This window comes from Triticum urartu, chromosome 5 (genome assembly GCF_003073215.2).
Source record: "Triticum urartu cultivar G1812 chromosome 5, Tu2.1, whole genome shotgun sequence".
NCBI classification, from domain to species: Eukaryota; Viridiplantae; Streptophyta; class Magnoliopsida; order Poales; family Poaceae; genus Triticum; species Triticum urartu.
Genome location: NC_053026.1, coordinates 584,120,971 through 584,193,059, shown reverse-complemented (window position 1 = coordinate 584,193,059; position 72,089 = coordinate 584,120,971). Strand labels below are relative to the sequence as shown.

Sequence of the window (72,089 nt, the reverse complement as noted above, 5' to 3'; positions counted from 1 at the left end):
TAGCAATGCGGCCCCAACCCCAACCCTAGCAAAAAGGCGATGCTAGTACTTCGGGTACATAATTACGCTCTAGAAATACCATGGGCATAGGGGGAGGGGCACCATCACGGCACGCCCAAAACACGGCTTAAACCGCACTAGGGGCTGCCGATTTTTTACTTTTTTCTTACTTCCAGGACTCTTCGGAAGGCCTGTTCAGCGGTTCAATTGCCGCACAAACAATGCAAGAACCAGGGAAGCAGACAAGCCATGCCGCATTACGGAAATCCCAGGTGGTCTCTATCACGAGCAGTATACCTGTTTCGCATACTATTCCACAGCTTGCCCCTGGAGCAGACATGTATAATAGTCCAACTTTTCGTTTATCGCATTACTTGTATCGTTCTGCTTTGATCGCAGCTATTTTTAGTAAACAATGCATAGCTTTTGTCTATTTTTTGCATTACCTTTTTTATATGTTCCTTAACGACATGTTGCACCCGTACAACTTGGTACGGCCAAAATACGCCAGGGGCTCTTAGCACCCCTCAATATGGTGTGAGAAGTCCGAACACTTTCACAAGTGCGGCACCCCGAACTTATAGCACTATATGCATCGGCTCCGAATCATGTCTCGGGTCAATAGTTGGGTTTGCCCGGCTCATATGTTTTGGTGCCTTACGTTCCGCTATATTGGCTAAGGTAGCACTAGGAGAACCACTGTGATTGTGCCCCAGTTGAGCTGGGCCGAGCACCTCAGTGGAGAAATCTAAAACTGACTGTCATGATGAAGCGAGAGCTGGTCGCTGTTCGAGAGGTTTTTTCGAGTCCCTAAAGACTTATGCCGCTTAGAGAGAGGAGCCGGCTCTGTCCGGCCAAGGCATGGATAGCGCCCCGAACTCGGTCTTCCGAATACTAGGGGCTTCGCCGAAATTTAAAATTATAGAATTCTATGGCTAAGTGAGAGTGTTCACACATTATAGTCCGATTGCCTCGTTCGTTGGGCTGAGCGCCTCCCTCGAAGGACCCAAATATGGGAAAAAGAGCGCCCAGGTTTATCCCCGAACACCCCAGCACTAGCGGCAAGGGGGCAGAAGCCGACGACTCGCCATCTCTCAGTATTGATAAACAGCCGCACAGAAGGTAATATTTTAAATTCAAGCAGCATTGCTCAGCGCATATGAACAAGTTTTCAGCACACAGGACAAACACGAGCGAGTTTTACTCAAAAATTACATCCCTAGTACATTCATCCGCCACAAGGCGGGCACCCTTCAGAACATCCTTATAGTAATTTTCGGGCTTGCGATGCTCTTTCCCCGCTGGTGGCCCGTCCTTCACAAGCTTCTCCGCGTCCAGCCTGCCCCAGTGCACCTTAGCACGGGCAAAGGCTCTACGGGCACCTTCAATACAGATGGAGCGCTTGATGACTTCGAGCCTTGGACAGGCCTCCACCGGCCGCCGCACCAGCCCGAAATAGCTCCCAGGCAGAGCCTCTCCAGGCCACAGCCGAACTAGGAGGCCCTTCATGGCCTGTTCGGCCGCCTTGTGGAGCTCGACCAGTTGCTTCAGCTGGTCGCTCAGGGGCACGGGGTGTCCAGCCTCAGTATACTGAGACCAGAACACCTTCTCCGTTGAGCTGCCCTCCTCGGCTCGATAGAATGCGGCGGCATCGGATACACTCCGGGGAAGATTTGCAAATGCCCCTGGAGAGCTCCGGATTCGGGTAAGTATCAAATAACTCACGTTTATGTGTTTACTTTGCATAAAGAATGCCTTACCCGCCGCTATCTTCTTCACCTCATCCAACTCCTAGAGGGTCTTCTGGGATTCGGCCTTGGCAGATTTGGCATTTTCAATAGCCACCGCAAGCTCGGACGCTTGCGTCTTCGAGTCACGCTCCAAACTCTCATATTTTTCCATGAGAGCCTGGAGCTCTTGCCGCACCTTGCCAACCTCGGCCTCATACTTCTCCCGCTCGGTGCGCTCCGAGGCCGAATTCTTCTTGGCCTCGTCCAGCGCTTGCTTAAGGGTCACCACCTCAGACGTGGCCCCCACAATAGCCACGATAATCCTGTCATTTTTTGCAATTGCACCTTTTTATATATATATATATTTTAACAAGGTATTTCTTACCTTCATTGTCCTCGAGCTGCTTCTTGGCACGCTCGAGCTCTTGCTCGGACCTTTCGAGGTCCTGCTTTAGCGTGTCCACTTCCGCAGTCAGTGCGGCGGACGTAAGCAGGGTAGCCTGCACATGCATATTGACTCATTTTTGTTAGACTCCTGTGAATTCTATTTGATCCTCTATTCGGCTTTTCTTCCCGAACGCCAAACAGAGCATCAGGGGCTACTGTCTATGCGGTACTATTATTTACACTTTCTTTACTTACCTCGAAGCCTGTCAAAAGGCTAGTACAAGCTTCAGTCAGTCCGTTTTTTGTGGCCTGAACCTTCTGGACCACCGCACTCATAATAGCGCGGTGCTCCTCGTCGATGGAGGTGCCTTGGAGCGCCTCCAGCATATTGTCCGGCGCCTCCGGTTGGACGGAGGCTGCCGGCACGGTGGACTTGCTCCTCTTGGAAGGAGGTCCCCCGCCGGACTCCGGAACCTTTAAAGGTTCCGGAGCAGTGTCCGGCCTAGAGCCGGACTTGGAGCCCTAGGGGGTTTCATCCCCTTTACTCATGGAGTCCGGGAGGTCGCCTTGCGGCGCCTCCGGGACCACCTCCTCCCTGCTTGGAACCTGTTGGGACAACACCTCGGTGTCGTCCGTAGGGCGGGGGGAGGAAGCCGTCGGAAGCGAGTTCACATCCGACGAGTCCAGTGAGCCGCTCGACGATGCGTCGAGCCGATCTTTGGGTGGGCTGCATAAGCATATTCGACATAAGGGAAAGCTGTGCAATAAACGAATACTATGATTTACTCCGGTATCCGGATATTTACGATTTTGCCAGGGGCTTGGCCCTGGGCTGCCAGTCATCTCCGTCGTCGTCGGCATCGGTGGAATAGTCCGGAGGAAGGGTTTTCCCCTTCTTGGACCCTTCGGCCTCCTCAGAGAGGGCGGCCTTCCTTTTCTTCTCCCCTCCCGCTGGAGGGGGAGATGTTTCTTCTTCTTCCTCCTCGTCTTCGTGAGAGGAAGGCGCTTCGGGACCGTCGGATGATGAATCTGACACCTCCTGGCGCCGGGCGCTCTTTCGAGTCCCCGTGGCCCTTTTCGTGGCCTTCTTCTCGAGCACCACATAGGGCGCCGGAACCAGCAGTCGCGCCAAGCGAGCGTCCGCTGGGCCTTCGGGTAAAGGGTCCAGACAGTTGATCTATCCGGACATCACCTGCCAATCCTGTCAGAGGAAAGGGAGCTTAGATCCCGCATAGAATCAAACTATGGAAAACTGATACCCTGTAAAAGGAAAAAAAACAGCTTACCTCGAGCGCGTGACGCTGCGCGCTGAATCCGCGATCCTCGGTAGCGGATGCGGGAGCCTCGGCGCCCTTGAAAAGCATCCTCCAGGCATCTTCGTACGTCGTGTCGAAGAGCCTGTTTAGAGTTTGATGCTGCGCCGGGTCGAACTCCCACAGATCGAAGGCCCGTCGTTGACACGGGAGGATCAGGCGGATGAGCATAACCTGGACTACGTTGACAAGCTTGAGCTTCTTGTCCACCAGGGTTTGGATGCATGTTTGGAGTCCGGTCAGCTCTCCTTTTTTACCCCACGACAGGCCCGTCTCTTTCCAGGACATGAGCCGCGTTGGGGGTCCGGACCAGAACTCGGGGGGTGCGACCCACTCGGCGTCGCGCGGCTCGGTGATGTAAAACCACCCCGATTGCCACCCCTTCAGGGTCTCCACAAAGGAGCCCTCGAGCCATAGGACGTTGGCCATCTTGCCAACCATGGCACCGCCGCACTCCGCCTGGCTGCCGCGCACCACCTTTGGCTTGACGTTGAAAGTCTTAAGCCATAGGCCGAAATGGGGGCGGATGCGGAGGAACGCCTCGCACACGACGATAAACGCCGAGATGTTGAGGATGAAGTTCGGGGCCAGATCGTGGAAATCCAGGACATAGTAGAACATGAGCCCCCGGACAAATGGATGCAGGGGGAAGCCCAGTCCACAGAGGAAATGGGGGAGGAATACCACCCTCTCATGGGGCCTAGGAGTGGAGATGAGCTGCCACTTTTCGGGAAGCCGTTGCGCGGTGTCGCTAGCTAGATATCCGGTCTTCCTCAGCTTTTTGATGTGTCCCTCCGTGACGGAGGAGACCATCCACTTGCCTCCCGCTCTGGACATGACTAGAGAAGGTTGAGATGGTAGTGCGGACTTGGGCGCTAGAGCTCGAGTGCGCAAGAATGGCTAGGCAAAGGAGGAAGAAGGCATGGGTGAAAGGGTGGATCCTTATCCCCTTATATGGGTGGACGCGACTACATGTCCCCACCAGCCTGGTAAAACTCGCTTATCTCCAAGCGCCGTAATCAAAGGCGCGGTTGGGTTACCCACGCCCGTATTGATGAGAATCCCGGAATTAGGGGGGCACGATCTCTGCTTTGACAAGACGTGCCAAGGAAGCCGCCTCGCATGACGCGCCGAGGTGGGATAATGAAACGATTTGGATAAAGGCTTGGCCGTGGTGTGTCGCACTACGGAATACGTCAGCAGATTAGATTTGTGTAAATATTATTCTCTCTATGGCAATATGTGGAAAACTTATTTTGCAGAGCCGGACACCATCTTTGTGTTCAAAATCTTCTATGAAGTACTTGGAGGAGGAACCTGCCTTGCAATGCCGAAGACAATCTGCGCGCCAGACTCATCGTCATTGAAGCCTGGTTCAGGGGCTACTGAGGGAGTCCTAGATTAGGGGGTGTTCGGATAGCCGGACTATGCCTTCAGCCGGACTCCTGGACTATGAAGATACAAGATTGAAGACTTCGTCCCGTGTCCGGAAGGGACTTTCGTTGGCGTGGAAGGCAAGCTTGGCGATACGGATATACAGATCTCCTACCATTGTAACCGACTCTATGTAACCCTAACCCTATCCGGTGTCTATATAAACCGGAGGGTTTTAGTCCGTAGGACAACATACACATCAACAATCATACCATAGGCTAGCTTCTAGGGTTTAGCCTCTCTGATATCGTGGTAGATCTACTCTTGTACTACCCATATCATCAATATTAATCAAGCAAGACGTAGGGTTTTACCTCCATCGAGAGGGCCCGAACCTAGGTAAAACTTCGTGTCCCTTGCCTCCTGTTACCATCCGGCCTAGACGCATAGTTCGGGACCCCCTACCCGAGATCCGCCGGTTTTGACACCGACAATATCCATCTGTCATGTTTGAATAATAATTGCCATGTTGTAAATATTTGCAGAAACTATGGATCCGCACCCCCGAGACGAAGCAACAGAAGCAGTGTTGGGGGAGATAATCGCACACGGAAGTGATGTCGTCTTGTCGTTTCTCAACGACACATGCACTGACGGTCTGGAAAGACAGGATGAAGAAGCAGGCTACGACGATGATCAAACAATGGAGGAGGAAGGACACCGTGATGACGGCTCCGGTGACCGACTGGAGGGGGAAGGACACCGTGATGATGGCTCTAGTGACCGAATGGAGGGGGAAGGACACCGTGATGACGGCTCCGGTGACCGAACGGAGTCCGGCCAGGTATATATATTAATTAATTAAGCATGTGCTGACTATAGCTAATTGATGCATTAATTGTTTTTGGTATGTACACATATTAACTCTCTTCTTTTTCTTCTTTTCTAGCCCTCCGGATCGAGCAACATGTCGGTAACGAGACGAGGCCCGAAGAGAAAGTTGCGCACGGATGAAAGGTACACGATCATCGAAATTGATCGCGCTGGCCAACCGATTGAACCCCTCCGGACCAAGCAAAAATTTAATGCTCAGTGCGGGGTTCTAGTTAGGGACATGATCCCGATCAGCATCGAGCAATGGTTGAAGGCTAAGGACAAAGACTCTCAGGTGTCTTATGTCAGCGATAGGCAGAAAGATGATCTTTGGACCGCGTTGCAGGAAAATTTCACCTTCCCGCCAGAGGAGGATCCGGAGAATCTAGTTAAAAAGCCAATGATCAAGGCTTATGCTCTTAAGAAGATGGCTGAGCTATTCAGGAGGTGGAAGAATGAGGTGAAATCATCGTTTGTCGACCAAGACAAGACTCCAGAATTCATCGCCCGATTTGAGAAGATCAAAGATCAGTGGCCCGCATTTGTCACCAAAATGAAATCTGAGAGAGCAGTGAAGATGTCAGCAACAAACAAGAAAAATGCTATAAAGAAGAAGCATCACCATCGCACGGGGTCAGGTGGCTACCTGAAAGCTCAGCCGTTGTGGGACAAGGCTGAGAATGACCTCATTGATAAAGGGATCGAACCAGAGACGCGATGCTGGCCAGACCGTTGCAGGACTTGGTTCTTCGGGGTTGGGGAAAATTGGACCCTATAACAGGGAAGTGCGTTTGGACCAACGAGCAGCTGAACACACCCATCGAGAAGCTTCAGGAGTATATCAAAAAGGCGCAGCAAGGGACGTTCGTTCCGAACAGAGAGAATGACGAGCTCACAGAGGCCCTCGGGAATCCTGAGCATCCCGGACGGACACGAGGCACGCCAGGCTCCCTTTCGTGGAAGGCTGGGTTTCTCGATGCAGGCGATTACAAACGTCGGGAGAGGAAGAAGAAAAAAGGAGTTGACCCAACTACAGGCGCTGCACGCAAGGGTACAAGCGCTAGAGGAACGAGACGAGGCCCGCAGCACGCGACCTGCCAAAGCTGCTACACCCGAAGCTACCCCGCCATCTCAGCGGAGAAGCAGCGTGGCTTCCACGGAGCTACTTCAGGAGCCTGTCTTCACGGCTCCTGCTAGCTACCCCGTGGATGCTATCACGGAGTCTTAGAATTGCCACCTTATGACGCAGTGGATGGAATTGAAAGTCAAGGTGGCCGTTGGCTCTGTTGCACCTCCTGAACCTAGCGCAACTTTTCACTGCCGGCTGATTCCAGAAGGATATGCTAGGGTGATGGTGGATGAAATCACAGAAGGATTTGAGGACCTCCAGCTTGACCACCCTATGGGTGACGGGGAGACTTGGCTGGGTTCTTGTCTGAAGACTCCATGCCTATGGCGGAAGGAGCTCATCAACCTTCCGAACTGGATGCCTCCTCCTCCTCCGGCGAGTCAGGGCACTCCGCCTCCTCCACCGCCTCCTCCTCCGGCGAGTGATCAGGGCACTCAGCCTCCTTATCCGGCGTGTGGCGGCACTCTGCCTCCTTCTTCGCCTGTGCCGGCGCGCCCGAGCAGCCACCAGCCTCCTCCTTCTCCGGCGCGTGGCGGCACTCCGCCTCCTTCTCCGCCTGCGTCGGCGCGACCAAGCAGCCACCAGCCTCCTCCTTCTCTGCCTCGCCAGCAAGGGCGGAAGAGACCCGCCACGGCCCCGGCTACTCTGGCGCGTCGTAGTCCTTCTCCTCCACCTCGTAAGCAAGCATGAAAGAAGACAGCCACAGCCGCTCCGTCTGCTCCGGCGTCCAACAGTACAGCCAGAGGCGGGAGGCAATACAGATTCGGTCCACCTCTCAAGCATCTAGAGAAGTTACCATACGAGAGGACCGTGGAATAAAATGCGGAGATCGTGGAAAAAGAAGTGAAGGACTTCTTTGAAGGGGTGAAAGCAAAGAGACATCCACCTCCGGAGGAGAAGGTAGACCGGGTGAAAGCAAAGCGCACTATCGATGCCCTGAGGAAACCACCAAAGTTTCCGCTGAAAAACAACTATGAGCGCATTACTGCAAAGGTATATACCGAAGCGGAGCAGTCGGGAAATACTATCAGTGATCGAAGGTTAGCAGAACGACGAGTTGGGAAAAAATTCCCCAGCTCGGCGAACAAGCGGACCAATCGTGCCCCCCGCTCAAGGTGTCTAGCGATATCGTCGCTAATGATCCGGGGATGGTGCCCGGTTATAGCAACCTTGAAGATTACCTGCCCGACGATGTACATTATGATTTCTTGGAGGTGTAAGAACACCAATACCATTACGGGAAGCCTCTTGTCAAAGATGAAAAATCTCTAACAATTACGATGCAAAGATTCCATGATTGGTACATGAAAACCTGCAGAGAGTCTGGAGGGACGGATACTTTGTATCTGAGAGTTAAAGAGGAGCACGACCTCGTTGGAATTGATTTGTTGACTGTTCCATTTGAGGAGTTCTTCCGGTGGTTCAATCAAAAGGCCCTCGATAAATTAACGGTCACTTGCTACTGTCTATAAGTACTACTTCTGTCATTAAGTCTCTATATATAGCTCAGCTCTTTCATTGCATGTATATATGATTATCCTCACTATATTGTGCAGATTGAAGATTGTCGAGTACAGAAAAGCAGAAATGTATGATATTGGGTTCATTAACACAATTCTCATAGATCAATTTGAGGTTGAAAAGAACGCAGATGATGCTGAGGCCAACTTGCTCAAATCATTGATAATAAATCAAAACAAAGATAAAATACTCTTTCCTTACAACTTCGAGTGAGTATTACTATCTTGTGCATATTCGGTTTCCCTTATTACTCGAGCGAGGTTATAGTAATGTAATTGATGAGTTATGCATGCGTGCGCAGCTTCCACTATATTCTCCTGGAGATTAAGCTTGAGCAGGGACTAGTAACCTGATACGTCTCCAACGTATCTATAATTTTTGATTGCGCCATGCTATATTATCTACTGTTTTGAATGTTTATGGGCTTTATTATACACTTTTATATCATTTTTGGGACTAACCTATTAACCCAGAGCCCAGTGCCAGTTTCTGTTTTTACCCTGTTTTAGGGTTTCGAAGAAAAGGAAAACCAAACAGAGTCCAATTGACCTGAAACTTCATGGAACTCATTTTTGGAAGGAAAGAAGCCCAGAAGACTTGGAGTGCACGTCGGGGCATCTGCGAGGAGGTCACGAGGCAGGGGGCGCGCCCACCCCCCTGGGCACGCCCTCCACCCTCGTGAGCCCCTCGTGGCCCCCCTGACGTACTTCTTCCTCCTATATATCTCCATATACCCAAAAACATCCATGAGCACAATAGATCAGGAGTTCCGCCGCCAGAAGCCTCCATAGCCACCAAAAACCAATCTAGACCCGTTCCGGCACCCTGCCGGAGGGGGAAATCCTTCTCCGGTGGCCATCTTCATCATCCCGGTGCTCTCCATGACGAGGAGGGAGTAGTTCTCCCTCGGGGCTGAGGGTATGTACCAGTAGCTATGTGTTTGATCTCTCTCTCTCTCTCTCGTGTTCTTGAGGTGATACGATATTGATGTATCGCGAGCTTTGCTATTATAGTTGGATCTTATGTTTCTCCTCCCCTCTACTCTCTTGTAATGAATTGAGTTTCCCCTTTGAAGTTATCTTATCGGATTGAGTCTTTAAAGATTTGAGAACACTTGATGTATGTCTTGTCGTGCGTACCTGTGGTGACAATGGGATACCACGTGATTCACTTGATGTATGTTTTGGTGATCAACTTGCGGGTTCCGCCCATGAACCTATGCATAGGGTTGGCACACGTTTTCGTCGTGATTCTCCAGTAGAACTTTGGGGCACTCTTTGAGGTCCTATGTGTTGGTTGAATAGATGAATCTGTGATTGTGTGACGCATATCGTATAATCATACCCACGGATACTTGAGGTGACATTGGAGTATCTAGGTGACATTAGGGTTTTGGTTGATTTGTGTCTTAAGGTGTTATTCTAGTACAAACTCTAGGGCTATTTGTGACACTTATAGGAATAGTCCAACGGATTGGTTGGAAAGAATAACTTTGAGGTGGTTTCGTACCCTACCATAATCTCTTCGTTCGTTCTTCGCTATTAGTGACTTTGGGGTGACTCTTTGTTGCTTGTTGAGGGATAGCTATGTGATCCAAATATGTTAGTATTGTTGAGGGAACTTGCACTAGTGAAAGTATGAACCTTAGGCCTTATTTCCATGCATTGCAATACCGTTTAAGCTCACTTTTATCATTAGTTACCTTGCTGTTTTTATAATTTTAGATTAAAAATACTATTATCTACTATCCATATTGCACTTGTATCACCATCTATTCGCCGAACTAGTGCACCTATACAATTTACCATTGTATTGGGTGTGTTGGGGACACAAGAGACTCTTTGTTATTTGGTTACAGGGTTGCTTGAGAGAGACCATCTTCATCCTATGCCTCCTACGGATTAATAAACCTTAGGTCATCCACTTGAGGGAAATTTGCTACTGTCCTACAAACCTCTGCACTTGGAGGCCCAACAACGTCTACAAGAAGAAGGTTGTGTAGTAGACATCAAGCTCTTTTCTGGCGCTGTTGCCGGGGAGTCTGCGCAAAAGTCAACATACCAAGTACCCATCACAATCCCTATCTCCCGCATTACATTATTTTCCATTTGCCTCTCGTTTTCCTTTCCCGCACTTCACCCTTGCCGTTTTATTCGCCCTCTCTCTCTATCCTCCCTCTCTATTTGCCTCTTTTGCCTGTTTGCTCTTGTTTGCTTGTGTGTTAGTTTGCTTGCTTGTCGTTATGGCTAGTTCTTTACCTTCTGCCCCTATGTCTGAAATTGGGGATACCACTGTCGATAATAATTTTGATGCTCCTACTAAAGAACCCACTATCTCACATATAAAAAGACTTCGTGTTGGTAGCGGTAATATTATTGGAAAAGGAGTTATTCAAGATTTCTTTACTTGTGCCGGTGCTTTACCTTCTATGGGTAGTTCTATTCTTCATAGAACTAGTAGTCTGGCGGACGCTATTTCCATGCTTGTAGTTGAACTTGAGAGGCAATTCATGCACTTGCATCCTTCTATACAAAGGATTTTCCTAGAATTTTCTAATATTGAGCATTCTTCTGTTAAGCGTGCCATTACTATCTTTTTGGCTCATGAGTTTTGATTCATAATTAAAGAGGCCAAAGAAATCTTTGCACATTATAGGGTGGATGCTTGCCGTCCTCCCATAGAGACTATCCTCTTTGATCAAGAAGAAGTAATGCGTTTTCAATCTCTAGACTATGTTGCTTTCAATGAAAAAACTTAGAAAAAGGGTTCCTACCAATGTTTTAGTTGATAGAATTTCTGAACTTAATGATGATTTAGCTATTCGAGATAATGAATTGGGATATTCTCTTGAATATAGGCTCACAAAGTTCTGTCAAAAGAATGCTTATAATGATGAATTGGTTGTGCAATATGAAGGACCAAAGGAGGAACCTATACCTCCCAAAGTTGATCTTGAAGACTTTTGTCCCGACAAATTTAGCCCTTTTGATTACTTTTGCTTGCCTTAAAGAAAACTTTCTGCTGAACGTACAGAATATGAAATGAGTTTTAACAATCTATCTTACTATTATGGCAATACCTAGATCTATTCTTGCTTGTTATGCCTAGCTAGGGGCATTAAACGATAGCGCTTGTTGGGAGGCAACCCAATTTTATTTTTATTCCTTGCTTTTTGCTCCTTTTTAGTAATAAATAAATTATCTAGCCTCTGTTTTGGTTGTGTTTTTTGTGTTTAATTAGTGTTTCTGCCAAGTAGAACCGTTGGGAAGACTTGGGGAAAGTCTTGTTGAACTTGCTGTAAAAACAGAAACTTTAGCACTCACGAGAACTGCTTTCATTTTTATTTGGAAAGTGATATTTAGTTAATTATTTTTGCATATGATTAATAGATAAATTCCTCACGTCCAGCAATTTATTTTAGAATTTTTGGGGTTCCAGATCTTGCGCTAGCTACAGATTACTACAGACTGTTCTGTTTTCTTACAGATTCTGTTTTTCATGTGTTGTTTGCTTATTTTGATGAATCTATGGCTAGTAAAATAGTTTATAATCCATAGAGAAGTTGGAATACAGTAGGTTTAACACCCATATAAATAAAGAATGAGTTCACTACAGTACCTTGAAGTGGTCTTTTGTTTTCTTTCGCTAACGGAGCTCACGAGTTTTCTACCTTAAGTTTTGTGTTGTGAAGTTTTCAAGTTTTGGGTAAAGATTTGATGGATTATGGAACAAGGAGTGGCAAGAGCCTAAGCTTGGGGATGCCCATGGAACCCCCAATATAATCTAAGGACACCTAAAAGCCAAAGCTTGGGGATGCCCCGGAAGGCATCCCCTCTTTCGTCTACTTCTATCGGTAACTTTACTTGGAGCTATATTTTTATTCACCACATGATATGTGTTTTGCTTGGAGCGTCTTTTATGATTTGAGTCTTTTCTTATTATTTTACCACAATAATCCTTGTTTTACACACCTTTTGAGATAGCCATACATGATTTGGAATTTGGTAGAATACTCTATGTACTTCACTTATATCTTTTGAGCTTTATAGTTTTGCTCTAGTGCTTCACTTATATCTTTTAGAGCACGGTGGTGGATTTGTTTTATAGAAACTTTTGATCTCTCATGCTTCACTTAGATTATTTTGAGAGTCTTAATATCATGGTAATTTGCTTAAAATCCTAATATGCTTGGTATGCAAGATTAATAATAAAACTTTTGTATGAGTGTGTTGAATACTAAGAAGAAATTGATGCTTGATAATTGTTTTGAGATATGAGGATGGTGATATTAGAGTCATGCTAGTTGAGTACTTGTGAATTTAAGAAATGCTTGTGTTAAATTTTGTGATTCCCGTAGCATGCACGTATGGTGAACCGTTATGTGATGAAGTCGGAGCATAATTTATTTATTGATTGTCTTCCTTATGCGTGGCGGTCGGGGACGAGCGATGGTCTTTTCCTACCAATCTATCCCCCTAGGAGCATGCGCGTAATACTTTGCTTTGGTAACTTCTAGATTTTTGCAATAAGTATATGAGTTCTTTATGACTAATGTTGAGTCCATGGATTATGTGCACTTTCCTTCCTTCCACCATTGCTAGCCTCTCTAATACCGCACACTTTTCGCAGGTATCATACACCCACCAAATACCTTCCTCAAAACAGCCACCATACCTACCTATCATGGCATTTACATAGCCATTCCGAGATATATTGCCATGCAACTTTCCACCGTTCCGTTCATTATGACACGCTCCATCATTGTCATATTGCTAGCATGATCATGTAGTTGACATCGTATTTGTGGCAAAGCCGCCGTTCATAATTCTTTCATACACGTCACTCATGCATCATTGCACATCCCGGTACACCGCCGGAGGCATTCATATAGAGCATATCTTGTTCTAAGTATCAAGTTGTAATTCTTGAGTTGTAAGTAAATAAAAGTGTGATGATCATCATTATTAGAGCATTGTCCTAGTGAGGAAAGGATGATGGAGACTATGATTCCCCCACAAGTCGGGATGAGACTCCGGACGAAAAATAAATAAAAGAGGCCAAAGAAGACCAAATAAAAAAAGAGAAAGAAAAGAGGCCATAAAAAAAGAGAAAAGGCCCAAATAAAAAAATGAGAGAAGAAGAGAGAAGGGGCAATGCTACTATCCTTTTACCACACTTGTGCTTCAAAGTAGCACCATGATCTTCATGATAGAGAGTCTCCTATGTTGTCACTTTCATATACTAGTGGGAATCTTTCATTATAGAACTTGGCTTGTATATTCCAATGATGGGCTTCCTCAAAATGCCCTAGGTCTTCATGAGCAAGCAAGTTGGATGCACACCCACTTAGTTTCTTTTTGAGATTTCATACATTTATAGCTCTAGTGCATCCGTTGCATGGAAATCCCTACTCACTCACATTGATATCTATTGATGGGCATCTCCATAGCCCATTGATACGCCTAGTTGATGTGAGACTATCTTCTCCCTTTTTGTGTTCTCCACAACCACCATTCTATTCCACCTATAGTGCTATATCCATGGCTCACGCTCATGTATTGCGTGAAGATTGAAAAAGTTTGAGAACATCAAAAGTATGAAACAATTGCTTGGCTTTTCATCGGGGTTGTGCATGATTTAAATATTTTGTGTGGTGAAGATAGAGCATAGCCAGACTATATGATTTTGTAGGGATATCTTTCTTTGGCCATGTTATTTTGAGAAGACATGATTGCTTTGTTAGTATGCTTGAAATTATTATTTTTATGTCAATATGAACTGTTGTCTTGAATCTTATGGATCTGAATATTCATGCCACAATTAAGAAGAATTACATTGAAATTATGCCAAGTAGCACTCCGCATCAAAAATTCTGTTTTTATCATTTACCTACTCGAGGACGAGCAGGAATTAAGCTTGGGGATGCTGATACGTCTCCAACGTATCTATAATTTTTGATTGCTCCATGCTATATTATCTACTGTTTTGAATGTTTATGGGCTTTATTATACACTTTTATATCATTTTGGGACTAACCTATTAACCCACAGCCCAGTGCCAGTTTCTGTTTTTACCCTGTTTTAGGGTTTCGAAGAAAAGGAAAACCAAACGGAGTCCAATTGACCTGAAACTTCACGGAACTCATTTTTGGAAGGAAAGAAGCCCAGAAGACTTGGAGTGCACGTCGGGGGATCTGCGAGGAGGTCACGAGGCAGGGGGGCGTGCCCACCCCCCCTGGGTGCGCCCTCCACCCTCGTGAGCCCCTCTTGGCCCCCCTGACGTACTTCTTCCGCCTATATATCTCCATATACCCAAAAACATCCATGAGCACAATAGATCAGGAGTTCCGCCGCCAGAAGCCTCCATAGCCACCAAAAACCAATCTAGACCCGTTCTGGCACCCTGTCGGAGGGGGCAATCCTTCTCCGGTGGCCATCTTCATCATCCCGGTGCTCTCCATGACGAGGAGGGAGTAGTTCTCCCTCGGGGCTGAGGGTATGTACCAGTAGCTATGTGTTTGATCTCTCTCTCTCTCTCGTGTTCTTGAGGTGATACGATATTGATGTATCGCGAGCTTTTCTATTATAGTTGGATCTTATGTTTCTCCTCCCCTCTACTCTCTTGTAATGAATTGAGTTTCCCCTTTGAAGTTATCTTATCGGATTGAGTCTTTAAAGATTTGAGAACACTTGATGTATGTCTTGCCGTGTGTACCTGTGCTGACAATGGCATACCACGTGATTCACTTGATGTATGTTTTGGTGATCAACTTGCGGGTTCCGCCCATGAACCTATGCATAGGGGTTGGCACACGTTTTCGTCGTGATTCTCCGGTAGAACTTTGGGGCACTCTTTGAGGTCCTATGTGTTGGTTGAATAGATGAATCTGAGATTGTGTGATGCATATCGTATAATCATACCCACGGATACTTGAGGTGACATTGGAGTATCTAGGTGACATTAGGGTTTTGGTTGATTCGTGTCTTAAGGTGTTATTCTAGTACGAACTCTAGGGCTGTTTGTGATACTTATAGGAATAGCCCAACGGATTGATTGGAAAGAATAACTTTGAGGTGGTTTCGTACCCTACCATAATCTCTTCGTTCTTTCTCCGCTATTAGTGACTTTGGAGTGACTCTTTGTTGCATGTTGAGGGATAGTTATGTGATCCAAATATGTTAGTATTGTTGAGGGAACTTGCACTAGTGAAAGTATGAACCCTAGGCCTTATTTCCACGCATTGCAATACCGTTTACGCTCACTTTTATCATTAGTTACCTTGCTGTTTTTATAATTTCAGATTACAAATACTATTGTCTACTATCCATATTGCACTTGTATCACCATCTCTTCGCCGAACTAGTGCACCTATACAATTTACCATTGTATTGGGTGTGTTGGGGACACAAGAGACTTTTTGTTATTTGGTTGCAGGGTTGCTTGAGAGAGACCATCTTCATCCTATGCCTCCTATGGATTGATAAACCTTAGGTCATCCACTTGAGGGAAATTTGCTACTGTCCTACAAACCTCTGCACTTGGAGGCCCAACAACGTCTACAAGAATAAGGTTGTGTAGTAGACATCATAACCGTCTTAGACTCGAGACGAAAAGATCCCGAGGCCTATGCGGACATGACTAAAATTCTCAACGAGTAAGTTCAATCGATCATTATCGCACCATATCGGCAACTTTTTGTTCATTTCCCGATATCTCAAGTAATAATTATTTTCTTTGTCTTGCAGGGTTTGGAAAAAGTTCACCGAAGAAGTTCCGGGACTGCCGAAGGAGCTTCGATATACATACCCGAAAGTAAGTACTACTAGCTAGCTAGTTCCGTGCATCTCCCGTTGATTCTAGCTACTTTCATCAATGCAATTTATAATGCTTCATTATCAGTTTGATTGACCTCTATTTCTCGTAAAGTGCTTGTGGCAGGAACAAGGGAATGATTACTGTGGATACTACGTGTGCGAGTTCATCTACAACGCGACTTGCAAAGATAAGCGGGGCTACTCTAAAAGACAATTTGATGTGCGTAAGCAATAATATTCACAATTTCATTTTATTACACCATCATTTCTGTTGAGTTTCATTCATATATATGTATTAACCCCTGATACGTCTCCGTCGTATCTACTTTTCCAAACACTTTTGCCCTTGTTTTGGACTCTAGCTTGCATGATTTGAATGGAACTAACCCGGACTGCCGCTGTTTTCAGCAGAATTGCCATGGTGTTATTTATGTGCAGAAACAAACGTTCTCGGAATGACCTGAAACTTCACGGAGCAACTTTTTGGAAAATATAAAAAATACCTGCAAAATATGAAGGCCAGGGGGCCCACCACCTGTCCACGGGGGTGGGGGGCGCGCCCCCTACCTCGTGGGCCCCCTGGTGCCTCTCCAACTCCAACTCCATATATTGTGTTTCGGGGAGAAAAAATCAAAGAAAGAATTCATCGCGTTTTACGATACGGAGCCGCCGCCAAGCCCTAAAACCTCTCGGGAGGGCTGATCTGGATTCTGTTCGGGGCTCCGAAGAGGGGAATCCGCCGCCATCGTCATCATCAACCATCCTTCATCACCAATTTCATGATGCTCGCCGCCGTGCGTGAGTAATTCCATCATAGGCTTGCTGGATGGTGATGGGTTGGTGGGATCTATCATGTAATCGAGTTAGTTTTGTTAGGGTTTGATCCCTAGTATCCACTATGTTCTGAGATTGATGTTGCTATGACTTTGCTATGCTTAATGCTTGTCACTAGGGCCCGAGTGCCATGATTTCAGATATGAACCTATTATGTTTTCATCAATATATGAGTGTTCTTGATCCTATCTTGCAAGTCTATAGTCACCTATTATGTGTTATGATCCGTTAACCCCGAAGTGACAATAATCGGGATACTTACCGATGATGACCGTAGTTTGAGGAGTTCATGTATTCACTATGTGTTAATGCTTTGTTCCAGTACTCTATTAAAAGGAGGCCTTAATATCCCTTAGTTTCCGTAAGGACCCCACTGCCACGGGAGGGTAGGACAAAAGATGTCATGCACGTTCTTTTCCATAAGCACGTATGACTATGTTCGGAATACATGCCTACATTATATCAATGAACTGGAGCTAGTTCCGTGTCACCCTAGGTTATGACTGTTACATGATGAACCACATCCGGCATAATTCTCCATCACCGATCCATTGCCTACGAGCTTTCCATATATTGTTCTTCGCTTATTTACTTTCCCGTTGCTATTGCTATCATCACTACAAAATACCAAAAACATTACTTTTACTACTATTACCTTTTGTTACCGTTACCACTACTATCATATTACTTTGCTACTAAATACTTTGCTGCAGATATTAAGTTTCCAGGTGTGGTTGAATTGACAACTCAGCTGCTAATACTTGAGAGTATTCTTTGGCTCCCCTTGTGTCGAATCAATAAATTTGGGTTGAATACTTTACCCTCAAAAACTGTTGCGATCCCTATACTTGTGGGTTATCAAGACTATTTTCTGGCGCCGTTGCCGGGGAGCATAGCTCTATTCTTTGAGTCACTTGGGATTTATATCTGCTTATCATTATGAAGAACTTGAAAGATCCAAGAACCAAGATTTATCCCTCAACTATGAGGGGAGGTAAGGCTGCCATCTAGCTCTGCACTTGATTCACCTTTTGTTTTGAGTAAGCTTGTGATGCCTAAAACTGCTTCTGCTATTCGTTTTGATATGTCACATGTTATTAATGATGCTACTTTTGCTATGCATGATACTTATGATGAAACTACTTCTATGATTGATACTATTGTGCCACTTGGTGAATTTCTTGATGAACAACTTGCTAGGGCTAGAGAGATTGAAAATATTGAATCTGATAATACTGATGAAAGTGATGATGAAGAATCACTTGTTATTCTCGAGGGTTATGTTTTTGATCAAGAAGCTTCTTTAGCTATTTTAGCTTGCAAAGATAGAAACGAACTTAAGAGGTTAGTAGCTAAATGGAACAAGCAATCTCTAAATGCTAGAATGAAACCTGACCCTGCTTTTGCTACTTCACCTATTTGTGTTACCGATAAGGATTATGAATTCTCTGTTGATCCTGATATAATTACTTTGGTTGAATCTGATCTTTTTCATGGCTATGAATCTGAAACTATTGTGGCACATCTTACTAAATTAAATGATATAGCCACCCTGTTCACTACTGATGAGAGAACTCGTTACTTTCATATCCTTAAAATATTTTCGTTCTCATTGAAGGGTGATGCTAAGATATGGTTTAATTCCCTTGATCCTGGTTGTGTGTGTAGTCCCCAGGATATGATTTATTACTTCTTTGCTAAATATTTCCCTGCTCATAAGAAACAAGCTGCTTTAAGGGATATATATACTTTTGTGCAAATTGAAGAAGAGAGTCTCCCACAAGCTTGGGGGAGCCTTCTCCAATTACTTAATGCTTTGCCTGATCATCTCTTAAGAAAAATGAAATACTTGATATCTTTTATAATGGACTAACCGATGCTTTCAGAGATTACCTGGATAGTTGTGCTGGTTCTGTTTTCAGGGAAAGAACACCGGATGAAGCTGAAATTCTATTGAATAATATGTTGACAAATGAAAATAATTGGACACCTCCGGAGCCAATTCCTGAGCCTATTCCTAAACCAACTCCGAAGAAAAGGGGTATTCTATTTCTCAGTCCTGAAGATATGCAAGAGGCAAAGAAATCTATGAAAGAAAAAGGTATTAAAGCTGAAGATGTTAAGAATTTACCTCCTATTGAAGAAATACACGGTCTTAATTTACCGCATGTTGAAGAAACATATGATCCTGATCCATCACCTATTGAAGAAACTCATGGTCTTGATAACCCGCCACAGGTAGTAAAGGTAAATTCTCTCTATAGATATGATAAAGCTGAAATCCCATTTACTAAGTTTGCTAGCCCATGCTTAGATGAGTTTGATAAATTTATGGCTAAGCAAGAAGACTTTAATGCTTATTTTGGTAGACAATTGAAATACAATTCAAATATGCTTGAACACTTGGGTGATTATATGGCTAATGTCAAAGGTGAACTTAAACTTATTAGTAAACATGCTTCTATGGTTACCACTCAAGTGAATTAAATGATTTGCTCAATGAATTGAATAGTAAGAATAATGATAATGTTGTTAGAGTTATGACTAGAGCTGGTAGAATGACTCAGGAACCTTTGTATCCTGAAGGCCATCCTAAGAGAATTGAGCAAGATTCTCAAAGAAATAATATAGATGCACCTAGTCCTTCTAAAAGGAAGAAAAAAAAAAATGATAGGACTTTGCATGCTTCTAGTGAACCTATTACTGAAACACCTGAGAATCCAAATGATATTTCCATTTATGATGCTGAAACTCAATCTGGTAATGAACCTGAAACTAGTAATAATGTTAATGATAATGTTCATGATGATGCTCAACCTAGTAATGATAATGATGTAGAAATTGAACCTGTTGTTAATCTTGATAACCCACAACCAAAGAATCAACGTTATGATAAGAAAGACTTTGTTGCTAGGAAACATGGTAAAGAAAGAGAACCATGGGTTCAGAAACCCATGCCTTTTCCTCCCAAACCATCCAAAAAAGGATGATGAGGATTTTGAGCGCTTTGTTGAAATGATTAGACATATCTTTTTGCGTATGCGATTAACTGATATGCTCAAAATGAATCCTTATGCTAAGTATATGAATTATATTGTTACAAATAAAAGAAAGATACCGGAAGCTGAAATTTCCACCATGCTTGCTAATTATACTTTTAAGGGTGGAATACCAAAGAAACTTGGAGATCCAGGAGTACCCACTATACCATGCTCTATTAAAAGAAACTATGTTAAAACTGCCTTATGTGATCTTGGAGCCAGTGTTAGTGTTATGCCTCTCTCTTTATATCGTAGACTTGATTTGAATAAGTTGACACCTAATGAAATATCTTTGCAAATGGATGATAAATCAACTGCTATACCTGTCGGTATTTGTGAGGATGTGCCTGTTGTAGTTGCAAACGTTACTATTTTAACGGACTTTGTTATTCTTGATATTCCCGAGGACGATAGTATGTCTATTATTCTTGGAAGACCCTTTTTGAATACTGCATGGGCTGTTATTAACTGCACTAAAGGCAATGTCACTTTACATGTTAATGGTAATGAGCATACGGTACACTTTTCGAGGAAATAACCTCAAGTTCATAGTATCAACTCTATTGGAAAAATGCCATCGATTATATTTGGAGGTTTTGAATTTCCTCTTCCAACTATCAAGAAGAAATACGATATTATTATTATTGGGGATGTGCATATCCCCGTTGAGGTAACATAGTGTTATTCGAAATTTCTCCGGTTCCATGTTATTCGAAATGAGTTCGTTAACAAGACTTGATCAACCTTGTTAGTGGATTCCTTTTGATGAGCATGAGATGGATGAAACTAGAAGGCACAACCTTCTGTACCCTCATTTTACTTTCTGTTATTTATATTAAATAAAATAAAAATAAATATTTTTCTCTCTGTTATCTGATTATCCGTACAATATAAAAATACCCCGAAAATAAAAGTTCTCCAAATGCCCTGAAATTTAAATATGATTTTTTCTAGAATATTTGAGAATATTTGGCACTGAGAACACAGCAGGGGGGTCAACCACCTCCCCACGAGGGTGGAGGGCGCGCCCTACCCCCTCGGCGCGCCCCCTGCCTCGTGGTCCCACGGTGCCCTCCTCCACTTATCCTTTCACCCACACACTCCTTCTTCCTCCCCCAAACACGAATATCCAGCTCAAACCCGAGCCCAAGCTCGTTTTGCTGCCATTTTCGATCTCCTTGCTCAAAGCACCTCTCACAAAATTGCTTGGGGAGATTGTTCCTTGGTATGTGACTCCTCCATTGGTCCAATTAGTTTTTGTTCTAGTGCTTTATTCATTACAAATTTTTGCTACTTAGATGACCCTGTTCTTGAACTTGCATGTCAAATTTATTTGGTCAAAAGTAGTTTTGATGCATGATATAGGCCCTAGGCACTTGTAGGAGTAGTTGCTATCAATATTATTGAGTTTGGTTTACTTTTATTTTCAAGTTACTAAAAAATTTCAGAATTTTTCAGAGGAAGAAAAATGCTTAGGAAAATGTTCCAAGGTGGTTCCTCAAGGAAGCAAGGACCCAGGCTTGCAATGCGTGATGCTGATGAAGAGCCACCAAGAGACGCTCCAGTGCGTCCTTGTGAGTGGCCTTTTGAAAATTTTATGGATCGAGCAGGAATTAAAGAAGAGTTCAACGCATATTTGCGTAACGCCGATCTTGTGAGCTTTGAGGAAGAGAAGTGCAGTCAGTATCACAACCTCACCAGTACCTTTGTGAGGAGGTTTAAATTTTCAACTTCACGTAATTCTCCAACTGTCCTGTTTGATCTTTATGAAAATTCTTATACTATGGACTTAGAGGACTTTACCACTGCTTGCAAACTTCCACGATGGGGTAGTATAAGGGATCCTCGCAAATCTGAATTTAGAGATTTTCTTGCTAGTATAAATGTGGGAGAATCCAGAGATATAACACAAGCCACCATAGGGAGCATTCACTTTCCCGCTATACATTATTTTGCTCTCTTCATAGGTAGATGCATTAACGGTAAAGATGAGGCATGTCACATGTGTGTCCCTGACCTCAGTATTCTTAGGAGTACTGTGTTAGGAGATAAATCTTATAATTTGGGAGCCATTGTTGCACGTAGATTGCATCTTAATAGATTTAATGGAGATTTCTTTGGAGGAATTTATGTAACCCGCATAGCTAATTTTCTTGGTATAGCCATACGCGAAGATGATATTGAATTACCTCCTGCTTACCTAGACTTTAATGCTATGGTTCACCACCAGTTTGTCGAGAGGAGTGAATCACCTCTCCGGTATCGACTAATCTTTGACAGACGCCGTGCTGTCCATATTACTCTCCCTGCTCCTACCTTCTTTGATCATCAGGCAAAAGGAAGATATACTATTACCAGATAGGAGGCAGATGAGTACGAGAGGAGAGCGGAGGCCGCTCGTCGCCACGCTGTAGCTTAGCAGGCGATGGCCACTGCATCTCAGTACGGCCCCAACTATTATTATGGATATCCGCTAGGCCAGCCGTGGCCATAGACCAACTTAGGCCAAAAGCCTAACCTTGGGGGAGTACATATTTCCCAACGACATTACATTTATGTTCACACACTCATTGCTAGATGTCGGTGCTCATACTTTTTCATTGTATCATCCCTGCTAGTTTATTTTCCTTTTTATGCTCTCTTCTTGTGTGTTTAATAAACCTTAAGAAAAACCAAAAAAATTTAGTTGTAGCTTTTAGTTAGTTTAATTTCCATGCTTGTAGTAGTAATTAAAAAGAAAACCCAAAAAGATTTCATGTTCTTCTTTTGCTTGTTGGGAGCTCTTCCGTGTAAATAGTTTAATTTTTTTTTCTTTGGGGGTCGATAGGAGAAGACCATGATTAAATTGTTGAAGTAGCTCTTATATACATTATTGTTGATCTGACAAAAGAGCCCATATTGCCTTGTCTTCTCCTGTTTATTGAATGCTTGCAGATTCCAGCTTAGTCCAATGCACGCGCATTATTATTATTATTCACATCGTTCGGTCGTGCAAGTGAAGGGCAATTATGACGATATATGATGGAATGACTGAGATGAGAAAAGCTGGTATGAACTCGACCTATTTTGTTTTTGTAAATATGATTAGTTCATCGTTCATGATTCAGCCTATTATAAATAAACATGTTTGCAATGACAACTAGAGATCATAGTTTCTTGTGCCATGCTTGATTAGCTAGGAGCTTATAATGGTTTACCTTGCGTGCCAACATGCTATTAAAATGGTTGTGATGTGTGTATGATAGGGTGGTGTCCTCCTCTGAATGATTTAAGTGACTTGTCTTGGCATGTTCAGGCATGTAGTTGAAACAAAATCAACATAGCCTTCATGATATTTATGTTCATGGTGGATTATATCCTACTCATGCTTGCATTCGATGTGGATTAATTTTAATGCATGTTCATGACTGTTGTCGCTCTCTAGCTGGTCGCTTCCCAGTCTTTTGCTAGCCTTCACCTGTACTAAGCGGGAATACTGCTTGTGCATCCAATCTCTTAAACCCCAAAGTTATTCCACATGAGTCCACTATACCTACCTATATACGGTATCTACCCGCCGTTCCAAGTAAATTTGTATGTGCCAAACTCTAAACCTTCAAATAAATATCCTGTTTTGTATGCTCGAATAGCTCATGCATCAACTAGGGCTGTCCGTATCTTCCATGTTAGGCGGGTTATTCTCAAGAGGAGTGGACTCCGCTCCTCACTCACGAGATAAATGGCTGGTCACCGGGATGCCCAGTCCCATTCTTTATGCAAACTAAATCAAAATAATTGTAAACAAAACTCCCCCTGAGACTCTTGTTAGTTGGAGGCACTCGTTGTTTCGAGCAAGCCATGGATTGATGCTTGTTGGTGGAAGGGGGAGTATAAACTTTACCATTCTGTTTGGAAACCGCCTATAATGTGTGTAGTATGAAAGATATCGCCATCTCTTGGTTGTTATGTTGACAATGAAAGTATACCGCTCAAACTATTATTCACCTATGTTTTAAAACCGAGCTCTGGCACCTCTACAAATCCCTGCTTCCCTCTGCGAAGGGCCTATCTATTTACTTTTATGCTGAGTCACCATCCTCTTATTAAAAAGCACCAGTTGGAGAGCACCGCTGTCATTTGAATTCATTACTATTAGTTTACATTGAGTATGACTTGACTGAATCTCTTTTATCATGAATTACAATATCTAGTCAGTCCTTGATCTTTAAAGGTGCTCTGCATTTATGTTTTGCGGTCTCAGAAAGGGCTAGCGAGATAGCACCTTGTTATATCATATTATGATTGTTTTGAGAAAGTGTTGTCATCCGAGATTTATTATTATTGCTCGCTAGTTGATTATGCCATTGATATGAGTAAAACTTGAGACCTAAGCGTTATTGCGAATGTGGTTAGTTATAATCTTTGCTGAAAACTTGAATGCTGGCTTTACATATTTACAACAACAAGAGCAAACAGAGTTTGTAAAAGTTTTTCTTTATCACTTTCAGTTTGTCAACTGAATTGCTTGAGGACAAGCAAAGGTTTAAGCTTGGGGGAGTTGATACGTCTCCGTCGTATCTACTTTTCCAAACACTTTTGCCCTTGTTTTGGACTCTAACTTGCATGATTTGAATGGAACTAACCCGGACTGACGCTGTTTTCAGCAGAATTACCATGGTGTTATTTATGTGCAGGAACAAACGTTCTCGGAATGACCTGAAACTTCACGGAGCAATTTTTCAAAAAATATGAAAAATACCTGCAAAAGATGAAGGCCAGGAGGCCCACCACCTGTCCACGAGGGTGGGGGGCGCGCCTGCCCCCCTAGGGCGCGCCCCCCTACCTCGTGGCCCCCCTGGTGCCTCTCCGACTCCAACTCCATATATTGTGTTTCGGGGAGAAAAAAATCAAAGAGAAGAATTCATCACGTTTTACGATACGGAGCCGCCGCCAAGCCCTAAAACCTCTCGGGAGGGCTGATCTGGAGTCCGTTCGGGGCTCCGGAGAGGGGAATCCGTCGCCATCGTCATCATCAACCATCCTCCATCACCAATTTCATGATGCTCACCGCCGTGCGTGAGTAATTCCATCATAGGCTTGCTTGACGGTGATGGGTTGGATGGGATCTATCATGTAATCGAGTTAGTTTTGTTAGGGTTTGATCCCTAGTATCCACTATGTTCTGAGAATGTTGCTATGACTTTACTATGCTTAATGCTTGTCAGTAGGGCCCGAGTGCCATGATTTCAGATCTGAACCTATTATGTTTTCATCAATATATGAGTGTTCTTGATCCTATCTTGCAAGTCTATAGTCACTTATTATGTGTTATGATCCGTTAACCCCGAAGTGACAATAATCGGGATACTTACCGGTGATGACCGTAGTTTGAGGAGTTCATGTATTCACTATGTGTTAATGCTTTGTTCCGGTACTCTATTAAAAGGAGGCCTTAATATCCCTTAGTTTCCGTAAGGACCCCGCTGCCACGGGAGGGTAGGACAAAAGATGTCATGCAAGTTCTTTTCCATAAGCACGTATGACTATTTTCGGAATACATGCCTACATTATATCAATGAACTGGAGCTAGTTCTGTGTCACCCTAGGTTATGGCTGTTACATGATGAACCGCATCCGGCGTAATTCTCCATCACCGATCCATTGCCTACGAGCTTTCCATATATTGTTCTTCGCTTATTTACTTTCCCGTTGCTATTGCTATCATCACTACAAAATACCAAAAACATTACTTTTACTACTGTTACCTTTTGTTACCGTTACCACTAATATCATATTACTTTGCTACTAAATACTTTGCTGCAGATATTAAGTTCCAGATGTGGTTGAATTGACAACTCAGCTGCTAATACTTGAGAGTATTCTTTGACTCCCTTTGTGTCGAATCAATAAATTTGGGTTGAATACTTTACCCTCGAAAACTGTTGTGATCCCCTATACTTGTGGGTTATCAACCCCCTTCTTAAAATTAGACGTGGGAGATGCGGAATGAACTCCTACCAGAAGATCGCATGAAAGCAATTCAAGAGGAATTAGCGGAATTCTTTCTTGACCACGTCATCAATAAAGCCGGAGAATACCATATGGAACTTGATTTCAGATGCTAGGGGATTGTAACAGATCTTACATATTGTATATGTATATAGCCAGTAGCGTCGGATAGATAATATGAAAACTTGTTATTCGACCAATCTCTCGAAGAAGGAGAGGTCGATCACTTCTCCCGGTATGCATGACGAACTTCTGTACTTAATAGTTTCCTTTATTTTCTTACTAGCTAGCGTGTCGAGGGCCTCTCTATACGTATAGTACGTAGCATCGACCAAGCACGGAGATAAGAGAGGACACTTCTCTCTATTAATTAGTTAATTAGCTACCTAACATGATATATGAAACACCTTAATTAACCATACAAAACCCCCAAGTCCACCCTCCTTTCAAAAAAAACAAAAACCCTAATCTCTGAACAACTGACGCGTGAATGTCTATTGGTCCCGGTTGATGCCAACAACCGGGATTAAAGGCACTCCTGCCTGGACTCGCCACAGCGGCCACGTGGAGGCCCATCTGTCCCGGTTCGTGTAAGAACCGGGATAAAGGCCAAGGGCATTAGTAACGACCCTTTAGTTCCGGTTCCCCAACCGGGACAGATGGGCCTTATGAACCGGGACAAATGGCCATTTTTCTACTAGTGTTTGCTAGTTAAGCCTTATACGAAACTAAGTGGAAGATGTGTCACCGATGAGATAGATTGCCACCATGCGTTGTGTATTTATACAGCCTGCACAAGATTGATAGCTTCTCTAAGTTTGGAAAATGTAATACAAAAGTTTATCTCGCCAAATTATAGTTGGCAGGTCGTCGATATCCAATACATGTGCCCCTTAGAATAAGTATAGCCGACGAACAAAAAAAGCAATTTATCTGCAGCTGCGCAGCTCGCCGAGTTAGTCAGTCATCGTGGCACGTGTAACGTGCTATTTCTTCTCAGATCACCTCTGCCGATGTGGAAGTTGCTTCGTCATTCGGTCTCGTGGTACCTACATGTGTCATCTTCATTGTAGGCATTGAGAAACAGTATAATGAGGTGAGCTACGGCTTTGCACAGCGATCTGACGCTCCAAACCGTTCGATCGGTCTTTCAACGCCTCGGATCATCCTGTCATCCCACCTCACCTTGACAGCCGTTTCTACCACTCCAACTCGTGCGTCCCGGCCGGCCCAACGTTAATGGGCTGCTGCTCCGGACAGCGACTTGGGCGCTCTCTCATTCACGGATGTATGTGCAACTCAAAAAATAAATAAATTCACGGATGTATGTATCCATCTCGGAAAAAAGAGCACGCGTGGGCTGGAGTGCAGCTCGCCGCCGATTTGGGTGAACCCTAGCTCAACTTGTGACGGTGGTGGCGGCAGCCTTCTCTCACCGCCGCACGCCCTACCAAAATGAGTCCTATATCCGATTACCACGTCCGCTCCATCGTCTGTCCTCCCATGTACCATCCTCCGCCCACATAACATCGACCCACCCAGCAGCTGGCTTGCCGGTAGCCTCCTTGGCTATTTGGTTGCTCGCTGCAGGCCGGGAAGCGGCGGTGAAGGAGATAGTGTGCCGTCGTCGCCGCAGCCGTTTAGCTTTCCGCCCGGATCCCAATCTTATCAGCGTGCTGACTATGGGAGACAAACACATGTGGTGGAATTGGAAACCCCTTTTCCTTCTGCTTCCTCCCGGTTATTCAAGGGTACGTGCGTGTTTTTCTCAAGTGGTGGTTGCTACACCATGATCCCTGAGGATGGTACGGTGCAGGTTACAGTATCTCTTTTGTTTTGTCAAGGTAACTTGTTTACTGATTTTCACCGATCAGACAGGTAAGTTGTTCGGCCTTGCCTCGCTTTCTATGACGCAGTCGCTATTTTGATTCTTTGCAGCGAGTCATGTGTGCATAGTTTGTTCTACATCATCTTTATTGACGCAAATGTCTGCATAGTCTGTTCTACATCATCTTCCTGTGGTGACTTCCTATGGTACCTGCTCCCTGTGCAGATCACTATTCTTCTGCAGGTATGCAAGCAATAGAATGTAAGTAGGATGAACTTAAATTCTTTTATCTCAAGGATGGATTTGGCATATGAGAGTATAACGTTTCGTGTGGCCTCTCAGTTAAACAAAGCGTACTCTAGCAAAATCAAACAGTCTTTCTCAATGGTTCTGAACTTGAAGCACTATAAATTGAACTTTTCAAATTACTCAGATATTTCTATTATTATTATTTTAGAATGGACGGGCGCGGCAACGCGTGCCTTTATGGTCTAGTAGTTGTTAAAGTTAATAATTTGTAGCTGGTTCTAACTTTGCTAGCTTGTAACTTGTAAGGGCATCTCCAGCCGTTGGTCCCCCAGGGGGCGCCTAAAATCGCCGCCTGGGGGTGAGCCGGCGCAAAAATTGGGCCTGGGGCGAGTTGGTCCCCAGCCGCCGGCCCCAGGGCCGTCTCCATGCACGTTTTAAAATAAAAGAAGTTCGGCGAAGTTCGGCTTAAACACGATAAAATTCGACCAAACACGATAAATTTCGGCCAAACACGATAAATTTCGGCACATTTCGGCGAAGTTCGCGGATTTTCATTACATAGCACATATACATAAACTAATCTAAAGGAAAAACTGGCTGAAGTCGCCGCCGTCACCGCCATCGTCGTCGTCGGCCTTCTCCTCCTTGACGCAGGCGCCCCTGCTGGACCCCTGCCCGGCGTCGCCATGGCGGACTGGTGGCGGCGCATCGTCGTCGTCGTCGTCGCTGTCGCAGATGACGACGATTCCGCCTTCGTCGCGGCCGCGTCGACGCTCCGTGAAGCGAAGCAGGGCGGCGCGCTGGCGCTCCTTCGCCTTCTCCAGGCGCTCCTTCTCCATCGCTATGGAGTCCCTGCGCGCCTATTCCAGGGCCGCGTCGTCGTCGTCGAGCTCCGTCGTCACCGGCGCGGCTGGCTCCTTCTTCACCGACGCGAGCCCCGGCTCCGTCTTCACCGGTGTGAGCCCTGGCTCCGTCTTTGGCTTGACGAAGCGCGGAGGAGGAGCCGACGAGTAGGCGCGCCGGCCGCCCTCGTTGATGACGATGCCGGCGCTGCGAGTGCGCCGGCCGAGCGGCGTCTCCGCCGCGGGCTCGGCCTTGACGCCGAGCAGGGCCGGAGTGCCGGAGGAGTGCGATGAAGATCGGGAGGAGGAAGAAGAGGAGGAGGACCCGAACCTCCTTGGCACCCATGGCCCGGCGCGTCGGTGCTGCGCCGGGGCGGCCGCCCTCGCCGGGTACGCCAACGGTGGGTCGTTGCTGCCCTCGAGGTACGTCAGCACGCCCTCGAGTGTGCGGCCGAGGACGCCCCACCACAGGTGGCGCCCCTCGCTGTTCTGCCGGCCGCCAACCACCGGCGCGCCGTTGATGGACGCCAAGCGCTGCTGCTGGCGGCGCTCGAAATACGCCGCCCAAGCCGCGTGGTTGTCGGCGGCGTACTGGGGGAGGGAGAGTTGGGCGTCGGTGAGGGAGGCGCGCACGACCTCGACTTCCTCGGCGAAGTACTTCGGCCTCGCCACGGCGTCGGGCAACGGGGGAATGGGCACTCCCCCGGCGCTGAGCCTCCACCCCGTCGGCCCGGCGCGCATGTCCGATGGCGCTGGGATGTTCGCCTGGAACAGGAGCCAGGACTCCTGTTCGCGGAGCGAACGGCGGCCGAAGCCATTGGCCGCCGCCTCGTCTCCGGGGTAGCGTTCCACCATGGCGACGGGCTCGGGAGAGGTAGAGAGATAGAGGGAGGGGCTGGGCGGCGGCGCTCGGGAGAGGTAGGGAGAGGGAGGAGCTGGGCGGCGGCGAGGGGCGGGGCTGGTGTGGGCACAGGCGAGTGCAAGCCACCGGCTATATAGCCGCGCCACACCCGTGTGTACGTGTGCGAGGGAGGGGAGGTGTCGGTGCGCCGTCCCGTGACGCGCCGCCCGTGAGGAATCAATGGCAAGGCTGACCGGCGGCAGTCTTGGCATTGATTCCCCGCGGGAACCGAGGCCGTTGGGGGAAGACGAGGTGCCGTGTCGCTGACGCGGCGGGCCCGCGGCTGTTTCGCGCCAAAACAGTTCGCCCCGGCACTCCCGGGCGCCCCCCAGCGCGCCGGGTTCGGCTTGGGTCCGCCGGTGCTGTTTTCGGCCCAGGCCGGCGAAAATCGGCTTCCTGGGGGCGCGACTGGGCCGTTTTTTTGGCGCCGGCGCGAAAAAATCGCCTGGGAAGGCCTTCCTGGAGGCGCGGCTGGAGATGCCCTAAGTCGCTGTAATACGTGTTGCCGCGTGCTCGGTTAGTACATACTCCCTCTGTCCAATAATAGAAGAACATTTTTTGACACCAGTGAGGGCCGTACCTTTCAAATCTAGGCCCGGTGCAAAATTAAATTTAGGTTATATATGTAAAAATATTAATTGAACTTTTTTGTATTAACTATTCGGATGATAGAGTATTTTTAAGAGAATTCACATTTTACATCATCAAAAAGGACTTGTTGCCAAAATGAAAATAATAATGAAAAAAATCAGAAAGAACAAAAAAAATGTCTACAAGAAACTAATTAGAGGGGAGAAAGGTTGGAGACCATGATGTGTGGCAATGCATGGGGTCAGATCGCTCAACGTACAGTGAAAATGAGAAACGCAAATACCGAGAGAGAGACGTGAGGTTGGCCTGGAGGCGTTTCCAATATTTAGGGTGAGTCCTTTTACATATACATTTATATAAAACTGCATTAATTAGTGCCAAATCAGTTGACTAGTACTAGTAATCGCTGATTCTGGGCCCCTCAAAATTGGAGGCCCTGTGCAACCGCTCCGGCTGCATATGCCTACATACGGGCCTGAGTATCATCTATCCATTGTGAGTAGCTGAAACATCTCTTTTATTTTGCTTTGGCATCATTTTGACACTATTATGACCTTATTAAAAGATGGTGAATTGCAACTTTGTACTCCCAAATTGAAGGGTCCATCTTGATGAACTACGACTTCCTCCTGTCACATTGGAGCTTCCAATCGGTTAACTGCAATTTTCTACCACCAGATCAGAGCTTCCCAAGCCATGAATTGCTGCATTAGGGTATTTCTAACCGATCCCTAATAACCGATTAGATGAGTAAAATCCTGGTTTTACTCCTCCAACCAGGACCTAGCCAATCCCCAATCGGTGTTAGTGGAGTAAAAATTATACTCAGCTGCCTCTCATCTCCCTATATTGACTTTTCAAAATTTTGTGAATTTTTTAAAAGATTGATGAACTTTTTATTCAAATTTATGAACTTTTTCCAAAATTTAATGAACTTTTTTAAAACCGTGAGCATTTTATTTTGAATTCTTTTTTCTGAATTATTGACTTTTCCCTCAAAGTCAATGGTCAATGGTTGACCGATCAACCACGAAATGATGACCAGGGAAGCTGGGGAAGCGCGCGTCATGAGCGATCTCTCTCCGGCTTGTTCTTGGGCCGGCCCACATACCGACGTGCGTTGGCGCTGATTTCATCTACTGGCACCCATTAAACAAGTATTTGAAGTTTATTAATTAAGTGTTTGGAAAATGCTAAATGTGTATAGAGAAAATGTTGACCATGTATTCAAAAAACTATTAATCTTTTTATTTGAAACTACTAATCAATCATTTAAAAATGTTAGAAATGTGTAGCAAAAATGTTGACTATGTATTAAAAAATATTAATCTTGTTTTTGAAAAATGTTAATCAAGCATTTGAAAAGTATTAAAAATGTGTATAGAAAAATGTTGAACATGAATTATAAATTTTTTTAATTTGTAAAAATTTATATGTGTATGAAAAATGTTGTTAACATATAGAAAAAATATAGAATAATAACCAAAAGAATAGAGAAAACTGAAAAAAAATTAGGAAACAAATAAAAAATGCAAAAGAAAATGATAAAATGATGGAGAAGAAAAATAAAAAAAAAACCAGCTTTAACTGACTCAAGTAGGTCGCGCTCCTACAACTAACCGCGAATAGGAGCTGGGCGGGGTGGCTAGCAGCGCCCATGATCTCCCTATTTTTTTACTTGCTATGCTCGCGCAAGTGGGCCGGCCCAATCTGACGCGGTGGAGGAAAAACCTCCAGTGAGAGCCCAATACGACGCGGGGGAGGAGAAATCTTTAGCGAGAGCTGCTACCGAAGTGCTTGCGTATAAGGCGCCAGTGAGGAGCTCTCCGAGACATAGCGAAATCACTAATTAAGGAGTACTCCTTCCAAAGATGACTTTCACCTATTTTGATTGCGATAAATGGTGTGTGCGCCGCTTGTCGCGACCTAAGAATTTTTTCTTTTTTCGTAGATTCATTTATTCAAAATGTTTTATCTCCTAAATCATGCGTTCAAATCTCGAACTGTTTTCATTGTTGGATTCCTCGTTCCGAGATCTTCAAAACTAAATCCTATGTTGATAGGTTTTGACGAACTTTTATTTCACAAAAAAACAGACAAAAAACCAAAATGAGAGCATGTTTCTCACCTTTTCGAAAGTCGTTTCCGAGAAGCACGGTCGTGCATCTCGTGAAAGCAAAATTATGGTTCTCGCGGAAGCAAAAATGTGTCTCTCGCGAAAAAAGAAGAGAAACCACGTTTTTTCGTTTTTCGAGAGGCGCGGTTGTGACTCTCATGAAACCAAACCACGCCTCTCGCAAAAACAAAATCATACCTCTCACAGAAGAAAAAAGAAGAGAAACACGTTTTTTCGTTTCCTTGAGGCATGGGCGTGCCTCTCATGGAAGTAAAACGTGCCTCTCGCGGAAGCAAAACCATGCCTTTCATGAAAAAAAAGAGAAAACTCAACGTGCTTCTCGCGGAATCAAAACCGTGTCTCTCACATAAGGAAAAAAAGATAAAAACATATATTTTTCGTTTTTAAGAGGCATAGTCGTGTCTTTCGCGAAAGCAAATTCAAGCCTCTCGCGGAAATAAAACTGTGTCCCTAACGGAAGAAAAAGAAAAGAAAACATGTTTTTTTGCGTGAAGTTTTTTTTTAATATTTTTGGTCCAGAAGCTAAGGAAGATCAGTGATAAACTGAAAAACCAAAAAAACCATCTAAAAAGTCGATAAAGCATGCGAAAAAATAAAAAATAAGCCAAAGAAAGCGCCTAGAACGCGACATATGGCGACGGGCAAGAGCATGACACGCGGTGGCGGTTGAAAGCGCATCCTCAGCCCAGACCCTTTGGAGGGCGGGGATGAGCGCTCCTCAGCTACTCCTTTCGTTCATTTTTATAAGTCGTTTCAGACAACTGGAAATAAGCTACTTTGCATTCTGTTTAAAATGTCTTAAGGCCTTATAAAAATGAACAGAGGGAGTAGCTTTTTTTTTAGACAAACTCCTCCATCAGCTAGCTCTTCGAAAGCCCACGTCGTCGCCCGCCTGGGCCTCGATATACGGCCCAACAGGGTCCAATTTCAGTTTTGTCGTACGGGCACATCCAGAAGCGAGCCCACGTCGGTCGGACTCCTTCTTCCCCCACGGACTTCCCCGCGCGCCCTAAAAATTCCAGCCACCGCCGCCTCTGCGATTCCCCAATCCCCACTTCCCCATCTCCTCCATCCCCCAAACCCTAAATTCCAGTCGTCGCACCAGCCGCGGAACCCTAGCTCCGGTGCTACTGCCAGATCAGGACACCTCCTCCGGCGGAATCGGCGGCGGCTCCTTCCCGGCGCCACACCTCGGAGGCTTGCGCTGCTCGGCGCGCCCCCCGTCGCGTCCTTCCTCCGGCTACGCCTTCAGGATTCGCGCCGCTCTGGTCCGAGGGCTTTGAACCGTCCTCTTACCTCTGTGCACATGTATGATTTTGCCCTTGGTAGCAGTAGTCTCTGTTCTTGGCCATTTCTGTCGTTGATGTAGGTATGCACCCCCGATGCTATTGCAGTTGATCTTCCTAAAAGAAGTTTGGTCCTTATGCAATGCAATTCATTGACGCACACAAGCAGGCCGCAGACTGGCTTCCGATCTCTATTGATTCTGATTCATGCACCAACTACTATTCTATGCAATTAGTAATTACAGTATTAGATATCAATGGACCATCAAAACTTCAGGAAAAAGTTCTGATAAGCTGCAAACTCTTCAATCCTTGCTAGATTGTCTGTCATGTAATTAGCTGATAACTTATGACAGATGTTCTTGTCATAGAATCAGATACATTAGCCATGGCTTCTGGCTATCAATAGAAGCACACAAACGTTCCCTAAGCGCATTACTGATAATATCCAAAACAATGACCCCATGTTAATGGCCGGCTATGTCTAAATACCATATTTAGTCCAAGTACTATTGCTTGTTTACTAGGGTGGATTTTCTCTCTGGTAATATTTCCGATTGTTTGTTATTTAGATGCTACATGTTATAGTCTCAGGTTTATATTATTGTCCATTGTAGGTCTTATCCGTTCATGTGCAAAGCAGGACGATTACGCCATCAACGGGTGCCGGACACGGACTCTTGCACCCTCCTTTGCCAGTGTTGTGTCATGCTCGACCATGCCATCAACTTGTGCCAGACACGGACTCCCTCCTTTGCCACATAATAGGCATCAATCGCTCTATGGAAGCATCCAATCTCGCTGCTCTACCAACTTCGCCGGAACACTGACCACCGGTGCTCCACCTCAGGTATGCTGGATCACATGCCAAGCTAAATGCGGCTCTGTTGTTTTAAAAAAGACATGATTTTTAGCTTCCATCGTTAATACCTTGCCATGTACGGACTGTCTGCAGAGTTTGCGAAGAAAAAGCGGAAACCTATAATGATGAGTGATGACTATGGTATTATATCCATCTAATTACCAGAATTAAATAGGCGTGTAGTATAGAGAGGGACATATCAAGTTTACTATGAACTCAAACAGGACAGGTTTGACAAACAACACACTTCAGGCTCTTTAATTGATTATTATTTTAGGGAGCAAAGATGCACACCTGCCTTTCTTGCGCTGTGCTGGGTGTATATAATTTCATTCTGATCACCTTGTGGGTTGGTGTGCTAGATTGCCGCCCTAACATTTTGCCGATTATATCTAATCAGTATACACTATGTTTCTGTGTTATGCTAATGGATTGGAATGAACATAAATTAACCAAGTATATTTACATGGCCTTATACTATGCTTTTCGGTTAGGTTGTTTTCAACTGGAGACAAATCAGTGTTCTTGTCATCCATGGAAGAAGCGGTCAACCTTATTACTAACTAACATGTAAACAGTTGTGTTGCCTTCCTAGTCCTATCATGGATTTTAAGCATACTACTAACGACATGTTGGCGAGTGTGGCAGGTTTTACCTAATTCAAAACATGGACAGTACTGAAATTCTAGCCTTCACGCAGCCAGTATACCCCATCTAAATTTCTGAAGTTTATGGACAGTACAACTAAATTTAGCAGCTGTTGCTAGTGAAACACAATTGGGTAGAGCAAATTAATTGCTGTTGTACTGAAACAGTAGGTTCAATTGGTTTTTGTGCAGCAGGAGGGCAGAAATTATATTACCTCCGTACTAAATACTTATCTTAGATTTGTCTAGATACGGATGATGTGCTATTCCTGGGTTATTATAATTCTTGATCATGGGCTGGCTGCTGTTGCTTCTTCCATCTCACCAAGGAATCCAGGAACTCCATTTCCTGCGTGGCAATTTGGCCAGTGAAACGGCCAGATCGGTGAGCAACTGACCGAGCAAAATCGACAGGTGTGTACATCCGTACCTAGAAAAATCTAAGACAAGTAATTCGGGACGGAGGGAGTGTATGGTACATGCCAACCTGGTCATTTTATGTGACTTATTGGACGACATTATGTATTTGGTTGTCAAATAGTTCTGTATCAGCAGACCCCTCTGTGGGTTCTGCAGGTGTATTGCTAATAGGTGTATGGCTGGATGATTTTGATAGATGATGTATTTGTGGGGTCTGGTGCTCATTATAATTGTGTGTTGGTAACAAGGATAAAAGAGAAATTCTCCTGAGTATGACCCTACTCAGCATGGGCTTAACAGTTAGTGTTTTTGTGCTACTTACCTTGCTTGCCATATGTTCATATGGCTTCTTTGTTAAATGTACAAGGTATACTTGCTGTGATATGTCTTAGCACTTCTATAAGCTGACACAAGGTACCCCGATTGTAGTTATATTGATTCAGTTTAACAACAACGGTTGATATAGTGACAAAATTCCATTGTTGTATATAGCATCAGGATTTTAACAACTTAACACCTCTTTTCTCAACCAGAATTTCAAATCATAGACGATGGGTGTTGAACTGCTAGAATATTTATGTCCTTGTTGCAATGCATATGCATACGTGCTAGTTTATTCCAAAAGAGAATCATGCTTTTTTGAAGGAGACTAGCTTCTATAGACTTGCATATGTTGTAACGTTTCCTTTTGCTACCTTGTCAAAGTGCAAATTTTCAGTTTTTGTTTGTGCCAATCCATTTATAAGCTGTTGTGCTACAGTTTCGAACGAACTACGAAAAATGTTGTGGTAATGAATCCTTGTTATTATTTACTGAATTTTATGCCCTCCATCGCGCAGTTCAAAGGTTGGAGATACTTACTATTATGCTTTGGTCTGTATGTAGGTTGTTTTCTTATTGCAGACCATGCTTTAGAGACACACAAACCGCTACTGCTGCTTTTGCTTTGTGACATTTTCAGATCCACAGGTAATTTAAGTCTAACTTGCTCCTGTGGTTAGGCCATATACCCAATAGATATTCAAATCTTCTATGTGCTGCATGGTAGATGCACTCTCAAGCACCATCTTGGTGGTTGCACAGTGTGTAGTTACAATTCTTTGTAAGGTCATTAGTAAAATAGGCAAGTGTAACTCCCTTTTCCCCTCGTTTCCTACAGATAGATCTGCTGATGGATTTAAGTTTCATTCACCAACTTCAAATACTCAATTCCTCAGAGATGAGGATCTTTCTGCAGCTCATGTGAGTTCACTCTATAAGTATGATACAACCTGCATGCATATTTGTTCGACACCTCATCATTAATATCTTCCTTCTGAAATCGCAAACATAGCTATTTATTTCAGTTACAATTACTTCTATAAGTTTTTGTCAAAGTTCAAAAGATTTTTGTATTTTTCCATCATGTAATGCACGCCCTAGGGTGGAATAGAGATTGCCTTCTGGAGGATGGTGATAAGTTCCCTTGTATTTACGTATGATATTATAGAGTACAGACATGGGCCTAGACATCTAGCCAAACCTACATACGATTTCTAAAATGATATAATTATAACCGTAAACCTACATCAGAAGAACCCACTACACGTGGACTAGTAGTGTAGTGAAGAGGATGAGGAGGAATCATCGGAAAGCCTTAAGGGACAAGTGAGGTGAGGTAGCCCTAGGTAACAACCAAGGTGGTGTAGCGGGAAGACAGAGTGGGATGGGTGGAAGAGGGCAATACATGAGTGATAGGTGTATCGAGGAAATTGAGTAAAGAAATATCGTTAATGTGGGAGGCCAAAGGGATGGACCTGGATAGAAAGGACGAGACTCATGAAAAGTCACATACCGAGAAATCCGTATCTGACTACCGATAGGATCCCAACACTAATAGCCCTTGTGCTCATCATCGCTAGACTCTAAGAAGACCCATTCAGCAGGCTGAGCAGTCAGATTGGGGTGTTCACAAAGGTAAGAAGAACGCTGCAAACGCAATAGAACAAAAGAAGCGTCACATGATCGACCAAAAAGACGCTCGAGAGGAATCTCACCCTGCGAGAGCATCAATCTTCGATGCCATCACACAATGCCATTTAGGATGAATAACAACGTCGGAATAAGAAGTCGTCTCGGGTAAGAGCGACGCAATAACAATATCGGTCAGTACGCAAAACCGGGTGAGCTTGGAAGCCATAAGTAGTCGGAGCTAGAGGTAGTGCGTTGCCAATAGAAGAAGACATAGTAGCCGAGGAAGATGGCTCATGAGAAGAATCCACAACACGCGGGCGATCAGTTTAGCTAATGACTGGGAGGGAAGTACCATCCGTAGTAAGAACATGAGCAACAAAATCTAGAGGTGGAATGGAGGGCGAATTAGAATTATCTTAAGTTGTATGAAAAGGCGCCTGAGTACCAAGGATCCATGGAGGTGTACCTGATATTGTAAAAAGATATTGTAAAAAAGTGGTCTCTCCGCACCACTAGAGGAAGTAGGAAAACTTGCAAAGCCTATCGATTGAAGAACCAAAATAAGCAGCTAGCAAACACCTACGTCATGTAATCAATCTCGAGCGTAGCCATGGGCTCAACTGAAGAGGTCGATGAAGAAGCATCATGTGATGAAGAACCAAAAACGGTCTTTTAGAGGTGATTGGGGATCGTTACCTGTTTTTTCATTTCTTATTTTTATACGTTTCTCTATATCTTTGTTTTGTTTTTCTTTTGGCTTCTTCCTGTTCGTTTTTTTCATTCCTTAAATCTTTTGAACATTTCTCAAATTTGTGAACAAATTTCAATTCGTGAACGTCCATTAAATCCGCAAACATTTTCGAAATTGCTAAAAAGGTGATTTCCCAAACGTTCTTCAAATTCATGAATATATTTTTAATTTTTTTAACCTTTTCCTATTCGTAAATATTTTTGAATATGTGAACATTTTTCGTATACATGAACAGTTTTGGCATTTGCCAATCGATTCTAGAATCCGTGGACATTTTTCGAATTAGTCGCCAACATTTTTCAAATTCCTGGACATTTTGAATTTGTGAACATCTTTGTGAAAACGTGTTTACATTTTTTGAATTAGTGAGCATTTTCTTAGAACCTGCAAACATTTTATGAACTTGACGCAAACATTTTATGAATTCATGAACTTTTTTTGAATAGATGGAACATTTTTCGAATACGTGAACATTTTTTAAAATCCCTAAATATTTTTGAATTCATGAACTTGTTTTGAATACGTGAACATTTTTTAAATAGGAGAACATTTTTGGTATCCCCAATTTTTTTTTGAATCTGTGCACATATTTTGATTTCGCCATAAACATTTTTTGAATTCGTCAATATTTTTTGGATTCACAAACATATATTGAATCCGTGAATATTTTTTGATTTCGCAAAGACCTTTCAAATTTGCCTTTCATGTTAGTAGATTCTGAAAATATGTTGTGATGTATAAAGAATGACGTTCAACGTTATGTTTAGTGTTTGGGTCAAAATAGTATTTGAAAGCAGGGGTTAAAAGTTTGCCAAAGAAGGAGATTATCATTGGCCTTGATATAGACTATGACTATATCTCACCCGGTTTTGTTCAAAAGGGTATCCCACTTTGTAGAAGAATGCACCAACCATTTTGGCAGTGGGCTGAACTCATCTCAACAATTTTGATTAGGCCTCGTTCCCCTAATACCTTAGTCATCATCTCCTTTCCTGTATTTTTGTTAGTCTCACTCACAAACACATTGATCCGCGAGTGGGAATGCCAGCAGCCATGGCGACATTGTCCGCTACATGAGAAAATGAAGGCTCTAGCGACATTGTGTGAGAGGCATGAAGGCTCTAGCGACATTGTGTGAGAGGCATGAAGGCTCTAGCGACATCGTGTGAGAGGCATCGGCGCTAGCGAGTTTGCCACCATCCTAGCCACAACGACAATGCCGCAAATCATATAGTGGAGGGTAGAGGTGCACTTGAACAGGGGCAATGTACACTGTTTCTTCTTTCGGGTGAGTGGAAGCTAGGTAGATAAGTCTCCCGACAAGATGAAGGTAACACGTTGGATCAGACAAAGTGTCACCATCGATAGGACGGAGGTGAACATTGAGCTCCATAGTAGTGGCAACAGTGCGCTCATCAGTAAGAGCGACACGAGCAAGAAGATGTTGGATCACTTTTCTTGAGCAAGAAGAGACTATAATCCTAAGAAAGTAGCCAAGAGGGCCAAGTTCAGACAAAAGAAACTGCTAACTAAGACGTGCCTCCACAAAACCAGCGACAACCACCACAGAGGCAAAGCACTCAAACCAGGTGCTAGGGCTTGCTTAGAATTCCATAGAGAGCGAGGAAGAAGACGTAGCATGTCGTCAAGAACAGAATACCCAAGTGGTGGTTGCATGTAAACCTCACGTAGCTCCCTATTAACAAAGGCATTCTTAGCATCAAGCTGGGCCACAACAAAAAGTGTGTGAATAGTAGTCATATGGTTCACAGAAGCAAAAAAGTCTTATCGGAATCGAGACCGTGCTCCTGTTGAAAGCCATGAGACACTAGATGAGCTTTGTAATGCTCAATAGAACCATCTGAGCGAGTCTTTAACCTTGTAGACCCTTTATAAGTGATGGGATGAAGACGAGGAGGAAGAGAAACAAGATCCCACATGTTGGTGCGCTCAAGTACATCAACCTCCTCTGCCATTGCAACGTACCGGTATGAAAACCATCATGATAAGAAGCCGACTCAAGAACAATAGCGCTAGCGCTTGGAAGACCATGGCGGTCAACATGTGGAAGGCGAACGGGCACACAAGCCATAAGTAGGCTGAGATGGGGAAGATGGCATATCTGTAGACACATCTATAACACGTGAATGACGTGTATAAAAGCGAGGAGAAGATGAAAGAATACGAGCAGGAATCATCTGGGCAATCTTGGGTGATTGTGACAAGGAAGTCACTGGTGATGAAGGTGTTGAATTATGTGACAAGCGACGTGTGGAAATCATAAGAGATGATGTTGGATTTGTAATAATTAAAGAAGCATGAGCAGTATGATGAATGGATAAGGGCTCAGCAGGAGTGTCGGGAAAAGTCATGAAAGATATATCCTCCATTGAAAAGGTTAAGGAAGATGGACACGAGTAGAACGGACTAGACTCATCAAGTCACATCTCGAGAAATAGGCATCGGACGATGAACATGATCACAACAGAGAGATCCCTTATGCTCATCGTTGTATCCTATGACGACACACTCAACACGCCGAGCAGTCAGTTTGGTGCCTTCACAAGGGGCAAGGACATAGCAAACAAAACCAAATAATTGAAGCGCCGATAATCAAGAAATGATCACACTTGAAAGGAACGCTACCCTATGGAGCTCTGGATGGCTAGATGGAGTGGTGACAGACTTGGCTCGAAAGTGCGGCGGAAAGAGAGGCCATCAACGCACGAGCCGTCTCAAGAAGGTAAGGATGCTTGTGACACCATTTTGAGCATGAGCACCAGGAAAAGAGATCTGAGCCAGGACTCCATGCAAGAGCTTGGAGATATACTCTCCAGTAGAGTCATCACATAACACAGTAGGTGTTGAGAACTAAATGTGAACCATGCCAGCAAAACGCTTATGTATAGATAAGACCTCACTACGAGAAGAATAAAGTATATCCAGATGTGTGGAGAGAAATCATCTATAAAGATAATATACTAGCGATGACCTCGAGGCGATGATGCCATTGCTGAAAATAACTGGTTAACAAGGCAACAATGGCGAAGAGATTGGCGGTAGTGGCAGCAGATGGATTTGGTCTAGCATCCCACGTGCGTGTGCACTCTTCGTTCCTCGTTGATCCGGCTTGGTGTTCTTGTCCTGTTTGCGGGTTTTGTGTCACGCACTTGATTAAGCATCCCACGTTCTCCTAATGTGCGCCCTTGGCCTTGACGATAGGTAGCGCCGTGTTCTCGGGCATGTCCCGTGGGTAAAATCCAGGTATGCACCAATTGTCCGAGCTCCTGCTCACCATTGGTGGTGCTCGAGCGTGCGGTTATGGTGTCGCCCAGCAAGGGAACACGGGATGTGGGATCGAGACAGCACACATAGCAACCTGCCACCAGGCAAAGGATGCCCATCCGGACTTTTACAGGGAGCGGAGGTGGACGCAAAGGTGGATGTTGAGCACCATAGGAGTCTAAACAGTGCGCTCATCAGTAAGAGCATCACGAGTAAGAAGATCATGGATATACTTCCCTTAGGAAATAAAAAAGTCAGAGGTAGAAGAAACCTCAATCTCGTAGTGACAAAGACCAAGATCAGACATAAGAAACTCACAATGACGAGCCTTCACAAAGGCAATGTACTTGAGAGTCGTAGCCGGTGATGATTGAAATATAGAAGTAGTGTTCAACCACGAGTTGAATGGTGAAGCGGCATAGTAGTAGGGGAAGACATGGTGGGATGGGTGGACGAGGGTAATACTTGAATGATAGATGTATTGAGGAAATTGAGGAAAGAAATGTGGTTGGGGGGGCAAAGGATTTGATGGACCTAGATAGAAAAAGGACTGAAACTCATGAGAAAAGACCTAGATGTATCGAGAAATGCGCATCCGACTACCGATAGGATCCCAACACCAATAGCCCTTGTGCTCATCATTAGACTCTAAGAAGACGCATTCAGCAGGCTGAGCAGTCAGTTTGGGTTGTTCACAAAGGCAAGAAGAACGTCAGAAACACAATAGAACAAACGAAGCGTCGAGTAGTCACGAGAACAACCAAAAAGACGCCTGAGAGGAATCTCACCGCAGAGGAAGGATGAATGTTGGTGAGATAGGTCGAAGTAGAAATAACCTCAACCCAAAAGTGTGGCGGAAGAGAGGCGATGACCATCAACGCACCAGCTTCTTAAGGTGACGATGCTTGTGCTCAGCAACACCATTTGGAGAATGAGCACCAGGGCAAGACAACTGAGCTAGTGTGCCCTGCTTAGCAAGGAATCCGCGCAACAAATGAGAGATATACTCACGAGCAGAATTTGCATGGAAGACACAAATAATAGGAGTGAAGAAAATTGGGTATGAACCCTGGCGACAAACTTAAAATATATCCATGCGCGTCGAGAGAAATTGTCTATAAAGGTAGTATAGTAGAGATGGTCGACTTTCGAGGCAAAAGAAGTTGGGCCCCAAATATCGGAGTAGAGATTGAATCGAACCTATTTACCAAGTCGACAAACTTGCCAGTCTAAAGACACATTGCTAGTCTAAAGACACATTGCTAGTCTAAAGACACATTGCCAGTCTAAAGACACATCGCTAGAGATAGATCCAGTAAGACCATGTCAAACCAAGGATGGGTGACGAGAGCCACACAAGTGAAACAAAATGATGATGCCACCTAAAAGCGCTAGACGAGGTACTAGATGCGGAGAGATTGGCGGCGATGGCAACAGAGTGAAGGTGAAGCCAGTCAAGATTGGAAGGACGCGAAGATAGTCTCGCTAGGAGGATGAGCTAACTGAACTTGTTACCAAGTCAACAAAGTTGACAGTCTAAAGACACATTGCCAAAGATAGATCCAAGAAGACCACGCCGGTATCTTTCCATATTTGGGGACTTTTTCAAATTTGTAAACTTTTTTCAAATCCATGACCTTTTTTTTCCTTCCAAATTTATGAACTTAACGAATTCATGTTTGAAAGCCATAGGAAGGGCACAAACTCAAGAACTTTATTCCTTCCAAATTCACGAATTTCCAAATTCACGGTGGCGCCTGAGCATTTGGCTATTGTGGCGTCCATCAATGGAACACATACGTGGTATCAAGGAAGGGCACAAAGCAACCCGCGGCCAGGCAAAGGATGCCCAATCGGACTGGCAAGGAGCAGAGAGTGCATGGGAGGTGTGAGGGAAGAGGGCACTAGGAGGAGAAAGACATTCTTGACATCCAGTTGAGAGACATACCAACGGCGAACAGAAGCCACGACGAGAATCGTGCAAAGAGTGGTCATGTGGGCCATAGGAGCAAATGTCTCATCGTGGTCATGACCATGTTTCTGCTGAAAGCCATAGGCCAAAATACGAGCTTTGTAACGCTCAAGAGAACCATCAATCTTAACCTTATAGACCCACTTACAAGTGATGGGACAAACATACGGAGGAACGGAAATGAGATCCCATGTGATGGTGCGCTCAAGAGTAGCATTCTCCTCTGCCATCGCATGCTACCGTTCCGGATGAACAATGGCGTGACGCTAAGAAGTCGTCTTGAGAAGAGCAGCACAGAATAACCATATTGGTCATACGTAGGTTGAGCGCGAAGCCATACATAGGTTGTGCTGGAGGTGGTGAAGCCGCGGGTGATGATGGCGTGGGTCTACAACACTAGTACAAGAAGAAACAGTGGGATGGGTGGATGAGGGCAATACATGAGTTATAGGTGTATCACGGATATTGAGTAAAGAAATATCTTCATCAAAAGTCACTCACTGAGAAATGCACATCCGACTAATGATAGCCCTTGTGCTCATAATTGTATCCTAATAAGACACATTCAACAGACTTAGTAGTCAGTTTTGGTGTGTTCACATGTAGCAAGAAGAATGTAGCAACCACAACGAAACAAGTGATAAAGCGAAGATATCGTAGAACACGGAGGAGGTGACTAGCGGGTCGAAGCGGGAGTGCAGACAAACTGACTTAGAATTTGACGGGATATGAAATGTCCGGGCGAGTGACATCTAAATAGACAAGACCGTCAACAAGATGACAATAGTACAGCAGATCAGACAAAGCCTCACTGTTAGAAGTACAGAGGTGGATGATGGGGTCCATAGGAGTCTCTTGAAAAGAAAGAAGAAACCTCAATCCCAGTGAAGTAGCGAAGAAGACCAAGATCAGGCATAAGAAACTACTCGGTAAGACAAGCCTTTCCAGAGGCAGTGTACTCAAAGTCGTCGTGTGTGATGATCATGTCATTGACATATAGAAGATTTTGACCATGAGCGAAAGGTGGATATAAATTGCAGATCATGAGCACTCGACAAAACCGATTGTAGTCACCACAGAGACGAAACATTGAAACCAGGCATGAGTTCGCTTAAGGCCATAAACAGGGCAACGAAGATAACAGATCATGCCATCAGGAACATGACACCCATGTGGAGGCTACAAGTAGGCCGTCTCATGCAACTCACCATTAAGAAATGCATTTTTGACATCAGCTCAGACAAACCAGTGGTAAACGGAAGCCACAACAAGAAGTGTGCGAAGAGTGGTCATTTGGGGCATAGGAGCAAATGTCTCATCATAGTCACGACCATGTCCTGCTTAAAGCCACGAACCACGCTACGAGCTCTGTAATGCTCAAGAGAACCATCAGGCTCTTAACCTTGCAAACCCACTTAGTGATGGGATGAGCACGAGGAGCAAGGGAAATGAAATCTCACGTGTTGAGAGAAATTGTCTATAAAAGTAGTAGTAGTGATGGCCTCCTTTCGAGGCAAAGTGAGCCGAATCCCAGATATTAGAGTGAACAAGCTTGAAAGGACGTCGAGACGCAATCTCACTATGAGGATAAGCTAACTGAACCTGTTTATCAAGTCGACAAACACATAGTCTAAAGACACATCGCTAGAGATAGATACAGGAAGACAACGTCAAACTAAGGATGGGAGACGAGATACACACAAGCGACCCAAACGATGATGCCAGAAAGAGCTGGTAGACGAGGTAATAAAGGCGGAGAGATTGGCGTCGACGGTAGTCGAGGGAAGGTGAAGCTAGTCAAGCTCCAAGAGGCCCTAGGAGTCACAACATTGAGGTCCAGCACCAAGTAAGTGTACCCATGTGATGACCCTAATCCTAACCCACTTGGCTCCCGGCTAAACATCTGATTTTTTTTCAAATGCGTGAACCTTTTTCAAAATTGCAATTTTTTTTCCAAATTCACGAACTTCTTCCAGAATTTGTGTGTGAACATTTTTTGAGTTCCTAAACCTTTTTGACTTTGTGATTTTTTTCCCAATTTGTGAGCTTTTTTCACCACTTTCCCACGCCAAACCTTATTCAACGCTTAAGGCACCACATTTTATTTTTTGGTAGAAAGTGCACACCCTGTTCGACCTTCGGCCTTGGCCCATTTACTTCTTCACACCGAACGCTCGTATTTTTCTTCTTCGCATGTTACAATTTTAGGAATCTTTTTGGGCTTTCTAGAAGGTGCCTACATATTCTGGGCCGTTTTCTGTGCTGTTTTTTACTTTTGTTTTAACCGAATTTTAGTTTGGGGGGCATGGGAGAGGATGGCCGTGGATAGAAAGGACGCGACTCATCAGAAGTCACATATCGAGAAATGCGCACTAGACTATCGATAGCCCTGATACTCATCGTCGTACCTAAGACGACACATTCAACAGACTGAGTAGTCATTTTGTTGCGTTCATGGGGTGCAAGAACATATCAAACACGTTGAATCACGTGATACGTGTCCAAACGAAGATATCATAGAACGCGGAGGAGGTGGCTAGTGGGTTGAAGCGGGAGCGTAGAGAAACTGACTTAGGTTATGACGGGTTATGAAATGTTCGAACAAATAGACAAGACTCCCAACAAGATGACAGTAGTGCGTCAGATCGGACAAAGCCTCACTGTTAGAAGCACAAAGGTGGATGTTGAGGTCTATAGGAGTCATAACAGTGTGCTTATTAGTAAGAGCAGCACGAGCAAGAATATCTTGGATATACTTCTCTTGGCAAAATTAAGAAGCCATTAGAGGTAGAAGAAACCTCAATCCCAAGGAAGTAGTGAAAGGAGTAAAAGATTCCGACCATATAAAGGCAATGTAGTCAGAGTCGTCACGAGTGATGATGATGTCATCGACATATAAAAGATTCCGACCATGAGTAGAAAGGTGGATATAAATTGCAGATCATGAGCACTCACCAAAAACCAACCCCAGTCACCATCGAGACGAAACGCTCAAGCTATGGGTTTGCTTAAGGTGATAGTCATGGCGACGAAGACAACAAATCATGCCATCAGGAACAGGATACCCAGGTGGAGGCTACATGTAGACCGTCTCATGCAACTTACCATTTAGAAAGGCATTTTTGACATCAACTGAGAGAAACCAGTGGTGAATAGAAGCCACAACGAGAAGTGTGCAAAGAGTGGTCATGTGGGGCATAGGAGCAAATGTCTCATCATAGTCATGGCCATGTTCGTGCTTAAAGCCTCATACCACAATACGAGCTTTAAAACGCTCAAGAGAACCATTAGAGTCTTAACCTTGCGACCCACTTACAAGTGATGGGACGAGCACGATGAGAAAGGAATTGTGTTCCTATGTGTCGGTGCGCTCAAGAGCAGTAATCTTCTGTGTCATCACATGTTGCCATTTAGGGTGAGCAACAACATCATGATAAAAAGTCGTCTTGAGAAGAGCGGCACTAGAATAACCATAGTGGTTAATAGGTGAAAGTGGCTGAGCGCGAAAGCCATAAATAGGGTGAGTTGGAGGTGGTGCATGGCCAACAGAAGGAGACATAGTAGTCGAGGGAGATGGCTACTGAGAAGATATGAAGAATCTTGAGGAGCTTTAGCCCGATGAGGCACATTTAGACCACAATATGAGCTTTGTAACGCTCAAGAGAAACAATTAGAGTCTTAACCTTCTAGACCCACTTACAAGTGATGGAACAGGCATGGGAGGAAGGGAAATGTGATCCCACGTGCTGATGCGCTCAAGAGTAGCAATCTCCTGTGACATCGCCGTTCAGGATGATCAACAACATCACGATAAGAAGTCGTCTTGAGAAAATCGGCTCCAGAATAACCATAGTGGTCAATAGGCGGAAGCGGTCGAGCGCGGAAGCCGTAAACGGGGTGAGCTTGAGGTGGTGCATGGCTATTGGAAGGAGACAGTAGTCGGGGGAGATGGCTAATCCAAAGAACCATTAGTCTTAAGAGAACCATTACAATCTTAACCTTGTAGACCCACTTACAAGTGATGGGACGAGCACTGTGTTCCCACGTGTCGTGCGCTCAAAAGAAGCAATCTCCTATGCCATCGCATGTTGCCGTCCAGGATGGGTAACAACGTACAATAAGTGGTCTTGAGAAGAGCGACACCAGAATAACCATAGTGGTCATTAGGCAGAACCGACCGAGCGCGAAAGCCATAAATAGGGTGAGTTGGAGGTGGTCCATGGCCAACAGAAGGAGATATAATAGTCGAGGGAGATGGCTACTGAGAAGAAGATATGAAGAATCTCGAGGAGCTTCAGCCCAAGGAGGAGGCACATTCAGACCACAGTATGAGCCTGTAATGCTCAAGAGAAACCATTAGAGTCTTAACCTTGTAGACCGACTTGCAAGTGATTGGGTGGGCGCGGGGAGGAAGGGAAATGTGATCCCATGTGCCGATGCACTCGAGAGCAGCAATCTCCTGTGCCATCGCATGCTGCCGTTTAGGATGAGCAACAACGTCGCGATAAGAAGTTTTGAGAAGAGCGACTCCAGAATAACCATAATGGTCATTAGGTGGGGACAACAGAGAACAGAAGCCATAAATAGGGTGAGCTGGAGGTGGTGCATGGCTAAGGTAAGGAGACATAGTAGTCGGGGGAGATGGCTAATCAAAAGGAGATATGAATCTTGAGCTTCAGCCCCGAGCACAATTCTTAAACACTTGCTCTAACCTTTCTTGCTTTGGAGCATTGCTCTTGGATAGCTCAGTGAGCTCTTTCATCTGGGTGAGGATGGTGATCTAAGCTTCTTCATGGGAAAAGCTTTTTGATGAAGCCCTTGAGCAAGAAGGTAGTAGATACATTTTCTTCATTACAATCTACAACACACAAACGACCAGTGTAGTAAAGAAGAGGATGAGGGGGAATCGCCGGGGAAGCCTCATGGGATGGGCAAGGTGAGGTAGCCTTTGGCAACGAACAAAGTGGGGAAACCACAAGTCATGACGACGTGGGTCCTACAATAGTAGTATGGGAAGACATGGTGGGATGGGTGGACGAGGGTAATACATGAGTAATAGGTGTATCGAGGAAATTGGGGAAAGAAATATCTTCAATGGGGGAAGTAGAGCATGGGCGTGGATGGAAAGGACAACCAGAAATGTGCATTTGACTACCCATTGCATCCCAACGTCAAGGGCCCTTGTGCTCATCGTTGGAACCTAAGTAGTTAGTTTGGTGCTTTCACTGGGCCAAGAAGTAGCAAACGCAATGAAAGAAAGGATAAATGTCCAGACGACAATATCATAACACATGAAGGAGGTGAGTCTAGTGGGTTGAAGTGGGAGCACAAACAAACCGACTTAGAATGTGAAGGAACATGAAATGTTCGAATGAGTGACATCTAAATAGAGAAGACTCCCAGCAAGATGACGATAGCTCGTCAGATTAGAAAAGGCTCATCGTTAGAAGCACAAAGGTGGACGTTCAGACCCATAGGAGTCTCAACAGTGCGCTCATCAACAAGAGCAGCACGAGCAAGAAGATCCTGGATATACTAATCTCGCAAAATAAAGAAGCCATCTGAGGTAGAAACCTCAATAATCCCAAGAGAGTAGCGAAGAGGACCTCGATCAGGCATAAGAAACTACTCAGTAAGACGAGCCTTCACAAAGGCAATGTACTCGGAGTCGTTGCAAGTGATGATCATGTAATCGACATATGAAAGAAGAGTCTGGCACTGGGCTGAAAGGTGGACATAACGCGCAGGATCATGAGCACTCGCCAAAAACCAACTACAGTCACCATCAAGACGAAATGCTCAAGCCATGCACGATGGGTTTGCTTAAGGCCATAGAGGAAGTGAGGAAGACATCATATCATGCCATCAGGATCAGAATACCCTGGTGTTGGCTACATTAAAACAGACATTCTTGACATCAAGCTGAGAGACAGACCAATGGCGAACATAAGCCATGGCGAGAAGTTTGCGAAGAGTGGTCATCTGGACAATAGGAGCAAATGTCTCACCGTAGTCACAACCATGTTCCTGATGAAAGCCAAAGATCACAATACGAGCTTTGTAACGTTCAAGAGAACCATCAAAGTCTTAACCTTGTAGACCAACTTACAAGTGATGGGACGAGCACGGGGATTAAGGGAATTGAGATCCCATGTGCTGGTGCGCTCAAGAACAACAATCTCTGCCATCGCATGGTGCCGTTCGGGATGAACAACTACTCGATAAGTCGTCTCGAGAAGAGCCGTGCTAGAATCTTATGTCTACTAATTGGAGGCACCATACGAGCCTTCAGGTTAACCCTCGCGCAAGATCGAAAGTAGTGTCTGAACAGGCCAAAATTCATTGCTAGCCTTCTGATTAGCTACCAGATACTGGCACACCACGCGGTTGTTCCTGCGTCTCACCTAAAGCCTCGAGGCCGCCATCAAAGCAATCTACTGACCCCCTCTTCCAATTTGATATGGCTCTCGACGCCTCATATCATTGCAGGTCACAAAGACACTGTGCATCCGAAGAGTCTTCGTGTTATCGGTACGCATATCTACTGCAGTTGCACTATCTACATTGACCAACCATCTCCCTTGCCATTGCCCGCACTGTCGGCTGATGCCTCTGGACAAGGACCGACGCACACTGCGACATCTACTTTAAGCTGCATCCCTATGTTGTTGTGGCTACCTTCCTCTCCTCATTAGTGGGATGTTGCCTTCTAGTTGCTCCCTACTGCTAAAATAATGGCGAGGTTGAGGCCCATGGTCATGGGAGATGATACGGTTAGTGGTGACCGTGAAGGGTTGATTGGTGTAACTCTCTTCATACTCCATTGATGTCCCTTGCTCTTGCCGTGTGATGTGAGATCGGCAATCTTCTCTCTCTATGCGAATTTGCTGGGAGTTGCATGTCCTTAGATTCGTTCTACTCATGTTGATGCAAAACAAGCAATCAAGCTGTAGGGGTGCACATCATTCATATGTTGGACCAAATGCCGCAACAAAATTGGTCAAAGTCAAACGAAACTAGCTGCCCATGATGGCATCGACAAGAGTCGTGGTCTTCACCAAATCACTCACTCCAACTTGCATTAGGTTGTGTGCAGTTTGCTTCATCATCAACCATGTTATTTTCATTAAAGTTAAGCTTGGAAAGGGCAACTTAGTCTGTAGTGCTTACTGTGGTAGTCAAGTATCTAGAGTACCATGTTCTGAAAACACACACATGATGCTTCAAGCTATCCATACACTAAGATTGCAACATAATACCTATGCTTGGGCTTTGCGACAAAGATGCCAAATTGGCCTGTACTGGCTCATTATTATGCTGCAAGGGAATGCACTTTCGACAAATTGTTGTTTGCAGTACCCCTTTTTGTCAGTTAGCTTGCGACCATTAGGAATTGATTCTAACTTGCTAGGGGTTGGTCCTAGAGAATAACTTTTTTCTAGATCAGGTTACAATGTTAAAATGTATGCCGAGGCAACTCCTTGCAGCAAGGAAGAACGGAAAACATGCTTTCTATCTTCACCAACATCGTCTTCTACTCGTAATTGTTGGCTCTTTTTCATGGAAGTTCTGAAACAAAATGAGCTGGCCTAAAATCAAGGATCAATATCCAGGTTTGCCTTTGAAATCTTATTTGAGAAAAGAATTTCATAGAAGATAAGTAGAATACATCTAAACTTAATGTAAGGAGTCCCAAAACTAGCATAAAGAGTTAACAATTCCATTTTCTCCTGCTCCCTCCATCCCAAATTACTTATCTTAGATTTGCCTAGATACAAATAAATGTATCTAACACTAAAACGTAATTTGGGATGGAGGTAGTACTTATGTGATCCTCATCGGACCTCATGAAAGGCTCCAACTGATTTTTGTATTAAAAGTTAATAGGGGGGTGGGTAGTAATGTACAGAGATGTGAATTACATAGGGAAAGGGTGTGTGTTAGTAGTCTAGTAATCTAAGGAAGAGAGAGGGAGAGGGAAGTACAAACAGGGAGAGCAAGTAGGGCACTAACAAGCATTAGAGTAGCAACAAAGGATAGAATGAAGGGCTCAAGCCTCTGCTTTACCCTATTGGCCAACATAGCAACCTTTTTAAATCTGGAAAGCCATGAGTTGCGTGATGGAGGCACACCTTGAAAAAGCTTTTGATTTTGTTCCTTCCAAATCCCCCAAGCAGCTACAACAAAGACCTCCATAACATCGACGCCACATGAACCATATGCAATCTGCAGCCGCTGTCAAGCCAAACAATACCCAAGGCATTCCAGCACTAAACACTGAATGGGCATTTGAAGAAAAGGTGTGCCAGGCATTCCTCCGAGGGGTTATGGCATAAGAGGCGGCTATAATCATCATTATCAATCTTGTAGTGCCTCCTGCACAACATATTTCTTGTATTTAGACAATCAGGTAGAAGGAGCCAAGGAAACATCTTCCACTCAATAGTGCATGTGGTTCTCCATATTCAACGGGATGCATCATCCACCTGCACATCTCTAAAACAATAGGTGTAGAATTTGCTGGTCTTAAACTCTTCCACCCATATTAGGCACTCAACCAAGTGTCAATGACATTCGACGCACGGTCATCCTAATGAGTTGCAAGTCTTTGACTTCCTCGCGAGCCTCAGTGGACAAGGGTAGTAGATAGGATGCGAGGCTATTGTTATCTTGTCAGAGATCTTTCCAAAAAAGTACCGTTTTGCTATCCCCTACAGCGACTTTTATCACACCCCTGTAGATATCTGACAACTGAAGGATGTCCCTCCACTAGAAGGATCCACATATCAGAGGAGTGTGGGATCTTGTTAGTATAATATGTAGACCAAATTAACTGCACCCACGGGATATCCTCACTACTATAGAACTTATGCAACTGTTTGAGCAACAAACCGTGATTTTGCACCTCGAAGTTTGTAACATAGAGTCCACCTCTGTCTTTTGGGCGACAAACCATGTCCCAGGCAGCAAGTGAGTTCCCCTTGACTCCATCCTCAGTTTTTACGCCATAGACGGTACCTACGTAGTTTATCAAGATGTTCAATGATTTCGGGGTGTACCTTCATTGAGCACATCGCATAGATGGCCAAAGATGTAAGCACGGAGTTAACCAGCGTAAGTTTTGAACCATAGTCAAGTAGGGAAGTAGCCGTGTGCAATCTTCTCTGAATAGAAGAAACTAGTAGCATAAGATCCATGACGGAAGGGGCGGTGGTGCCCAAAGGCAACCCTAGGTACGTAAACGACATTTCTCCCACCACACACTGAAAGATCCGGGCCAAAACAAACGTTTTCTGCATGATCCAAATTGATTGGCACCATAGTTGATTTATGAAAATTAATGCACAACCCAACATAAGTTGCATAGTCCAACAGAATAAGTTTCATTTGCTCAGCTTGACGCGGGTAGGCCGACATGACCACCATGGTGTCATCGGCGTACTGAATCACCGGAGTCATTATTACAGGTTGGAATTGGGAGCTAAATTAGATTTCTGGCATGTGCATCGTTGATGGCTGATTGCAGAAGATCCGCAATCCAACTTCAAGAGAAAGCAAGCACGACGTCTTCTGGCATGTGCATCGTTGATGGCTGATTGCAACTAGAACAAAGATCAACGACGACAAGGGTTCACCCTGTCTGACCCCATGCTTGCAGGAGAACTGTCGGCCTGCCAATCCATTGACAACTCAACCGAGCTTCCTAAAGAAAAGATACAACCAATCCATTGCAGTCACTTATTGTTGAAACACATGTTCCCCATGATTTGAATCATTGGTTCATGCTCGATCGTGTCGAATGCCTTGGCAAAATCCAACTTCAAGAGAAAGCAAGCACGACGTGACACCTGACACTGGTGGAGGTATTCGAAAGCCCATGCCAAGCAGTGTTGGATGGACCTACCCTTGAAGAACCTGTACAAATTACGATGGATGATGTGAATGATAAGTTTCTGCAGGCGGTTAGCTAGGAGTTTAGTGATCAACTTCTGACAAAAGTTTAGAAGAGATTGGGCGATAATCATTTGTTGTCTGAGGTGACAGAACTTTGGGGATGAGATTGATAAAGCCGGAGTTAAGGCTACTCAAATCTAAATTCCCTTAATACAAATCCATGCAAACCTTTTATAACTCCTCTTTGATGATGTGCCGACATGATTTTAAGGAGCAACCGTTAAATCCATCGGGCATAGGTGCACGGTCAGTCGGCATGTCCCTCACAACCTGATCAATTACCTCACTTGTGAAACGAACTGTTAGCTCCTCGAGGCCATCCACACGTTTGTGATAGACGACAGGTCAAACTTCATGTCCACAGGGTTAGACTTGCCAAGTCTCTCTTTATATGTTTGGAACAAGATCGCCTCTTTGCTCGGTAGCTGTAAAATGGAAGAACTTGGTGTTAACACTACCGCCATGAAACCATCTGATTGTGTACCTCTTTTTTCAATACTCCTGTTTATATTTTAGCAGAGTCAAGAGTGCGTTTTGAGGATGAGACGGAAGTTACTTTCAAGTACCGAGAGCGAACGCTTATCCTCGATAGCATTCAGCTGAGAGAGGGCCCAATCACAGTTATCAATGTAGGTGTTCAGACGAGAGATAGTTTTGCTTGACTGGCTTTACCTTCCCTCTGCTACGACGCTGCCAGTCTCTCCACCTCCGTTGCCTTGCCTACAAGCTCTTTTTAGTAGTGGCATCATCACCTTTGTCATCTATGTGGCTCTCATCTCTCATCCTTAGTTTGACATGGCCTTCTTGGACCCGTCTCCGGCGGTGTGTCTTTAGACTGTTGGGGTTGTTGATGGCACATCTGTTGGGGTTGTCTTGTTGTTGCCATCTCCTATGGTTTTCTCACCTCGCTTGTCACAGGATTCTGCACCTTCATCTTCGATGACTTCTCTATCTCCATCAACTGAGTCCACCCTGGTGATTCCTCGTATTCTTCCATCGTTTCCTTCCTTTTTATACTCGTCGTTCATCTGTTGTGGATGTGTCTACTGATGTGCCATCTACTTCTGATGTGTCATCTTCCTCGTCTCAGTCTACTTATGGCTTGGGTCCTCCTTTGCTTCCACCTGTTCATTGCCTTGGTTTTCCAAGCGCCGCCCCTGCTGTTCTTGAGTCGACTTCTTATCGTGAAGCTGTTGTTAACTCTGAACGGCAGTTTGCAATGGTAGAGGAGCTTGATGCTCTTGGGCGCACCGGCACGTGTGATCATGTTTCTCTTCCTCCCCGTGTCCATCCCATCACTTGTAAGCGGGTCTACAAGGTTAAGACTCGCTCCGATGGTTTTCTTAAGCGTTACAAAACTCGTCTTGTGGCTTGTGGCGTTCAGCAGGAGCATGGTCGTGATTACGACGAGACTTGCTCCTGTGGCCCATATGATCACTTGTAAGCGGGTCTACAAGGTTAAGACTCGCTCCGATGGTTTTCTTAAGCGTTACAAAACTCGTCTTGTGGCTTGTGGCGTTCAGCAGGAGCATGGTCGTGATTACGACGAGACTTCTGCTCCTGTGGCCCATATGACCACTGTTCACACACTTCTTGTCGTGGCCTCTATTCGCCACTGGTTTGTCTCAGCTTGATGTTAAGACCGCCTTTCTTAATGGTGAGCTGTGTGAGGAGGTTTATATCCAGTCACCACCTGGTATTCTATTCCTGATCGTCCGTCTTCATCTCTCTCTCTCTCTCTCTCTATGGCCTTAAATAAGCCCCTGACACCTATTTTGAGCGTTTTGCCTACTGCCACTGGTTTTTCAGCGTGTGCTCATGATCCGGCGCTGTTTGTCCACTTTTCTACTCATGGTCGGACTCTTCTTCTATATGTTGACACATGATCATCACTGGCAACGACCGTGAGTATATTGCCTTTGTGAATGCCCGTCTTAGTGAACAGTTTCTTATGTCCGATCATGACTTCTATTTCTGATCATTCATTCGTGCGAGAACAAAAGCTCTATTAGTTAGAACTTACAGCAGTAGTTCTTGTAGGTACAATTGTCGTTAACCCTAACTTTTAATACTGATGCTAGCAACATTTATCTAATTTTTAATGTTGTTCAATCTGATTTTAGTACTTACCAGGGAGCCATAGTAACATACTATCCAACTTTAACTTACTAAGAGGAATAGTGGCATATTCAGGAGCCTTTTTGTGGGCAAAGTGTTTTTTTGTATATAAATGAAGTAGCACATATTGTTTCCATATGTTCTTTTCCAGTCTTTTGTGATGCCACTACCAACAAACTGTTTGTTAAAAAATAGTAAAGCTGCCACTAACATGCTCCCACAACGATTTGATGTCTTCAGCCATTCAATCACGCTCGCTGGGGGTTCAGATCTGCTAGTCATCCCACTGAATTTCATTGTGTCGTTGGCATTTGTAGTCTTTTTTTGTGAGCTCGCAAAACCTTTGTGAGTCGATATATTGAGAAGAAAGAGTATGGTTTACAGGATGTGGCAGCGTAGCTAGCATAATATCAAGGGGGGGGGGGGGGCTGTAACCCTGTTACAGCACCGAACAACGCCCAAGTCCCCCGCGACTCTTGCTTGAGCACAGCGTGGCAGCGGCGGCTTGGTCTCAAATACCGCTCCCAAGTCCCCTGTTTGTTTATAGGGCCGTAGTATGCCTGGCCAAGGTGGAATTTAGTACGTGCTCCCCACTATGCCCTACAAGGTTCTTCCTACTGAATTGAATCTGGGAATCCACCCTGGGAAGCAACATCCATCTTCTGATCTTTGTCTTGCCTCCAGTGCAATTTCAATTTGTCGAGTACTGCTCTCGATAAATTACTAGAATGGTGAATGAAATACTTGGAGGTAGGCTACCAATTTGGTAAGAATATAGATGTCATGATCTGCCTACAACTATTTTACTGCACTTAGATTTGATAAGCTATTTTTAGGCCATACTGCAGCCTAAACGTGCTCCTGCTTGCTGTTGCTAAACAGTTTGGGGCTGCTTGAGTGGATGCTCACTAAATCGTAAAAGAAGAGAAAGTGAATAACTGAATATGATGGCAGGTGTTGAACTCAGGTTTACACATTGGCGCTCATGATTTGTCAAACAAACATTATAGCCCTCATGGATGCTATTGTTTGCAAAGTTAGAATGGAACGATGCAAAGAGATTCATGATTTAGAAGAACTTACAAGGGAGGATCTGAACTGCTTTCATTGGAATTTGACGAAATTCCCAACCACATAGGTCACACAAAATTTAAGCCTCCATGGTATTAAAAATGCCATATTTGCCAGTCCTCTGTTTAGAGGTCCTTTAGTCTCATATTTCTTATGCAATTACGGTATGACAAAAATTATCATTTCAGGTTTTATCAAACGTGTTTCTCCTTTTAACGTTAGCTTGGTCAATGTGCATGCTATTCGATTATCCGAAGCAAAACTAATCCTTTGCACCCCAGCGATGGATAAAGCCAGGTCTGTTTTCCTGGGGACAACCAATCCTTGAGAAGGCCCAAAGATTTGGGGGGTAAGTTAATTTGTTAAGCATCTGAGCAAACAAAGTTCTTATTTTCTAATGCCAATTTACAGGACGTGGTTATAATTTCAGTTTTTTAGCTTCAGCCTGAAGTCATACATACATGTATAAGCCTTCAAGCATGGCAAAAATTTGATGTGTCAGTGAAATTTCGGTTCAGTTTGCCATAACAATTAATTCTACAAGTTCTCTAAAATAAAGTTGCACTACATAGTTTGATTCTGTTATCAATTCGATTTTAGTTCATTCTTCCTGAGGTTGACGTGCGAGTTTCTGCCATATTTTCATAGCAGGGAGAAGCCTTGAGAGTACATGACTTATTTGTGAATCTGGATGTTACGACTGATCATATCCAGTATAGTTGTTGAACAAATATTCTAAGCATCCCACCATCAAAGCATCCTAGCTGCATTTTCCGTTCATCATTATGAATAAAGCACTATAGCTGGGCTAACTGAGGTGAGTCGAATTTCGTTAACATTAACAATTACCCAAGAAGAAGCAACAGCTTAGCCCTTCTCAGCTAACTTTACCTTTGGTTCTCCATCAGTTAGATGACATGATTACAAATTTTACAACACTAATTACAATCTGTTCAATTAGTTTATATGTGCCAATGCTCCATTCTGTTTTTCATATCACAAATGTCTAAGTCATATATCTGCCTATATGTGATACATATGTACTTTTAGAAGTCGCACACAACGTGTGATTGTTTCCACCGTCCAAATGAATTGTTATATTCAATACATTTGAGGCTGCCTCGAAGCCTCCACCAAGAGTAAAAAGGTAAAAAGTCCCACATTACTTCAGAGGTTCATAGACCTTCAGTCAACATGCATATTTGTCTACTGTTATTTAGCTCCGAGGTAGATTTCCATTTCTTGGAGGCTCGAATGAATAAGACACTCCAATTATTATCTTATTTTATACTGTGGTGTAGTATATAACTCTAGAAGATGACAACAGTAATTTTTTTTTGTTTATGTTGTTGAAGACCAGCTTGATTTTTTTACAGGCGCACTGTGACCTGCTACTTCATTACTTAATTAACAAGTTTCAGATAGGTGAATTTCTTTTTTACCATCCTACAACATTTCTGCGAGAGTAAGAAGGACAATTGGTGTTTTTATGTATGTACCAAGCTTGATGAACGCTCACCATGAAGCCTTCCGCAGTTCACAAGCTCACCAAGATAGTTGTGCAGAATTTTCAGAATACGCTTCTCTTGCTATTTTTGTTTGGTGGCTGAGGGAATTGCAGATGCAAGCCTGCAACACTCGGTGTCTGGAAAACCTATCTTGGTCGTTACACATCAGTTCCTGGGTTCCAGGGGACACGGGCCTTTTGTCATACTTCCATGTGTCAGAAGGGCCGGATCTTGGCATTCCTGCCCTTACTCCAGAAACAGGAACTGCAGTTAAAATGTTTTCTGTTGAGCATACTTGTTCATCGTGCTGTTTCTGAACTGCTTCTGTGTCTTGGTTTCTGAAAGAAAGGCAACCCTCTGCTTGATCTAGTTTTCTTCTGTTAGTGTTCTCCTTAACACCTGAATATGAAACAGTAAAGAGATTCAGAGAAAATATGTCGTGATAAGATGTAAATTCATATACGCATTTATCACCATTAGAACCGTGAATGAAATATATACCAGTAGCAATATAAGTTCTAAATGTGCGGGTTCTTATCCAAAACAGAAGCAAGCATCGAAAGCTTCTCCTTCGTAACTTGCAAGCACTTAATGGTGAGCTAGCATCCTGTGGGGGAATATTCCCAATTTTGGGCATAAAGGCCACAGGATTCCTTTCCTTTACAGCATCCGTAACATCCTGTCTTGCAGCATCATGACGAACATTATTAGAACAGTTTTTGCAGTTGCAATCATTGCAATATCTACCTGGCGCAGAGCACTCACAATACCTAGAAATGCAGTCACAAAAGACCAATCAGTAGAATTCTACTCCCTCCGTTTCTAAATATTTGTCTTTCTAGACATTTCGAATGACTACTATATACGGATGTATGTTGACATATTTTAGAGTGTAGATTCATTCATTTTGCTTCGTATGTAGTCACTTGTTGAAATGCCTAGAAAGACAAATATTTAGGAACGGAGGAAGTATGATCTAAAAAAAAATCCAAATCGTCGCCTAGCTATTAGAAAAGGTAAGGGCCATCAACTGACTTGAGAGAATGAAAGGGGTTCACTAGTAATGCATATGTTGGGAAAGAAAGCAACATCTCATTAGTGTTGTCGATATTAGAACATTTGTATAGACTTGGTCAAATATAAAGTTTGGCTTAGGACAAAACTAAAACTTCAATCAATTTGGAATGTAGGGAGTACTTATTTGGTTATAACTTTGGCACTATTTTAGATTATGTTTTTGAAATTCAGTTAAAAATTATCTTGACAATGTAAGACGCAAAGGAATGACCACAACAATCTACAATTTTTTGTTCTCTTTACTTCCATATTTGCCATTCTAAGTACTCTAGAGACGGAGCCTGGCAAGGAAACTGTTTAACCACAAAACGCAGAACCCAACTCTGTCATCAAATTATGAAAGAAAATACTAGTAAGAAATAACGTATGTATCAGCTTTCAATTGGAGGTTTATTATACAATATTTTGCTTGTTTGTATTGTGCCCCTTTAGCGACTGGTCAGTGGTACATGGCAAATCCATACAAGCATACGCACACGTTATGCACGTAGAACCACAATGAGATATTTCATAGCAAACACTATGTATACAATAAATGAGCACTGATCTTAAAGGCTAGTAACATGACTTGAGGGATAAAATATTAACCTAAAAGATAAATTCAATAGCAACAAAATCCCTTGAACAAACTGTAAGGTAACCTACATCTTCAGACATTTCAAGTTCTTGCACTTGAAGTCTTTCCTCCTTGGTGTCCTTTCTGTGGATTCTCATGATGTTTCACTCAACGGATATCGACTATTCCATCTCCCGGGGATAGGAATATTCTCAAAAATCAACAAAAATACTTTCCAGACAACTCTATTGTGCTCTCGGAGGATAAAGAGGGAAACCATGAACACTCAATTAACTTTGAAACACAGGATACCAACTGTACTGCTCAAGACAGAAGAAGAAACAAGTCCAATGGCCTAGTAGGTAGTTAACATTTTTAATTCTAGTTGTGATCCAAATTCTTATAAAGGTTAACTTCTGACGGAGCGGAGCGGAGGTCTGTCTCGCTGGGAGGCTTGGGTCATAGTGGAGGCCTTGGTATTTTTTGAAACATTAAAATCTGTCGGCATTCTAGGAACGGAGGTTTCCAGATTTGTCTGCTTACGGCCCGCGGTGTGGCGGAGCCAGCAGGCCGTACGACGCATCTTCACCAACAAAGCATCCAAGACCCTCGCGAGGGGCCAAGCCTCGCGAGGCGGGCGACGCAAGATCTCCCGAGCGGTCTAGTCAGGCAGGCTTACGGGGGGCGGAGATATCAAGGCGAGGCGAACCTCACGAGGCTCTCGTGACGTGTGCCATGACGATCGACATCAGACGGGTGCCAACGCGTGCAGCGTCCTTATTTCCTCTTTGGTGCAAAGGAGCAAGCGCAGCCGCGGAGTACCGAGGCATCAGTCAAAGGTTGTCATTTCGGTGCAACAAGACAAAGACCATGGACTGCAAGACGGAGGTCATCGTGGAGCCCAAGACGGCGTCACCACCAGAGCTTTGTGCAGGCGAAGACTACTTTTGTCAGGATACCTGGTACTAGTTGCCCTCTTTCAAATTAGCCCGTCATTGTTGGCTCCCTTCCTGCTCGATATTTGGGAAGAGGATTAGGGCCTTTATAAATAGGACTAGCCACCACCATAGAAGGGAGGGGAGATCTCATCTTAGCTTAAGAGACACACCACAAGTTCATACGCACAAGAACACCTCAACCTCAGGAGGCTGTTCTTCCCTTGTATTGTTCATCATCAGCCCAAGAGGCAATCCACCACCACCACACTGGAGTAGGATATTACACCACAACGGTGGTCCGAACCAGTATAAACCCCGTGTCTTTCTGTGTTGTGAGTTCGTCGAGTTCGTCCACAAGATCTAGCGAGCTAGAGCGTTGATCGGCAGGAGGGAAAGACTTCACGCGCACCCCAGTGTTCGAACCTTAAGGGTTTACCGGAACCCCACATCCGATATTTGGCGCCCCAGGTAGGGGTGCACCGTAGCTTCCTTTCCGTCACTCCGTCGTCTCTATGGTGGACGATCGCCGTGCTCAAGCTGAGCGTCGGGCTGCCCTCGCCGCTCGCGTCGCTTAGACGGCTCCCGTCGGCGGGCCACCTCGTCGTTCTCCGTCCCCCGCCGCCAACGTTGCCACCGGCCCGGTGGAGAACGAGCAGCAGGCGTCCTTGCAGCATCCTTCGGTGCGGCAGGACGGCCGCACCGCAACCCCATCACTCACCCCTGCCGGTTCTTCGTCTCACGCGCACCGTGCTCCCATGGAGGCACGGGCCGCGCTCATCGCGGGAATGAGCTCCTGCGTTACCGCCCCGTCGACGACCTCTATGAGGAGTGGCTCGACCGCGTCGCCGAGCTCGTCCGTGCCGCAGAGGGCTCTCCGGCGCCGTCCCACTCTCTGCCTCCCCCTCAACCAGTCGCGGGCGACGGGGCTCATGGCGTGCCTCCACCGCCTCGACCCCAAGACGGTGCCTTGGCACCAAGGTGCGCGCCTCCGCGGCGTGATCCACCGCGTCCGGCGCTCGCGCGTGAAGAAAGGAGCTGCCAAGAAATCCCGCGGCCGCGAGAAGCCACACCGGCGCTCCCCGCACCACCTCATCAAGACTGCTTGCCGCCTGCAGTGGCGCAGCGCAGACCTCGCCAAGGCCAAGCTCCGCCTCCGAAGCGGGCCCCGGCGACCACGGCGGGCTGCCGTGCCTTCACCCCCGAACTGCGTAGCGTCGCCTGGCCAGGCAAGTTCAAGCCAGATCTACCTCCTCGATATGACGGCACCGCCGACCCCGCGGAGTTCCTGCAGCTCTATGAGTTGAGCATCGAAGCGGCCAACGACGATGGAAAAGTCATGGAGAACTGGTTTCCCATGGCTCTCAAGGATGGGGCCCGCTCCTGGCTCCTGAACCCGCAGCACGGCTCAATCTCCTCCTGGGACGAGATGCGCGACCACTTCGTCGCCAACTTCCAGGGCACTCATGACCGTCCACCGGCCGCGGGCGATCTACGCCGCATCAAGCAACAGCCAGGAGAGACCCTCCAGAAGTACATCTAGCGCTTCAACAGCACCCGCCTCAAGATCCCCAAGGTCATGGACGAGGCCATCATCTTCGCGTTTTCTGACGGCGTCCGCGACATCAAGATGAAGGAAGAGTTGGCTATCCATGAGGAGCTTTGCACATCTCAGGAGCTGTTCAACCTGGCGACCAAGTGGGCAAGAGCTGAGGAGGGGCGCCTCTCTCTCCTTGAGCTGCCAGCTGCAGGAGTGGAGGAGAAGAAGGCCAAGGCCAAGGACGTGAAACGCAAAGAGGCAGTGGTGCTCGTAGCGGAGCCCGACACCAAGTGAGGCAGAGATCAGCCCGAGTCGTCCAAGAACGACCGTCCATTCTGCACCTTCCACAACCTGAATACCCACAACACCAGCGACTGTCAAGAGTTCAGAGCCATACGGGAAGGACGCTTCGGTCGACGCCCCGAGCGCAACGACCGGGGCTACGGCCGCGGAGGAGGACGCGGAGGCGGACGCTGGGACGACCGTGGCCCGCGCTAGGAGTGGCGCGACCGGCTTCGTGAGGACCGCTGGCAGGACCAACCTCACGAGGGCGCCTGGAGGGACCCGCCTCGTGAGGATCGCCCTCAGGGCAACGCCGGTCTTCCCCCGTTGCCGCCGCCAAGAAGGAACGACGGCCACCACCAGGACAAGGGGGCTGGGGGCTTTCAGGAGCCGCGTGCAATCGCTTGCATCTTGGGCGGTGCTCAGGCCCCAGCCTCTCAGCGCATCTTCAAACCGTTCGCTCGCGAGGTGAACGCGACGCTCCCGAAGCTCGAGACCACGCGCCCGCTCAGGTGGTCCAAATGCGCCATCACCTTCAACTCGGCCGATCAGCTCAAGTGCGCAGCCACCGCTGGCACACTCCCTATGCTGTGCTCCCCAGTCATCAGCAATGTGCAAGTCACCAAGACTCTCATCGACGGCGGCGCAGGGCTCAATGTCATATCCGTCGACACGTTCGACAACCTCCAAGTGCCCTATGAGCAGCTCCAACCAACCAAGCCTTTCTCAGGAGTGACTGACGGTTCCACCACACCGATAGGGAAAGTCCGCCTGCCTGTCACCTTCGGGGAGCGCAAAAACTACCGCACCGAGCTCATCGACTTCGACGTCGCGCACATCCGCCTGCCGTACAATGCCATCCTCGGGTATCCAGCCCTGGCCAAGTTCATGGCAGTCACTCACTATGGCTACAACGTCCTCAAGATGCCAGGAAGCGGGGGAATTATCACGGTCCCATGTGAAGAAAGGGATGCGGTGTGCTCCCTTGAACGCGCCTTCCAAGCCGCAGCAATCGACAACCCTGACAGCAGAAGTGAAGGCCCTCCGAAGACCATCCCCAAGAAGAAGCTGCCGCGCCGCGCAGGACCCCAAGAAGATGGCGTCGCATCAGGAGCCTCGTCAGGATCAGCGCCCGCTCCAGGGGGCCTCCCTCCACCGCATAGGAAAGCGCGCCCAGCGCCCTCCTCGGGCAGGGCTCGGGGCTCTCTCTTCTGGAGAGCCTCAGACCTTGCCAACCTCACGAGGGAGGCGCTTGGGCACCACTTGGAAGCGTGCTTCATGGCACACTTTCCTCAGGAGAGCACAGGGATAGGAGTGCCCACCACCCAGGAGTTCATCACCAAGACCACCCAAGAGCTACAAGACGCGAGAGCCATGCATGGCGACAGCCGCTCACCGAGCACGGCTCACCATCCAGGCGAGGGTGCTGAACTGCGCGCCTGCATCAACATCCAAGGGCTCAACAGGGCCGCATCTCAGGAACGCTTCTGGCCATCACGTGCGGGCCGCTGTGAGGGTCCACCACACAGCTACGTTCGCATGCTCTTCGGCTTGCCGAGCGTGGCGTTGGCCTATCGGCGCAACGTGCGGCAAGTCCTGGCGGCTCAGGAGGACAGGTTCCATGCCGTTCTGGAGGAGATGGCGACGGTCTTCAGGGAACCTCCTGAGCTCCCAGAGCCTCCCGAGGCTCAGGGTCCCGGTGGCTCATGAGGAGTCATTCCTTCAACGCGTGGCTTCAGCTGCACCAACTCTACTTCGTCTACATAATCAGGTGACATCTTCCAAGTTCATTTAAGCTGGGAGCGCCCCTCGGGCTGCACTATTCCCAGGCCACATGGGTCCGTCCCTATGGCATGTATCCTTCTGCTTATGTCTCTAGCTTACCTTGTTGGGGGCGCCCCTCGGGCTGCATCATCCCCACGCCGCTCGGGCCAGACCCAGTGGCATGCATCTTCCTGCATTTATCCCAGTCGATCTGCTCTTCATGGTTAACCTGCCAACTGCTATCACCTGCTCGATCATTGCCTCCCTCGGGGCCTCTACACAGGCATTGCGCTGGTGCATGGGTCCGTCCCTGCCACGACCGACAAATCTGAGTGGTCGAGCTCTGGCTCGTAGCACGCGCCGTGCACGTCACCTCACCAGGCCCTCAGTGCCTTCACTTCATTCGGACCAACCAACGGCAGGCAGGCGGCAGTAACGGCAAACCATGTTTCTTCTTGTGCCTGTCCACAGGGACCCTGCCGGAAGGACAACAGGCGACACCGTGAGTCTCCTTTCTCTCGTGCGATTCGCTTGCGCGTTAAAAGGGGGGCTTCTGAGCATCGCGACTCAGGAGCTCTTACTGGCTCTCCAGCCCTCACCCATGTCCTTGACCACGGCATCGCGACCTGGCATACCAGTGGCAGCTGAGCTCGCTCGAGGGCCGGGACCTGAGGACATAGAGCACTAAGAAGAGCTCGGGAGAAGGAAAACTCGTACGAACCGGCCTAGCTACATCGAGTAAGTTGGCGCGCAGCCCTAGGGCAACATCAGGAATCACCGCGAAGTCAGCAAGATAAGTCCCGCCCTCGGATCGGCTAAATATTTGGGTCTAATAGTCGCTCACACCATGCCGCAACCCCGTTGCGTCCAAGTCATCTTCCTTTCTTTCCTTACCATGGCCGCTTGGGCGCTAAGGGGGACCTCTTGAGCATCACGCCTCAGGGGCTCTTGCTGGACCTCGGGTCGCGCACCTCCTGGCCTTGACCACGGCATCGCGACCTGGAATACCAGCGACGGCTGTAGCCGCCTTGGGACTGGGACCCGTCAGCATAGAGCAACAAGCTATCACGAGGAAAGAAAGGGGAGACCGAGCCTTGACGGGACACGCGTTCATCAAATCTTCATAACAAGGAAAATAAGTACAAAGGCATTGCAGATCCTTACATGCCCCTAAGGGGTGATTCATGATTCTTCGCAGGAAACAAAAGCTGATGCTAAGGCGAATCCTATCTACATCCTCCCGTGGCGGACGCCATCATCAACAGTGGGCCACGGGAGGCCGGCGCCAACCCCATCCAGATCAGCGGCGGCGGCGGCCGGACGCCGCAGCCCTGCTCCGAGCGCGGCGAGAACTCAGGGGCACGTAGCTGTCGTCGCTCGTCTCCGGAGTCTCATAGAGCTCAGGAGAGCTGCCGGATTCCCAAGGGCTGCTACTGCTGGAGTGGTCGCGAGCGGAGCGTGCATCAGCCTCGCGCTCCTCTCCGGAGCAGCACTCCAGGCGGCAGCCCTCGGCGTCGAAGACCTTGAAGGCGAGCATGGAGGTGCTGTCATACTTGAAGTGGATCGCGAGGGCGCCCTTCGCACGACAGACCCATGCGACCTCGCCCCAGCCGCGAGTCATGAAGATCTTGCAGTGGGGACCGCTTTGATCTCCGCTCCGGTCGCCGGAGCGCTGCAGTCGACGTGCTGCAGCCAGAGCTCGAGAGGCCCTCTCGGCGGCATCACGTCGGAGAAGAACCGCGGGAAGCGGATCCAGGAGCTCGGAGGCATCGGCACCCACAGCACCAACTCGCGCGAGGAGTCTGCGGCGTGGACGGCACGCGTCGCTGTGGCGTGGCGACCCCGGATGCGGCGTGGGCGGCGCTGCTCGTCACTTCATCCTCCCGAGCCCTCGGCTTGGGCGTACAGGGGCAGCGGATACCCCGGAGGAGGTCGCTCGCAGCGAGGCCTCCTCACCACTTGCATCGCCGCTTCGTCACGACGGTTGATCCGCCTCTTCTTCGGCGGAAGAGGCCCCGGATTGTCACGGGGAGCTTTCCCCTTCTCTTCGGCGGAGAACCTTCTGATAGGCGCCATTGGAGCAAGCAATGAAGCAAAGAAGAAGCGAGCAAGCGAGGAAGAGATGGGCAACGGGGGCTCCGCCCCCTCCCCATTTATAACAAGAGAAGGCCAACCGACGTCTCCCACGATCGCAGGTAATGATGGTTTCCCTTGCATGTCGCAGGGACTTGTCAAGTCGTACAGTCGTCGAGGCAGCGTGGGGAAGCGGAGACGCCCACGTCCAATCAACCGCCATGCGTCAACCGAGGCCGCAGGCTTTTGGGGCCCGCGGTGCTTCGAGCTTGACCCTTGGCTTCGCCGCGAAGCCAAGCCCGAGCGCACCTTGGGCCCGGAGGCTACCGTCGGCGTTCTGGAAACGGGGGTCCCCAGACTTGTCTGCCTGCGGCCCGCGGCGTGGCGGAGCCAGCATGTCGTACGGCCCATCTTCACTAACAAAGCATCCAAGACCCTCGCGAGGGGCCAAAGCCTCGCGAGGCGGGCGACGCAAGACCTCCTCCCGAGCGGTCTAGTCTGGTAGGCTCGCGAGGGGCGGAGATATCAAGGAGAGGCGAACCTCACGAGGCTCTCGTGACGTGTGCCATGACGATCGACACCAGACGGGTGCCAGGCGGGTGCCAGGCGGGCGCCAGCGCGCGCAGCGTCCTTGTTTCCTCTTTGGTGCAAAGGGGGCAAGTGCAGCCGCGGAGTACCGAGGCATCAGTCAAAGGTTGTCATTTCGGTGCAACAAGACAAAGACCATGGACTGCAAGACGGAGGTCATCGTGGAGCCCAAGACGGCGTCACCACCAGAGCTTTGTGCAGGCGAAGACTACTTTTGTCAGAATACCTGGTACTAGTTGCCCTCTTTCAAATTAGCCCGCCATTGTTGGCTCCCTTCCTGCTCGATATTTGAGAAGAGGATTAGGGCCTTTATAAATAGGACTAGCCACCACCATAGAAGGGAGGGGAGATCTCATCTTAGCTTAAGAGACACACCACAAGTTCATACGCACAAGAACACCTCAACCTCAGGAGGCTGTTCTTCCCTTGTATTGTTCATCATCAGCCCAAGAGGTAATTCACCACCATCACACTGGAGTAGTGTATTACACCACAATGGTGGCTCGAACCAGTATAAACCCCGTGTCTTTCTGTGTTGTGAGTTCGTCGAATTCGTCCGCAAGATCTAGCGAGCTAAAGCATTGATCGGCAGGAGGGAAAAACCTCGCGCGCACCTCAGTGTTCGAACCTTAAGGGTTTGCCGGAACCCCATATCCGACAAAATCAAATATTATAGTTTTTGGCTATTGTAAGTATCATATTGATGCCACTATCTCAAAACCCGGTCAAGATGAATGGAGGCTGGCTTGCGTAAATGGCGTAAATGGGGAGGCGCAGAAGAACGAGATATATAGTGTTGGGACCTTCTCAAGTCGCTTGTGTCGGCTAGTCCTCTCCCATGGCTCTGCATTGGTGACTTCAACAAAGTCTTGCACGTTGACGAGCACGCATGGCCGAGTGGGTGCAGTGTTCCTCTCGATCCCCATTCCTGTATCCAAATTGGTGCATGTAATCCATACTCGTACCTTAACAGTTATACCCATTTTTTGTACTTAGGAGATCACTGTGACACGACGGCCATACCGACTGACACCACGTTAGCAATGACCTCAAGCATGGTACATCACCATTTGATCCGTTGGTGCAGGGTAGCGTCGCGATGTGGCACGTTCTAGCTTCACCCCTGATAATAAAACTGTATTTTCATTCATATAAGCACTGCATATCAAGCACGTGCAAGCATACAACTTACATGAACCGTAACAATATCCATTGCCGGTCTAAACTATATATAGCGTGAATCTAGCCTGCTAAAGTGTCACAATCTTATCACGACTGTGATCTCAGCTTTATTCTTTATGCAATATATGCGCTGCTACGTACATGCACGCACGCACGCATGCATAGCCTAGTATGGGCTCACCCCCTCGTAGTTGCCCGGCGGGTTGTAGCTGCAGATGATGAACAGGCCGTCGCCGCCGTCGCAGACGACGCGGGCGCAGCCGATGGCCGTCGAGTCGCGCCACACCACCTGCGTGTAGTGCAAGCACGACTTGTCCGCCGGCGCCGAGCAGCTGTTGCTGCCGTGGTCGTAGTACTGCTTCTCCGATACCCACGCTTGCACGGCGTCCGCCGCCGTCCAGTCGGCCCCGCCGCCGCGGCCTCCGTAGATGTTCTCCCCGTACTGCCCGCCCGAATGTACCAGCTGGCAGTCGCCGCGGCGCTGCTCCGCGTACTTCTGCGCGTACGCAGCCACGTTGTCGTCCCAGGTCACCGGCCCGACGCCGACGTCGGCGCGCGCCGCGTTGTGGGGGTCCACGAAGTCCTGCGGCGAGTTCTGAGCCGTGACGACCGCCATGGCGGACGCGAGAGCTAAGAGCAGTACCACTGATAGCTTCGGCGAGTACTCCATCGCTAGTTAAGCCTTACGAAGCTAAGGAAAGGTGTGGTATGCGCTACTATCCGTGAATGTATCAGCTGTATTGATGAGATAGGCTGCGACCATTACTCGTTTATTTATACTGCGTAAGCTCGATGGCTTCTCTAGGTCTAGGGTAACTAGGTAAGCTTGGAAAGTTGCGAGCCGATCGAGCACTCAGATAAAAGAAGAGTTCAATAAAATATGTCTTGACTGGTCAAGTTTGACAAATTCAATCCAAGTAACTTAACTGATACTCCAAACACCTGCATTGGAGTAGTATTTTCTAAGAGAGGGCAGGAATTCCATGCATCCTGCGTGTCCGATGGGCAGGGAGAGGGGGTAAACTCAAAGTATATTTGACTAGAAACTGAAAAGGAATTAGCTCGGCATTGTGGAACGGAGGGTTTCCAGTTTCTCTGGTCGTTGGTTCTAGACGACTCATTTGTCCGGCCGCGATCGCCGGAGTATTATTGACACCCAGATTCCAGGGTACGTTTTTAAGCGTAAGTCCAAATTGTGGAAAACAGTGCGTTCGTCTTTGCGTCGGTCAGTCGTGTCATCTTTCTGAGATTACCTCTGCGCGCCGATGTGTAAGTACTCGCATTGACTTGTCTTGCTCCTTGTCTCCGGTGGAAAAAAAGTGTAAAGTGTTATATTTTCTGAGATTACCTCTGCGTGCCGATGCGTAGTAGCTTCGTCAATTGCTCTTGTCACTGGTGCAGAACCCTGCTAAGAAGACGCACATATCACGCATCCTTTGATCCAATTGAATTGTGTGTGATGCTGGTATCTTAAATGGTAGAAAATAAAATCGTCAAACAAAAAAAGTTGCGTGTGTGATGGCTTCAGGCACAATTCACAAACGAGGTATGTATGGCTGTTTGTGATGAGCGAACATAACGCAGACGATTCACCAGCACAAGCCATGTGCAATATAGGAATGTCGGAGTGTGTACTCAGGACACCAGGGATTAAGGATACCCTGCATTTGTGAGTTCGTCCAGGGGCTCAATGCCTTGTCAATCCACAAGCAAAGTCACACAAGAACACAATGACACGGGAGGATTTTATAAAGGTTCAGACCGCCATGCTAGCGTAAAACCCTACATCCTGTTGGCATTGATATAAACTGGGGAATACAAGTGCTTTGTGTTATAAAGGTGGTGGTCGGGGGAAGATCAATAGTGGTCGGGGTACTAGCTAGAGTGCCCAAACACTCCTAACTCTACTCTTCCACCTATCTGCTAGTCTTCGGTTGGCTTGTAGTTGATGATAGTGTTGTGGTTGCTAAGAAACTTGTCCCCTTTCCAACCTTGGCCCTCCCCATATATAGGCTTGGGGGGAGGGGGGGGAGGGGTACCACATTTGGTCTATAAAAAATACATGTGAAGATATACGAATAATGGTTGGTCGAGGCATTCCACTTTCCTATGTCATATTCCAGTAGATGAGCTGACATTGGAGTGTGTCAGGTGCTCGAGTATTTCTTTCGATGTGACGCACCGCACCGCCCTTCTCCTTCTTTATGTTGGGGAACGCAGTAATTTCAAAAAAAAATTCCTACGCACACGCAAGATCATGGTGATGCATAGCAACGAGAGGGGAGAGTATCGTCTACGTACCCTTGTAGACCGTAAGCGGAAGCGTTATGACAACGCGGTTGATATAGTCGTACGTCTTCACGATCGACTGATCTAGCACCGAAGGTACGGCACCTCCGCGATCTGCACACATTCAGCTCGGTGACGTCCCACGAACTCACGATCCAGTAGAGCTTCGAGGGAGAGCTTCGTCAGCACGACGGTGTGATGACGGTGATGATGTTGCTACCGGAACAGGGCTTCGCCTAAGCACCGCTGCAATATTACCGAGGTGGATTATGGTGGAGAGGGGCATCGCACACGGCTAAAAGATCAATGATCAACTTGTGTCTCTATGGGGTGCCCCCTCCCCCGTATATAAAGGAGTGGAGGAGGGGGAGGGGGCCGGCCTCTCTAGGCGCGCCCAAAGGGAGTCCTACTCCCACCGGGAGTAGGATTCCCCCCTTCCCTATGTTGGTTCTAGGAGAGAAGGAAGGAGGAGGAAGAAGGAAGGAAAGGGGGGGCGACCCCCCTCCCAGTTCGGATTGGGCTTGGGGGGGCGCCCCCTCCTTTGCTCCTTTCCCCTATCTCCCACTAAGGCCCATATACCTCCCGGGGGGTTCCGTAACCTCCTGGTGCTCCGGTATACTCCCGATTTCACCCGGAACCATTCCGATGTCCAAACATAGGCTTCCAATATATCAAACTTTACGTCTCGACCATTTCGAGACTCCTCGTCATGTCCGTGATCAAATCCGGGACTCCGAACTACCTTCGGTACATCAAAACACATAAACTCGTAATACCGATCGTCACCGAACATTAAGCGTGCGGACCCTACGGGTTCGAGAACTATGTAGACATGACCGAGACATATCTCCGGTCAATAACCAATAGAAGAACCTGGATGCTCATATTGGTTCCTACATATTCTACGAAGATCTTTATCGGTCAAACCGCATAACGGTATACGTTGTTCTCTTTGTCATCAGTATGTTACTTGCCCGAGTTTCGATCGCCGGTATCTCAATACCTAGTTCAATCTCGTTACCGGCAAGTCTCTTTACTTGTTCCATAATGATACATCCCGTAACTAACTCATTAGCTACATTGCTTGCAAGGCTTATTGTGATGTAAATTACCGAGAGGGCCCGGAGATACCTCCCTGACAATCAGAGTGACAAATCCTAATCTTGATCCATGCCAACTCAACAAACACCATCGGAGACACCTGTAGAGCACCTTTATAATCACCCAGTTACGTTGTGACGTTTGGTAGCACACAAAGTGTTCCTCCGGTATTCGGGAGTTGCATGATCTCATATTCATAGGAACATGTATAGTTATGGAGAAAGCAATAGCAACAAACTAAATGATCATCGTGCTAACCTAATGGATGGGTCAAGTCAATCACATCATTCTCTAATTATGTGATCCCGTTAATCAAATGACAA

The 72,089-nt window shown here is 46.2% G+C and overlaps 1 protein-coding gene and 1 long non-coding RNA gene across 9 annotated transcripts; one reads left to right on the top strand and one right to left on the bottom strand.

The window, feature by feature from the left end:
- The first annotated feature begins 33,568 nt into the window (after positions 1 to 33,568).
- LOC125510958 lies at positions 33,569 to 58,932 on the top strand. 8 transcript variants are annotated; one of them, XR_007284840.1, is made up of 7 exons: positions 33,569 to 33,860; positions 34,456 to 34,688; positions 34,794 to 35,761; positions 36,653 to 36,736; positions 36,927 to 37,009; positions 56,755 to 56,963; positions 57,060 to 58,932. It is a non-coding gene; the product is annotated as an uncharacterized LOC125510958 (long non-coding RNA). The 8 variants fall into 8 exon arrangements; XR_007284838.1 differs by having other exon boundaries at positions 56,755 to 57,688; positions 58,248 to 58,932; XR_007284839.1 differs by having other exon boundaries at positions 56,755 to 57,220; positions 57,520 to 58,931.
- Positions 58,933 to 68,321: 9,389 nt separating this feature from the next.
- Positions 68,322 to 69,140, bottom strand: LOC125506146 (pathogenesis-related protein 1-like). The gene has a single exon (XM_048671009.1). It carries the CDS (start codon positions 69,044 to 69,046, stop codon positions 68,543 to 68,545), a length of 504 nt encoding a protein of 167 aa, XP_048526966.1. The 5' UTR covers positions 69,047 to 69,140; the 3' UTR covers positions 68,322 to 68,542.
- Positions 69,141 to 72,089: the final 2,949 nt, after the last annotated feature.

Excerpts from the sequence above, each read along its gene's own strand:
- LOC125506146 (XM_048671009.1), bottom strand. The coding sequence starts at position 69,046 with ATGGAGTACTCGCCGAAGCTATCAGTGGTACTGCTCTTAGCTCTCGCG.